A 61,052-nucleotide genomic window follows, 5' to 3' on the forward strand; every position below is an offset into this window, starting at 1 on the left:
TTTGAGCTGGCGTTAGTGGTAATTAACTGCACCACTATCAATATATTTTCTCATATGTGATCTAAAGAAACCAGATGTTGATGAAAGTGTCATGAGCCTACTGGTGGTGATTTTTAATAGTTCAAAGTTTTAACAACTAAGTTGAAGGGAAGTTTTAAAAAAAAGCTTTTCTATTTACACATAGATTCAATAGAAATAAATATTAAATTCTTAGTAAATTTTCAAATATATTTATTTTCCTCTCATTAAAAGGGGCATTTGGAGATGAACTATTGAGACATAAGAAATTAGGAAGCATAAATATTTGAGTAGTTTTTAACTTTCAAAATAAGTTGAACAAAAATAAGCACACACCAACACGTCACAGGCTAATGTTGTTCACTACTGACTACTTTTTTACTGCCTCTTGAAATCTAGTGGGTATTAGGTCATTGATACTTAACAAACATTATTATTGTATGCAATCTCGAAGATAATGTATGTGAGGAATGATACAACCAGAATAGTCAAACTTTACTTAATTTGGTTGATTTGATGCCATTCATAGCCCAACTCGAGCACTCCAATAATTCAATAATTTGGTGCAATAATTTATAAATTAGTAGATCATAACATTTTTACTTTCAAAACAAAGTAAAATTGAGAGATGTCACAATCTTCTAGGTTTTATTGGGATAATACTTAATTTAAAATTAATTTCTTATGACCCTTTCAATGTCTATTCAAATACGATAATTTAATTTCATATTAGTATTTTCTGTGATTGTAATAAAATTAATGAAAGTTGATTCACTTTAAAAAAACATAATTAATTAGCTTATTTATAATAGTTTCAACATGTTATATTATTTATAATTAAATATCCTTATTTATATTAGACACTTATTTATTCTCCATGATATATGTTTAATCCTTATATGTCCACGAATCACACCCAAGGAATAAAGTATAAGATAGGGAGAGAGAAAGAGAGAGAGAGAGAGAGAGAGAGAGAGAGAGAGAGAGAGAGGGAGGGAGGGAGAGGGAAGTGCATAATAATGAAATGTATTTGATTTGTTGATTGGACTTTTCTTGGGAAATGATTCCCCTCTTTATAGAGGAAGGAGTACAATATATGAAGTTACCTTTATAATCCTACTTTAATGGAGGTTGTACAATTTATTCTAAATATTTCACATATGTGAGCTCGAAGCCTGGCTGCTCTCTGGCTGGATTGGCTGGACTAGCAAAATCTTGGTAGATGTTACAGGTTGGTAACCTTAGTAGGTGTTGTCGATTGGCTATACTAACCATACCTTCATTAATCTTCATTTGAGGTGTTGCTAGGTTTTTCTGGCTGATTAGGTTCAGTAAAGCCAGTTGGTTGCCTAATCTTTTGCTAGCTAGAGGTCGGCATGATTGATTAGATTAACTAAGTTTTGTTGATCAGTTGGTTGGGTCCGACCAACAAACCTCTTGCCAATTCATTCACTCTAGTGTTGGCAGAGTAAAACTAGGCTATCAGGTAGAGGTTGAATGGCCATTATCCTATAGATAGCCGCCCTCAGACAAAAAGATCCCGAGGAATGGCTAAGGTTTGTCTCGTAAACTATTGATGGAAATTTGGGAGACTGCTAGATGTCTCCAATATAATTGCAGGACATGAGGAGTTAGCACCTCCCTAGTGTCGGTTTCATTATGGTGATTGAATCAGATTATACTTTGTCTTTTTTTTTTTGCTGAACCATTTAGGTTCGGATTATTTGGTAGTTTGTTACATCCAGTCAGACAGCTGGGCCTCTTAGCCTTCTCTTGGTGAGTCCTTTGATATAACGTTTCCCTTCTGAACTGTCAAATTTTTTCAAGGTCCGTGTTGGCACTTTTTCTTTGTATATATTTAATTATCCAATTCAAATCTTCAAATTCATGCTACGATAAGAACAAGTTATTTTAAATGCAAAAAGTAATTCTTATTTATGACTATTTAGTGATTTAATAATTGAACTCTCTGGATTTTCGTGCCCTTGATTCCTATAAATAGGACATGAAGGATTTCTTTTCCTCATCTTCCTTTCAACTTCTTCTTGTCTGTATCAATTGAACTCCAAGCACCATCAAAGTGAATAAGTCAGATTCAGGGACCGATCCCAATGACAATGTATCATATCATAAAACTTTTGAAGAAATGAAAGTGTGGTCCCATCCCGCAATTGAGAAGATGAAAAGTAAGGTTGTTGTAAAGAAAGAAGGAGCCTAATCAACTGGATCACGGGGATAATCCGACTAGCACATTATTGGTCAAAGAGCTTGATCAGGTGATCCATTTGAAAATCTGTCAGTCCCCCCTAATATAGATACCCAAAACTTAACGAATGATTGGATCACAAATGAAGTTGTTGGTGCACTGGTGCCACTCAGGGCATAAGGAATTATTTATGCTTCATCACACCCAGAGCATAGGAGTAGCCTGGTGTGAACGAGGTGTTGTTTACAACATATGAGTGGGATTGAATTCTTAGTATGGGGAGTTTTGGTATTGATTAGCTGATTTTTATTTATTTATAAAGTTATTTTTCTTTATATTATCTCTTGGTGTAGCTCAATTACCTATAAAGATTATGATCATCGATTTTCTTTCGATAGACATTGATTCAGACTTGACCACGATGCTAGTGGTTGGAGCTTAGGGACTAAGTAGAGGAGGCCAACTCCTAAGTGAGGTGATGGGCTTTACCATCCAAGCAGTCTCAGTGAGGCACATAGAGAAGCAATTGATGGATGTTAGGTGTCTCATGGATCATTGGGGCATCGTATGCATGAGATGGAAGACTCCTTCTCTCGGAATGCTGGGATCCCCCGAGTTGAGGAGATGCTCGGGTTGCTGACACATGTTGAGAAGGTAGACGATATGGAAGTAGAGATGACCATTCTCTCTGCATAAATGGTTATGCTTCGCGAGGAAGCGATCCCACTTTAGAAGGAGTTGTTAGCCATTCCGGGGACATATTTCATGTATCAAATTCAAACATACATAGAACAGGTAGATTGATTAAAGCTATGAGGAGAGGTCGTGTATAAGAGGCTTCTTCAACGAGGGTTTGTCTCAACTAAAGTAGTAGATAATTTTCTTGCGATGTATTTTGTCTTGGAATAGTTTCCAAGCATCATTTGTAATTTTTTAATTTCTAAAATAAAATTTAATTTTCTAACTTGAATAACATGTTGATGTGATTTTTCTGTTAGAATGATTTTGAAACTGAGTAATTACACTCTCCCCCTATGATGATTCAACTTCTTCTCCCCCCTAGAAATAGGAGTGAGTGATTTTTTTCTGCACGATGCTTCCTTCTTCTTTCCCTTAACTTCTTTTTGTTCTCCCAAGCATCTTTTCTTTATTATTCATTTGCATGGCTCCAAGGTTTTCTTAGTAGCTCTTAAAATTGTTACCTTCCACCGAGAAATCCACTTTAACTTCAAACAGGCTGACCTTCTTGAAAGCACTTATTTCTACGACCCCATCGAGCAACTCTTAGCAGTAGAGATTTATGAAAGAGCGATGAACAAGTTTAGGGATGATATCTTCTTATATTAGGATAAACTGAAGCATGGTCTTAGTCTACTCCTTTACCAAGACTTGTGGGAAATTTTCAATTGCTATAGGCGATTCCTGCTCAAGTCATATCAAGTTTTGCCACCGGAAGGAGATTCCATGGTTGACAAACCTCTTCACCCATATGTTTATGTTCCAAATCAGTTGGGATGTTTATGTCCAGTTCTTAATAGCTACATGTTCCAACTGTTTGGGTTAGAAAATAAAATAAAAAATTGGAAGATGTGTTTCTTAGCCAGTTTATTTTGGTGGTTGGGGAATCCACATCCTCCTGATGTGAGGTGAGGTTAAGAAGACAAAATCTATGCCAAGTCATATCAGTGTCTACAGAGCAAGAATCAATTGGCGGAATTTGCTATCTTTGTATCCAAAAATACTCTTGTTGTTGTTCAGAAAATATTCACCGGTGAATTAACCATTACTGAGAGGAAATCTAAACATTCTCTATCAAATGTGGGTTCTTTATGAGTGCATTGTGAAGAAGGCATTGGGATGTTGACTTATGAATCAACTAACTAATCCATCATTTATCAATATACAATTAATGTGCAAAGCCAGCTGATCGTCTCCAATTGCTTTGACAAAGACTGGATCCAAGCCACACCACAAATTTGGGCCAATATTTCAAGAAGAGCAGGTAACCCCCCAAGAGGGGAAGGCCGCCGCTGCCGGTTTGAGTGTCCCACCACCTCTGCCTTCCTTAAAGAAGTAGAAGTATTTCCAACTTCTATGGGTTTTTTTGTAAGAATCCATGCTTAAAATAAATAATCCGTTGTAGTGGCCGAGTATTTTTCGTTTGACTCTTTTTTTTGGTAGAGTTAGGTAGTGTTATGGTCAACTGAATATAAACACCTGAACTACCCAAAAGAAGATGAAACATGAAGCGAAGGATGAATCTCAACTAAACAATCAATGGTAGTTCATATGATGTCGATTGATGAGTCTGACATAAGTTAGGGTTGACACCCATACCGTCGATTTGATTCAATAGGTTCGTTCGAACCATATGTTGATATATACATATCTACCTTTTCACCCAGATTATCGGAGGCTCCTGCATGATTGTTTGCTCTGCGGTATAAGCCCTAACATTTTAACAAAATCAAATTTTATTTGAAAATGAGAAGTTCAACTTTTTGAGGACAAAATTACAGCTTTTATCTAGAGTTTTTTTAAAGTAGCCTCAGCTGATTAGGATGTAATTAAATATAGGAGTTTGCCCCTATAGGAAAGAGAAGACCCTAGAATTAATCTGAGTTAGATAGGGGCATTGATCTATTGAGTTTAAATTGTAAAGCCGTTCAGATATCCAAAATACCCTTTCTAGTTTCAGAGTTAGATAGGGGCATTGATCTATCGAGTTTAAATTGTAAAGCCGTTCAGATATCCAAAATTTTCTTTTATCAAAGAATCAAGCCCATCGTAAAGTTCTTTTTCTCCCTTATGAGGTTGTTTACTACTTTTGATGACATATTTGATTATTGGAACAACCAAAACCTGTGAACCTGCATGAAATTCAAAATCCCCATATCAGAGCGAGAAAACCAAAACCCGGGGAGAATCTCAACGACAACGCCACATCAAAGATGAAAATTAGCAACCAAAGGATTATCGTTTTATAGAGTGATTCAGTCTTTGCGTATTATTTGGTCTTATGAACAAATCTTCAAAACATTCACCATCAAGACTTGCATACCTATCACATGGCTTGTTCTATTCACTCAACACTTAGAGTTACAAAATAATAAAATATTTGAGTGTAGTAACCTATAAAATTTTTAAATTCTAAATTATAAAAATTTATTCACATTAGTTTTAAGACATTAAACATACCATTTATATTTAGGAGGATTAATTTTATAATTGAGTTGTAAGAACTGTTTCTCCTAATAAAAAACACTCAATCCTATTTTACATTCATTGAGACCAATTATGTATGATTTTACTGGGGTTAGGTGATTTAGAGTGCAACCCTTTCTAGGTAGGGTTATATGTCCATTGCATTTTATTTGTTGTGTTTTCTCTTCTTTTAGACTATCTATTGAGGCTCCACTTTTTTCAATGAACTTATCATTCAATCTTAGTATTTCAAGGCCTTTCTTCTAGCTACGATATAAATCCTCACCTTCTAGGCTTTCTCACCTCCATATATCATATGATCTAAGCCCTAAAATTCAAATAAAATATCAAATAAATCTCTTTCAAAATCATTAAAGCTAAATCATATGATAGTTGAGATTTTATTAAGTTTCTTAATATCACCAACATTCCTACTCTTTTTTCTTTACATTTCATTAAAAAAATGTTCCATTTTTTAGCCTTTTCATATTTATATCCCTAATAATCAATCATGCAAACTAAACTTTGAATTTCTTGAAGATAAAATTGCAACTAGAACCAAAATTTTTCTTAAGTAATATTAGTTGCTTAAGATGTAATTAACTACATGTGTTTGCCCTTATAGGATGCTTGAACCCCATATTAATTTAAATCTTATCAAGTATTCAGATTTTATAAGAGAAATATTTGTTGGTTTTAATTATAGAATTTGCAAATATCTAATTTTTTTTCTTTTAAGTAACTCAACCAATCATAAAGTGGTATTTCTATCTCTTGAGATTGTATATTACTTTTGACGTCGTATTTTATTATTTAAATATATAATTTCTCTAATCTCCTGATTTGAAAATCAAATAAACCAAAAATAAAACCAACTCCTTTACACCTTTGGTGTTCTGAAGGGAAGACATGTCTAATAATCTTTATACTTTTTCCAGATTGGCACTTATTCCTTTCAGGGCTAAGAGGCAGCCAAGAAATTTTCGTATTGATGCCCTAAAGGTTCATCTGAATGGATTTAGCTATGTTATATTTTCTAAGTGTATTGATGGTTTGTTTTATGTCATTAATGTGCTATTCATTTGTTTTACATTTAAATAACACAATATCCACATACACATCATTATGTTTACCTTCTGTTTAAAAAATATTACATCCATAAGTCACTGATTAGTAGCCCCAACATCCTTAAGCTCAAAAGACATTGCATTATAGTAGAACACACCCTCATTTACTTTAAAAGATGTTTTCTCCATATCAGCTGGGTGCATCTTTATCTAATTATATCCAGAGAAAGCATTGAGGAAGCTCATCACTGAATGGCTTACCGCCGAGTCCATCAACACATCAATCCCTGGTAATAGGTAGTAATTCATCAGGCAGACAAACTTCAGGTTGGTTAAGTCAACACACAACCTCCACTTGTCAATAATATTTTGAACCATCACCACAATTGATATCAAAGTCAGATAATGCTCCTCTCAGATATATCTGGCCTCGAACGGCTTCTACACCTCCTCACAAATCAGTTCAGCCAAGGTAAGAGATGAAAACCTCATCTTCTTTTTCTTTGGTTGGGCCGCTAGGTTGACGTCCAGTCAATAGCAAGCAATGTCGATCAATATTGATGGCATCTTGGCCGTAGATCATGTGAAAACATCTCGATGGATCTTAAGAGTTTGGAAAAGAAAATCCTTTGACCTTTCATGAAAAGCTTTTGTTATCAGAAAATTTTACAAGGCTCACCATTGGCCATAAAGATTTGGAAGGTAATCTCGTTGGTCTCGAGACACCCTTTGTGTAGGTTGGTAACCTCGAGCGGCTCCTGTTCAACGCTACTGACCTCCTAGAGATAGCATGTCCTAAATTGCTCTAAGTTGCCCCATGTGGTAATCAACTCTTCAACACCTTAAATTTTGACCTCTACATGGTATGTTGAGATCACAACTTTGAAATAGTTGAGCAGAGGTCAACCAAAGATTGTGTTGTAGTTTGACGGTGAATAAACAACCAAGAAGTTCTCTATGTTAATGTATTGCTTCTTGTTTCTTCCCAAGAGACTTGCAGGGCTATTATTCTCAGGGCTTCCTTTCTTTCACTAGAGAAGCCATAAAGCGGCCTAGCAGCTGCTATTAGTCAGCCACTCTTTAGGCTTATTTTATCAAACACCGACTTGAAAAGAATTTTTGTTGAAATGCTAGTGTCAACAAGCATACTGTCTATTTGGCAGTTATTTATCAATGTGGAAATGATTATGTCATGAACATAATTTTTTCCCTTAGGGGAAAATCCTTGTCAGCAAAGATAATGAGAGGATGTGAGGTTTGATTTGGGATGAAGACGGTTGGACAAATCTCTCTTAACTAGAGCCTCCTGAGGTTGGCTCGGCATGAAGATTCTTCACCTCCTTCAAAGATGGATGGGACAATGCTAACAATTTGAATGAAATCACTTAGACTAGCTAATCCAAGATTTATTCTACTAGAGTTTAGTGTTAGATTCTAGTGCCACAAACTCCTTTAACTTGTCGGCTCGTATCAACTCCTCAATCACACTTTAGAGATGCCGACACTCTTGTGTTGTGGTCGTGGTCCTGATGGTATGTACAATATATTTTTATGTTGTGGAGAAAGGCTTTGTTCCTCATTGAGGAAGCTCTTCTGAAATAATCCTTATTCTAGATAGTCTCCTTAATTTTGGCCATGAATCCTCTTAGTGGAGTTGTTTTAGGCATTTCATGATGGGGTAGCAGTCACTCATTATATTGAATTAGGTATTGATCAGGGTATCGGGCATGACTATCGTAGTTGTAGGGTCTGTTGACTCGCCTGTGGTCGCTTGGTTACCAATTTTCTTTGTAACACGGGCAAAAAAAAGGAAGTGAATCATCATTTGCTCTCCATTTGTTGTCTTTGGGGGCCCTTTTTTACAAATGATGTGTGAAAGACTCTACTCTAATGGAAGCAGGGGTGGTATTGTACTCTTTGGTTGGTATGTTGTTATTGGCTAACTCTAAGAACTGGGTAAGGGTATTCAATCATATAAGCCCAGAACACATTAGGGTGGACCTTTCCTTTGCCCTTGGGTAAGGGTGACATGTGCTACTGCAGGTTCTTGTTTTCGCTCCTCCAACACCTCCTTCTAGAATCATGTAACGAATGAGCGAAGGCTCTCATTCTTCCCCTATGTTCTCTGCAGGAGGGCTTGTGAACTCTTTAGTGGTTGCTTTACACTAGCAAACTGCACAAAAAACATCCCCTTGAAATCAACGAACATAGTGATCACCCTTGGTGACAATCTATTTAACCACCCGAGGGTCAATTATCTCAATGTGTTGAAAAACATGTGACACTTCAATGGGTATGTGATCTTCGTCAAGCAGACAATCAACTCAAAGGAGGCTATGTGGTCTACCAGATTAGTTTGACCCTTTTTTGACTAGAGTGGGAATTATAAATCATTCTGGGTGCTCGATTTCATAAATCTTCCAAGAGAATGCATTCTCTGACTATTAGGGCGCTTCGGTGTGTCTAAATCACTGTCTATATTTAGGTGTCGAGCCAACACTGTCGAGGTATTGGGAATTTCCTTTCCTTTCCACAAGCGGAGGTTCTCTTTAGCTGTTGGGTTCCAACCCTTCCTCTTAAGTTTTTGGTCCTTTCTCCGAGCAAAGCCTCTTGAGGGCATCCATCATCTAGTCCTTTAGTTTCTGGATTTTTTGTTGGACAAACTCTCAGGTGCACTCCATGTTAGCATTGTCTTTGTTGAGATTTATTTTTCTGTGTGTTAATCCTCTTTTTGTTTGTGGCATGATTCATGTGCATCATACCCAAGTAATAGAGTGTAAGATATGAGAGAGAGTAAGTGAGTGAGAGAGAGAAAGAGGAAAGTGCAAGGTAATGAACAATAATTTGAATTGTTGATTATCATTTTCTTAGGAAATAATCCCCCTATTTATTGAAGAGGAAGGGGTACAATATGTGAATTTATTTTTATGCCTCTGCTTGAATGGAGGTTGTACAAGTTATTCTAGGTAGTTCACATATGTGGGCCCAGAGCCTGGCTGCACTCTTGCTCAGCTAGCTGGGCTCTCAAGACCTTACAAGATGCTGCTGGTCAAAAAACCTTGGTAGGCACTATCGGACGGCTAGACTAACAAGACCTTGAAAAATGCTCATTTGGACGGGCAAATGAGGAGTTGATAGGCATCACCAGTCGACTAGGTTCAGTAGACGTTGTCAGTTGGTTGATCTTTTACTGGCTAGAGTTCGACGGGATTGATCCGAGTGGTTAAGTTTTGCGGATCAGTTGGTAGGTTCTTGTCATCAACCCTCGATCCCTGATGATGAACTCTTTTTAGCAGAATAAAACAACACAAGCAGGTAGAGGTTGAATCACTATAATCTGATAAATATAGTCCTTAGATGAAATAATCCAAAAGGATGACAAAGATTGTCTTATTAACATTTGATGGTGTTTTGGGAGACTACTAGATGTTTCCAATATAACTGCTGGAGCCAAGGGGCTAGCTTGTCCCTTGGGTCAGTTTCATCTTGTTGATTGGCTCTTATTATTCTTTCTCATTTCAAGTTTGAGTCGTTTAGTGGCCTTTATAATTTAGTTGGTTTTAGCGTTGTTACATCCAACCAAACAACTGGGGCTCCGGGTCCTCTACTAAAAGACCTTCATTTGATATATTTTTTCCCCTTTGGACTACCAGTTCTCCTCGAGAGTCATGTTAACACTTTTTCTATGATTGTTACATCCAGCCAAACAACTGGGGCTCCGGGTCCTCTACTAAAAGGCCTTCATTGGATATATTTTTTCCCTTTTGGACTATCTGTTCTCCTCGAGAGTCATGTTAACACTTTTTCTATGTACAATATATTAAGTATATTACAATAGGATATTTCTATGGACATATAAATGAAATATAAGAATAGGGAAAGTTCTCTAAAAACATAAAAAATATCATATTTCTTATTAAATGAATAAAAATAATATACTGAAGTGAATAAACAAACTAAAAGCAAAAATTTTCCCTTCAACGATAAAGAAACTCCTTATTTAAATATATGAAATACTAAATTAATAAATAATATATAATATATAATAAATAGTAAACAACAACATCATTGCATGGTTGAGCTATTTCATGCCATATGGCGTTCACTGGCGCCTTCTTCTGCTAAGTGGTGTCATTTAATAATCTCAATGAACAAAACCTTATGTCTTATTAACCACTGTTTCCTCTGGACAGTTTCTTTGTAGCTATTTTGGCTGTTTCATTTAAAACTATTTCACAGGAGAAGAGAAAATATATCATTTCTGACGTGCTCGGTTGGATGGTAAATATATAAATGGTTTTCTTAATAAATTATGAATGTTCAACTTATGGAATCTGTTAATAGGCATAAGTTTTATTTAGAAACATGTTGAGTATTGAAATTATTATGTTTGATGAATATTTATTCCTGCAAATGCAAAATAAAAATTGAGGCACGAACGAACAAATCAAATGAGGAGTTGCTCGGGTTTGACAATTTTTTATATGATAATTATTTAAATAATAGGGAGTTTAATAAAGCGGGTTTCAACACTTCGACTTCATACGCTGACGGAATTGATCAAATATCTCTGCTATTTAATTTTCTTTTAGAAAAATATGACTGATTGTTGAGACTAAGATTGAGGTAAATGATGGATTTTAGTTATAAGCTCAAAAGTGATTGTAACAAAACTTCTCTTTTTTTTAAGGTCGTTGCCATATTCAAAGCAACATCTTTCTTCGAATAATCGTTTATCGCAATGATTGCTGGTAGCTCCTGTGAATGAATATAAGCAAGGGTTCATCGTTGTTGTTGTTTTTTTTTTTTTTTGCCAGGGGAGGGGAGGGTGGTGGGGCCGGTTTATATAAGTTTGAATGCAAACATCTATTCAAAATCATACTAGAAAGTAATATTAAGAGAAACCCCAAGTTTGTTAATAAATAACTTTGTGAACTTGTTGGATTAGAATATGTCCTTAGGTGACACCTGAGCCTTATGAATAAAACTAGTAATATTAGGTTAATGAAAAGAAATATAAGGTCTCTCACCACACCACAACTTCATTGGATCTCAACCAGAATGTCCTTGTGGTCCCAAAGGGGTGAAGCTGAGTGAGGAGGCAAGACTAGGGCAGCCCTTGTAACAAAGCTCGACTTTATACCACGCCTCAGCCATGTGTAAATTGACTACAATAGCATGTGTTGTTCCTACATAAGCAACCGAATGAAGTAAGATAGAGGTATAAAAATGGATATAGAAAATTCAATTACATAGATTACTTAGCTTTCTTCATGTTGCTCTATTGTTCTAATTTCTTTATTTCTTATAAATCATCATTCTCTTCATGGTATCAGAGCCTTGGCTCAACAGACAACGATCATGGACTTCTCCTTTTCAGCCTTGTAAAGGAACAACTAGCCATCAATTATGTTCTTTAGACTGAAGGGAGCAACCGTACCTGAACCATTCAAATTTTTGATGGCTCACATAAAAACAGTAAAGCCTTGTAAAGGAACAACTAGCAATCAATTATGTTTGTTGACCTCATTTTTGGTTGAGGTCTAGTTAGACTGAAGGGAGCAACCATACCTGATCCATTCAAATTTTTGATGGCTCACATAAAAACAGTAGCCACATCTCTTGTCACTCATGAGAATTACATGGTATGAAAAGCTCAAATTCTTAAACTCTTTATTGTAAATGGGTTCAATTCTTTTATGGACAATACCATTTCCAATTAAGATGAGATAGGAACACAAATTGAAAACCCATATTATACTTTATGGTAGCTTATTAATTATAATTTGATTGTTGCTTTCTTCTCTATCATATCTCTCTCCATACTACCATGTTTTACATCTACACAACACAGTAGACATCTGGATTACTCTAGAGAAAAAATTTCAATTAGCCAATATATCAAAAGTTATATAACTCAAAAATGAGTTGCACAATGATTCCATGGGAACCAACAACATGTCTAAATATTCGACTAGAATCTAGAGTCTAGTAAACAACATAGCAAGAGCAGATTCTAAAAATGATAATGAAGACATCATCCTATATACACTGAATGGACTTCCAACCAACTCTCATGACTTCAAGATAGCCATACACACCTAGCTCAACCTCATAAATGTAGAAAATTTCTACTCTATAAATTATAGATAGGAATGCAAATTAGCTATTGAAGAAACCAAATAACAACCACCATCCGCATTATTCACAACAAAAGTTAAAAGAGCTAAAACATCAAATAAAACAAATAACAAAAACTATACAAAAAATAAGAAGTACCAACCATCTTAAGAAAAAATAGAGAACAAAACAATAGTAACATGTCATAACTATCTCAAGATTGGTCACTCGAAAAATCAATGCTGACATCACACAAAACTCCAATACAATCCCAACTCTTAGAACTAACACACTGCCTTGATGATAAGCACAAATATCAACCAAATTAAGAGTGGGTTTTAGACACAAAATCTTCAACACATCTCATTCCACATATGTAAAAAATACAAAAACCAATGGCATACATAGGATCTAAACAAGTTGCATTTTGAAATCAATAAACTATGGAGATATCACACACATGAGAAGGTATACTTCTAACCCTAACTAGTAAGATTACACTATCACCCATTTTTCAAGCCCCACCTCTCATATAATCTAATTTATGCATACCAACTCACTCAAGATAACAATTGCCTCATCACCTTTGATGCTAATAGATTTCACAAACAAGATTACTAAACTAAAAAAACTTTCCTCAGTAGTCTGGCTGAAAGAGAGTTGTACAATATCACAACTCTCAACACCATCACAACTTCAATCATATGACATCAGCGACTCAGACGTCCTCGCTACAAAGTACACAGCTTCATCGCTCAACCAGACCCCCATCTCAAGATACCAACATTTCATTCAACATGCCAAGACTACCACCAGAACAAAATTCATAAACTACATTTCAATTCTAGCTATACTACATATACCTTATTAGAGTTATCGCATTCGCCTGTATGGAGACCTTTTACCCACCTTTTTTTACCTGGGCTTATATATTATGTAACCTTCATAGATAATTATTCCAAATATTGTTGGTGTTTTTCAATGCATACAAAATCTATAACAAATACTCATTTTATGACCTTATATAAAATGTTGCTCACACAACATAACAAAAAAATTCAACATCTCGATACAGATGGAAGAGGGGAAAACTTATTACATCACCACAAACTTATCTTCAAAGAAATGACATCACCCATTAAAATACGTTGTCCTAATACACTTGAACAAATTGGTCTTGCAGAACGTAAACAAAGGCATCTCATTGGAACAAACATAATCTTACTTAACACTACACAACTACCACCCAAATTCTAGATGGAGGCAGTTTTAGCAGTCACATATCTCATTAATGGGCTCATTTACCCAACACACATCACTAATTATGATAACATGTACTATATAACACAAAATCCACATATGATCAACTTCAAACATTGGAATGTACTTGTTTTCCATGGAAACAACCTAACAACCGCCAAAAAATGTTGCCACAAGCACAATGACACTTTCTTTGCTATAGCCAAAAACACAAGGGCTACAAATGCTTTGGCATGATCAATAGAAGACTTATAATCTATAGGTGTGTCTCTTTCATGAAAACATCTTGTCCCTGCAAATAATTAAACTCCACAATCAATTCAATCTTAAACAACAAGGACCAATTTCTCAATTCCTGGGAATACAAGTGCAACACACCCAACCAAATATTTCCTACATAAATGAACTATCTCAAAGACCTTCTAAATAAAGCAGGAATGTTGCAAGAAAAAAAAAACTAATATTAACCCTACTACTCATGCACAACGCCTCAAACAACCACTTAGGTACCTCAAAGGCACCATCAACTACAAACTTCTCATCACCAAAGGGAATCTTCCACTAAAGGCTATGCAGATATGGACTTGGAAAGTGACATTCAGGACAGAAAATCCACCATACATTTTTATATATATCTTGTATAAAAGCTAATCTCATGGTTCACTAAGAAGACACTTACTATGGTCAGGTCATCCACTGAAGCAAAATACAAGGCACTCACATCTACTATTATAAACATAATATTGCTTTGAAGAATTTTATAAGAGCTCACCCAAGAACAACTTCCACTAACAATCATACACAGTGACAACACATCCACAATCATTCAAGCTCATAATTCAGTTTTTCATGCCCACACAGAAAACATTGAGGTAGACTATCACTTCATCAAAGACCATTTCAAATTGGGACAAAAACATCTAAAACACATCATGATGGGAGAGAAGATTGTGAACATCTTCACCATATCTCTCTGATCGAAAGACATCAACTACTTACCAACAAGTTGACAAGCAGACCTATGATCCTCAATTTGAGAGGGGTAAAGGTGCTTACATCACCACAGCTTCTTCAAATCTTAGCCAAAACATCCTTCTGGCCCTAAAAAGGAAAAATAGAGCAAAAAGGCATAACTAGGATAACTCTCTTAACAAACCTCAACTTTATACCATGTCTCTGTCATGTGTAAAGTGACTACGATAACCCTATATTATTTTTCCATAAGGAACCAAAATAATAAGATAGAGTTAGTAAAATAGATAGAGAAAACTCACTTAAGTAAATTATTTAGCTTTCTTCAAGTTTTTCTCCTATTCTCCTATCTCCATTTCTTCTCAATCCTCATGCTTTTCATAATGGACCTAGAGATTAGAGTGAGAAGATGTAAATATTTGATTCACTCCATTAAAAAAATTACAATAAAAATATCCTTAATGCCCATTTTAGCCCTTTATTTATATAATTTTAAATCGTATGGGAAAATCCATTCAAGAGAAATAAATAAAAAAATAATTTTGTAGGCTAACAAGTGGACACAATAAGTGAGATCCAAGAAAGATACACATTGATGTCAATTATGGGTGAGTTCTTCAAATACTCTTTTGGCTTGATTAGTGGAGTCGTCAATTGACTAGACATGATTACTCAAATAATTGGATTTGATTGGACTTATCTTGTGCTCTAGGCAACTATTCTTAAAGAGAGGATGAATTCTAGTCTCATCTCTCTGGAAAGTAGTTTCTAATATTTTTTGATGTATTGCATTTAACTTAATATGCTAAAATTTTTATTTATTATGACCTATTAACTAACTGTTGTTCTAATGTAATTAAGCGCTCAATACAATTATTAATTGCTTCTATCTAGTATTTTAAGTGCAGTTAATTCACGTGATATGCTTCATATTTGTTGTTGGTTTTACTTATACTACAGTTCTTTTCTTTTTCTAGTTTATTATTAATGTTAAGCTCCAAAGATTTATCTACGAGCTTGACTTCTGGGATGGAACTTACATGTCTAAGTCAAATAATTATCATTGAGTTAAAAGGTCCTTTTGAGTTTGTTAAATCTTCTTCCTTTTTTTTGAAAGGAAAAGCACCTTATCATTTACCAAAAAATAAAATACAAGTTCATGGTTCAACCTTTGACATAAGGAATGTCGAGGTTATCCCCTTGAAGCAAAAGTTTTAGCTCACTTAGAAAAACAAATTTACATTACAAGATAAAGAGTGGACTTTGAATTTAGCAAGCCAATCAAGAACAAGGTTTCTTTTTTGATGGATGTGTGTCCAAACTACTTGAATGTTATAAGGGCTAAGATCCTCTTCTTAATGTGCATAAATTGTCAATGAGTATTGTTTTTACTGTTAAATATACTCATTAACCAAAGTGAACCAAACTCCATATGTAGGTAGTTCCATTTAATATGATCAAAATTCCACAAAGCCATAAGTACAACCATAGCTTTAGTAATAGTAATCTCATTAGTGACACATGGTGAGGACAAGATAAGCAGACAATTTTCTTTCAATTCATTAAAAACTCCACCAGTAACCGCATCATGAGAATTATAACTTCCATATGTATTTACGCTTATCCATGGTTCTCAGGAGCTTACCAAAGTACCAGCTGATCTTTTTGACCTTCTTCTCTTAAATACTTATATATTCATTAACCTAATGAAGGCTCCCATTCAGAAAAGAAGATATTGGGTGTGTTACCATGGATAACCACCTTATATATGAATGCTTGGATATTAGCCACAATTTGAGCAGTGCCTATAGTTTCCTTTTTATGCTTCTTGTAGCTCTTGACCATCCATAAAATCCAGCAAATTATATAAAGAAGGATTCCATTTATGTTATTATGCTTCTTGGATTTCTCCTCCCAGAACTTCAAACATTGCTCAAGATCCTGAAACCCACCCACCAACATATAAGGAGATGCCAATTTGTTCTCCAAATAAGCTCCAAACATGTAAGGAAAACTTATGGAAGAAAAATAAGTGATTAATGGATTCTTCTTATTCCTTGCATAACAGGTAGATTGAGGGAACCCTCTTTCCTTTCATCTTAAGGATATCATCAAGTGATATTAGCTCATAATGTAGCCTCCAAGAGAAGAAAGAAATAGAAGTAGATAAACAAATGTTCTGAATTCATTTCCTTCACTAGTAGACACGGATTCACACTACACCACTTCTTGTAAGCTTTTTGGTTATTGAATTATGTTGAGAGAATTTCGCAATCACCCTATCTCTATAGATAATTTTATTGGGATATTACGAACTATTTTGGTAGCTATATCATCCATAATTAACTATTTAAGTTTATCCATCTTCCAGTTGTTATCTTCCCAACAATCAATAACCTTGATATTTTCATCGAAGCGTTATTAACCTCTCAAACTTTGGGCCCTCTTTTGTCCAGCTTTCAAACTAAGGGGTTGCCTCCCCTGATCTAAGCTCCAATATATATGAAATCCTCATCTTTAGCCCTTAAGTTTAACGTATTTCCATGTAGCAAAATAAGTACTTTTTTTGTAATCTATGTTGGATGTGTATTATCATAATACTTTGCTTTCATAAATTTTGCTCATAAGGAATCTCAAGCCCTAAATTTCACCCAAGGCTTAATCATTTTAATATCAACCATAATCTTCATAAGTTTGAAGCCCTAGCCTCCAACCTCCACATGTTTATAGATTGTCATCCAACTCCTCCAGTGGATAACCTTGTTTTTCTTGAGCATAGAAATTTATTGAAGATCATTTTCAATCTCTCTTGAGTCTTCTTATTCATTTTCATCACCTGTAGAGTATATAATGGAATATAAATAAGAACACTTTGAAGATGATGATCCTACCTTAATTAGACAGAAAAGCATTGGATCACATTGAACTCTTCTAATTATCATGTCAACCACATCCTAAAACTTGGATTGTTCTCTGTTACCAATTCTAAATTTCATACCCAAATACTTGATTGGAAGATCAACATACTAAATATCAGTATATCTATTAATCTAAGGTTTGGTCATCAAAGAAGCACCTTTACCCATGTTGAATTGAAACTTAATTTATTTAATTCCATCCCATAAACTATCTCAAAATGATTTAATAGTTTGGGGGTTAACTTAATAAAAACTTAGTACCATTGGTAAACAAAATCACATCATTTGCATAAGCTAGGTGAGACATCATAACATTGGATTTATGATTGAATTGGATGTTTCTATGTTGTGCTTGAAGCTCATTTAATTTCCTAGATAAGTATTCAAACAACAAAATAAAAAAGATAGGTGATAATGGGTCCCCCTATTTAATCCCCCTCTCAACTTTAAAATGTCCATGATTTTACTCGTTTATGAGAAGGAAGTAGTATTTGTTCCTCAAGCACCTCTACGTAAGATTGCAAAAATATGTTGTGCAATAATGAAAGAGTAGTCCACACTATCATATGTATTCTTTAAATCTAGTTTGATTATAAGGTTTCCTCCTCAACATTTTTTGTTTAAATCATTGATTAATTTTTTTTCCATTAGGATATTATCTATTAGATTTCTCCTTTTAAAAATGGTTGATTGTTTTTCAGATAAAAGGTGTGGAAGATGAATTTGTAGTCTGTTAACTAGGATGTTACTTATAATATTGGAAACTAAATCAATCAAGCTTATTCAATGAAAATTTTTCTAGCAGCCTTTTTTATTCTCTTTCGGAATGAGTACATTTGTAGCCGTGTTAAAGTATTTTCCTAGTCCCTCACCCTGAAAGTATGCTTGAATTGCTTTGATCACATTCTCACTAATGACCTTCCAACACTTTTTATAAAAATATGCACTAAAACCATCTGGAACTGTAGCCTTATTACTATTAATGGATATAAGGGCCTGCCAAATTTCTTCATCTGATGGGACTGTCGGTCGCTAAAAGTTCAATTCTGAAGTGTGAGATGTGGTTTTGATTTAATTTAATGTATATATAAAATTGAATTTTTTATAAAAATAGTATTTTAATTTTGAAAAGTAATTTTTTAATTTTAAACATACGTGACTGAGCTGATCTCATATAAACAATAGTTTAAATAAATGAGCGCACCACCACAAATGATGCATCTACCTTGACGAGTAGACACATTGCTTGCTAATGGTGCTCGATTAAATAAATTAAAGAATTTATGACATTTATTTGGTCTGTGAACCATTTTTATATAAGTTGATAAGTTCCCTTATCTAATATGGAAGATTACATAAGGTTTATATTATTTGAGTTCTTAAAGCTCCCTATAGAGGCAAATCCCTATAGTTAATTACATCTTAAATGACCGAGGTCTCCTAAGAAAAATCTCAATTGAGGTCAGGAAATATTATCTTCAAGAATTTTAAAGGATAGAACTTTTCAAAAATCAGACCAAGAAGTGTCAAATGGGAAAGGCTCAAATTTAGAACATTGTTATGAAATCTAAAGGGAGAAGACTAGGGGTAGTCACAGATCCTTAAGAGAACCTCAATGACTTCCCAAGCTATCATATGATTTGACTTCAATTTTGAGAAGGAGATTATTAAATGTTTCATCCTGCCAATTATTATTATTACTTCAATCTTGAGAAGGAGATTATTAAATGTTTCATCGTGCCAATTATTATTATTTAGGGCTTACATTTTCATGACAAAATCACACAAATAACCTAGAAGATAGAAGGATTTCATTTTCATGAAAAAATCACACAAATAACCTAGAAGATAGAAGGATTTATGTCATAACGAACGATAACTTTGGAATCCTAAAATGAGTTAGAGCTTAAATTGCACAACATGATTATGCAAAGGCCTAAAGATAAAATGAGGATTTATGTTGCATAAGCAAACAACCTTGAAGTCGTATGGCTTGTTATTTAATTCTTAAGAAAAGATGTGCTATTGTAGATCCTCTTGTTGTTGTAGAAGGTTTCCCTCATAGTTAGCTCCAAGCTCCTCAACTAATTAGTAGTCCTACATTCTAAAGGTTCAAAGGTTTAAGTGACAAATTCAGCTCAATCATTATGGGGGGTTAAAATTGATTAAAGAGACACTGGTTAGAATCCCACAGTTTCCTCGTTCTGGTACCACTATTTTTTTTTTGAATTTACTTAACTTAAATGAGCTGTCAAGCTCATTTAAACTAGGGAGATCTCATTAGCAATCAATTTACTTAACTTAAATAAGCTGTCAAGCTTATTTAAACTAGGGAGATCTCATTAGCAATCGTGGGTTACCTCAGCTGAGGGACTCCCGTAAATACAAGACATGTTATGAAGTTGTATTTTAAAGGATTTATGATTACCTTTGAAAGGGTTTAATTTAATTTTGAAAGGCTTTCATTTTATCAACCAAGCATGTATGGTATGTAGAAGCAATAGTAAATTGTAGTAAATGAAATGAGAAAAAGTAAATAAAACTATAAAGGCATACTTGTCATCTTTTTGCTGCTCCCACTGAAATGTTAGAACTTGCAACATATATAATTTTGCAAAGTATTTAAATAAATTCCAAAAATAAAAAATAAGAAGACCAGTTGAAGGTGTACCTACCAAACCCCAGGTCATAACTTGATAGATCCTTAAAAGTTTGAATGTATGATTTTCTTGAGTAAAGAATAATAAGTCCCATTATCCTTCAAAATATTCAAAAGGTCATAACATTATTTGGGGGAATCCCCTAACAACTTTTAAATCCCTTTGAAATATTTCAAGTTCACTTGACCTTATTATATTATTCAATTGATCATCCAAACTTAGACTTAGTTCAAATGGATTAAATGAATTAATACACCCTATGCTCAGTGAACCTGATGTTTTAATTATTTCAAGAATGAGGTAATCAGACAGTCGCTTAATGTTTTATTTAAAAGTTATATGAATGGTTGCCCATAGGGCAAACTTAAGTAATTACGGATCTTATACCGCCATTGAAGTTGGGCTTGTAGTGTTTTCAAAATGCTCATAATTAATTATGTTATCTTTTCTAAACCTCATTAAACAAACTTGGATTGATGCTAACTCACTACTAAGCCCTTAACAATTTCATAGGCAAATTTGCAATCATCAAAATATTAATTTAAATGAAATATAATTTTATCAGAAAATGATGCTATCATCTAATCACCAATTAAGAGCATCAAATAAGTGAATTATTATCTTCCTAACTTAAGCCCATTACTTTAAGATCATCCAACTAAATTGACTACCAAGTTATAACAATTTAAGAAATTATAGTTTTACCGTTATCATAAAAAGGTAGCAAATTGGTTTCTACCTCTTAACCTATTATATTTCAAACATTCAAAAAAGTCGTTATGATCAAAATTACCCATTTACTCTGTGGTTAATTCTAAATCTTAATTAAGGCATCAAAATCCAAAATTACCATTTTGCCCCTTGGCTCTCCACTTCATAACTCATCAAATATAACTAAAATGAATTTGAAAGTTTTTTGGTAGAAAGTTTTATGGTACCCCAATAATGGGTCAATTAAAATATCATAATAGAAAATGTATTTTTTTCAATTTTTATTTAATTTATATACATATTTTAACTTAAAAAGAAGGATTTTCAATATTAATTTATTTATCTAATCAAATTAAAATTTTTTGTTCATGGGAAAATTATTGGAGGTTTACATATGTCATAGGACCACTTGGACAAAATTCCATCATTTTTCAAAGTATATTTTAATTATTATACTTATTTATTGATTAATTAAATAGAAAATTTGTTTTTATTTCAAAAATCACTTTTTATATTTTTCCTAAATCTCTCTAAGTCTAGAGAACTCACAGAAATAAACTTTTTATTTTTACAAACTTTATTTTATTTATTATAATTATTTTAATGAAGAATTAAAGAAAATACATTTTTGACATTTAAAAATACGTAACTAAATCAGAGAAATTATGAAAAGTATTTTAGAGGGTCCTAAGTAATCAAGGAATAATTAGGAACAAATTTAGCTATTTTTTATATTTTTGGAATTTTTAATCATTTTTAATTATTTTTAATTCAAAATATAGCTAAAAAATGAACTATTTATTTTAAAATAATTTTAAATTTTTCCTAAGTGCCCCTAATCATAAAGAACTTAGAAACTATTTTTCATAATTTTTTTTATTTATAATTAATTTATTATAATTAATTTAATGCAAAAAATACCATTTTACTTAGAAAATATACTTTAGTGCTCATACTAAATCAAATAAATTTCAATTTTTTACAATAATTTAAAATGATTATTATTTACAGTGTGGAATCATTTTTATTACTTTTTAAAATATATTAAATTTATTTTAATTTTTATGAATTTTTAAGGCTTAATTAACTATAGTAATGTACATAAATAATCAAACTTAATTTATATTTTTTCTATGATTCTCTGACTACAAAGAACCTACCATAGTAAATCTCATGTTTTTCTGATTTATATTTAAATTTATATAATTATTTTAAGCAAAAATAGTCACTTATGCTTGAAAATTATGGTTTCAAAGCTAGAGATGCTCTCTGCCGTTCAAACAAAATTAGAGAACATCTCTATTAACATGAGAAATCAACCACTAAAATTTCAAGTCATTGTGGCAATTATTTACTTAATTAGAATTAAAATAAACTAGAGAGTATTTAATTAATTAAAAATCAGAGGCGCATCAAATAATTTTATTTTTATTTCAGATTATTTTACTCTGTTCACTAAGCAAGTGAGTATTTTTATTTTATTTTTATGATTTTTTTATACCAAGTTATGCATTTTTTAAGTTCTGTGAATTAATTTAAATCATGTTAATTCAATTTTCCTACTTATCTGAGTCAGTTGTCGCGTCATTCTACGACGCTCCGAACTCACACGCATCGCTCCGCCGTTTGACGCCGCCACCTGAGTCAGTTGCCACGTGTCTGAGCTTTATCATTTCATTTCTTCATTTGACGCGCTCTTGACCCTCCAGTTGATTCACGCGTGATCAGATGGTCCTCCGTCATTATCCTCAATGGCCATAACCCGTGAACCGTCCACTTTAAAATCATAAGATCTCGCTCGATACTTAACCAAATCAAGTGGTGTTTGTTCCTACACCTTCATCTTGTCTAGACGAACCTATCAATACGGTTACATGCCCATGAAATTAATCTCTTCTTCACAAAAGCCCAAACCGAGCTCGATTTGGGGGAAAATGGTCTATACCTTTGTCTGAGATGAGAGGCCTCAATCAGATGCTTGGAGAAGCTTCAGTGGAGTCTAGAAAACCTCCTAGAAGTGTTGGTTTCCTCTGGTGAATGCTCTGAGAAAGACTTCCTCCAACAAGTGGGGAGGTCTTTGTCTAAGACTAGGTTAGGGTGCTGAATAGAGGGGGGTTTTAGTGGGGATCTTCTTAGTTTGGTTTGGGGATGCTTTTGAAATAATAAGTTTGGAGTTTTGAGAAATGGACAAAAAATGCCCTGGTTTTAAGCTCTGAAATTGAGCTCAAATAGTGAGGAAGATGGCTGGAGGATGGTTGGACTGGGCTTAGAAGGTCTTGGAGGAGCTGGCAAAGTCTCCTCAAGGAAATTGGGGATCTCTCTAGTTGGCCGTGAGAGGTGTAGTTGGCTGTGAGAGGTGGAGTTTAAATTGGCAGGGGAGTGGTGGCCACCAGGATTGGCTAATGGGTGCCAGGAGTTGCTTAGGTGGAGAGGAGAAACATGCAAGCAACCAATTTGGATGAGCTAACTCAGGGAGTTTAAATTTGGGTTTAAAGCTTGGGGTGGCTCTCAGTTTTGGTATTTTCCGGCGACTAGGCCAGCCGACCAGGGCTGGTGGATAGGTGGTTCAAGGGATCTAAGGGAAGCCTTAATTGTGATTAGCTTGGGGGTTTGATGGCTGATGACATATCTCTCTTGGTTTAGTCAAATATAAGAAGAGATCCTCTGAATCAAGGGACCTTTGGTCCATGGCTCATGTAGGGTGGGCTAGGTGGGTCTAACCCGGTCTCTAGGGCCCAATGGCTAGCTGTGATGACCATGGCTTGGTCAATTTGAATGGGTTTGGTTCAATTTAAAGCTTTGGTTCAAAATCATGTCATGGTCTTGGATTTGAATTTGGATTTGACTAGACTTTAAGTTTGGATCAATTGATTGATCAAATTGGCTTGGATGATTGTCCTGAGAAGTTTGGAAAAGAAATTGGGTGATTTTGAATTGATTTAGGGGTTCAATTGGGTGGAATTTGGCTCATAGTCAATTTTGGGCATTTGGGCTAGACTTGAGTTTGGATTGGGATAGGGTTTTGACTTTTGCTAATTGATGGCTTAAGTTGGTCTAAAAGACTGCCATGAAGAGTTTTGGATATCAATTGGGTAGAAATTTTGGAGTTATGATGTTCAATTTGATGGAATTTAGACTTAGGTGCAAATTTGGGGATTTTGGCTTAGGTTGGATTTAGGTGAGATTTAAGGCTATTCTACGACCAATTTGAAGTTCAATTTGGTCTAAAGAAATGTTATAAGAAATTTAGAATTAAAAATTGGGGAAATTGGATATGTTAGGAGGTTTAATTTGGGGAAATTAGGTATATGGTTAAATTGAGTATTTTGGTTAGGCTTGGAATTTAGGTTTGAAATTGGTTTAATTGAGCTTCAATTAGGATTGGATATGATGAATTTGAATTTAGAATTGAAATTGGGTGAGATTGAAGTCAATTTGGTAGAAATTGAGGGCGAATTGGGGAATTTGGGCCTTTAAGGGCAATTTGGGGATTTTGGTCAAAAGGGGTCAATTTGGTCAAATTGGATTCAATGGGGTGGTTCAAATTGATTTTTTGGACATTAGGAGTGATTTTGGAAATTTTTAGAATTTTTGGGGTATGAATGACATTTTGGTAATTTTGATAATTTTTAGGGTATTTTGGGGATTTTGAAAATTTTAATGCATTTTGGTCAATTTGAGTGAATTGGAATGGCTTGAAATGATTTTTGAAGGGAATTTGAGAATTTGGGTAATTTTGGGAATTTTTGGAAAATCTAGGGTTTAGGGGCAATTTGGTAATTTGGGAAAGTTGGGGCCAATAAGGGTCAAAATTGGGAATTTGGCAAAATTGAGATTGATGAGGATGTTAATTATGAGTTCACCCTATTTGAGCCATGATTTTGAACTCCCATTATGGATCCTTCATGTGCTGGTCTTAGCCAAACCCTAGCCTAGAGCTAATGATTTAAGGGACCACCCAAATGAGTTTCCAATAGAGGAAGGGATCAAGCTAGGTACGTTTGGGTTAGGGTTGTGAGTGAATGTGAAAGGTTCATGTGTGTGTATGTGTAGACCTGACCAAGACCACACCACCCAGGGTTAATCCTAAGGTCAAACAGTCTTATGGGAACTCCTCTTGAGCTCCACCATACTGGTTCCATCTACTAAATGCTAGAGGTTAGAACCAACAAGTGGAACTTCAAGATGAGTAAAAAAGAATATTAGAATTTCTATTGATGAGGGTTTCATCAATAGTCCCCTATGAATAATCAATAGAAGAGTCCCATGACTAGATCTTAGGCTTCTAAGGAAGAAACTTATTCTCCAACAAAAGTGAGGTCAACAAGGACCTCAGCTGACTGAAGCAGACTAACATAAGTTTTATTCTCACTGAACATAAAATTATGAACCAACTCAGTTCTAATAGCCCTTTTGATGAATATCTATTTGATATCTTTAAATCCAAATTACTAAAAGTAGGATTATTTGTGCATGATTTAAATTTGTCGTTTGTTGTGACACAGTAGGTTAGCTTTTCAGACTTTAAGGTTTTCAACTTTTCAGGCTAGGACTTAAAACCAGTAGGATATAACTTCTCCTATTTTGAATTACCAAGTTCTCTGTGGGATCGACATTCCAGACTCTAAAATATGATATTACTAATATGACATGTGCACTTGCGTGAGCCCCCTGAGTGTTGTAGCATCAGGAAGCGGTATCAGCGATCTGATCCCAAGGACGTCCAACATCCTGACTTTATTAATTGGCTTTAGCATAGAGTCAAATCCTTTCTCCATGAAAAAAACAATAAATGGCGAGCGAGAGCCGATAAAAGAAACAAACTCAAGATGACAGAGTTGCCCCTCTTACACCATATATACATTAGGGGTGGCTGGAGGCTCGTATAATAGCCTATGACCATTCATTTTTGTATGTATATATATATATATATATATATATAATGGTAATGTGCATGGAAATCCAGTGGTCTATTTATTATATTAAACTATGACTATTATAAATTTTCTTTTATTACATTTAAAAATTTTCTTTTCTCTATTGAAGCAAGAAAGATGGGAAACTTAATATATACAACCAAAAATGGCATGTACGAATCTCAAGGCAGCCTACAGACCAAATCAAATGCTAGTGCTCGACTGGAGAACTCAAGGCCCCACCAGCCGAAACCCATCCTTGCGGCGGACTGACCACCTTAGCTGGCCACCAGCAAGGCATAGGTAGCCACCTATGGTCGGCCAGCACCCTTCAGGTAACCGCAACCGACAATCCTTGGGTGTCCAACAAGGACCATCTAAGCGGCACCCTTGGTCAGACACCTAGATCCAACCGACCACTGGATTCAATCTCGAACGACTTTCAAAAGCAAGGGTTACCTGACATCCAGATGAATTAACTGACCGATGTCATCTCATCCAACCAAAGAAATGATATGTTGGTTTGAAGAATCTGTGAACATCAAAAGAATCCAAATTCAGTTATGAATATGAAAAGACAATAATATCCTATACTCCTTTTATAAAAGCATGGGCATATATGTAATTTTTGCTTTATGACCATATATCTTCTATAAAAAGAGAGTGTATGTAAAAAAGGCCTTTGGCTCTAGAATCTAGACCCCATGTTGTAAAGGAAGAGCTTCCTTCCTTTCTTCTTGTAATCTCTATTTAGATATATAAAATGGGTTATTGAGCTCAAGAATACCTTAGTTTGCCCCCGCGGGATAGGTCCTAGTGTGCTTTTTAATTTCTTTTGTCTTGCTCGGTTTCTCGTCTCGTCTCGTCTCCTCTCCTCCCTGGTCCCTACTATTCCGACAATCGAGCGTGCTTCATAAGACATAATTGAATTCAACAATATGTATGCATATGTAATAAATATTTAATACTTAATTATATATACATTTTATAATATTATGTTTTTTTAAATACAAGTAAAAATTATTATTATTACTATTTATCTAAAGCATTTTTATTTACATCATTTCATACATGTATAAATGATGCAATTAAATTATTATAGTGTTATTCAAATAATATAAAAATTTAAACGTGGGAAGCATAGGGTTTTAACTCGTGGGAAGCCTAAGTCGTTATATATATCCTATTTTATTTCGTTGGAAGCCTTACTCTTTATGTTTACAATTTGCATTACCAAAAAAATGGGTCATCTGCTAGCCGCACAGGCACCCGAGCACGTACGCTCACCCACGCAGGCACCCCAGAACGTTTGCCGGCGAGCTCATAGGGAACCCTAGATAATTCTTGATCATCTATGAAGCCGAAACAGGGCATACGACGACAGAGGAAAGCGGAGAAGAAAGAGTGAGTAGAGAGAGACAAGCAGAACGAGCTTGGGTTTGACCAATTCCCCTTCTAAGTGTCTGACCGGCTTATATTTCTTCTCATGGGATGCCTCAGGGCTCAGTTGCTGCTGGAGAATCCAAATTCTTCCTCCCTCCTCGATCTCCGCTCACTTTCTTCCTGTTCGGTAACAGAGAAGAAAGAGCGGATATTCTTCCACCGTTCGACCCATTTCAATTACTTCCGTTTCTTTCTAGCTGGGCACAATTTTATAGTAGTTGCATATTGCTTCTCTTCTCTATTGTATTAGATCTGATTCTTTCGTGCTTCAGTAAGCTAAATCTACTTTCCCCGTTCACGGATCTCGGTATTGAGAAAGCTTTTCATGTGGTAACTGATTTGGCTTTCTAATTCTTTTTTTTTTTAATTTGGTAATCTAGTTTGATCAATTACGAGAATTATGCAGTGTTTGACTGCGGATGTAATTGATTAGGTTACTTGAATTCGACTCCTCATCGTCTTCTTCAGCAAATACGAATTTGTTCTCTCTGTTTCTATCCACTCTTTTGAGTTTTGAGTTTATAATACATGGAAAGGGGAACAAGACACTGGTAGATCTTTTCAAGAGTCAACCGTAATGGGCGCAATTTGTTCGAAGGGTTCCGCTGTGAACTTTTCGGCATCCCATATTAAGATTAATGTCGGTGGCTGCAAGGATGATGCGAGGGTATCTTCACCTTCTAAGTTGAAGTCTAATGGTAACTCGAAGACTTTACCAGTAGATGGTGTTCTGGAGAAGCGGAGCCTTGAGCAATCCCTCTCATTTTCAGAGGGGATGTCTCCTAATTTTGGTCGCATTAGGCATGGAACTTCATCACCCGGACAGCATGGTTTATCAAGAGTTCTTTCAGAAAAATCTTGGTCAACAAAATGGAAGGGGTCCAATGGAGTTAAATCGGGGACACAAAAGGCATGTCCTTTCAGACACATTCCCTCTTCATATTTTTCTTAAAATGGAGCATTTTTACTAACAACGTTATAACTAATGCAATTTAGCCCGGCATACTTTGTTCTTCTATTGTAATTTATGAGATGTGGCGGTAGTTTTGCAATAAGCAGCTGTAGCACCATTTGAGAGAGATTATTGAGCTGTTTAATCTGTTCATAGGAATTATATTTACCTGCAAATTAAGTATACCAACCCGCCTGCACCTGTTGATCGCTGTTGTTCCTATTAAATCATGGAAGCGTAGTTGAATTTCGCACTAGTTAGAAAAACCTTTCCTTTTTTACTAACAACGCCGGTGTAACTAATCTTCATTTTTTATTATATAAATAATATGACAAATAAATTTACAAAAAAAATCTTTTTTTTTTTTTTCATCAAAACTGAAAATCAATCTGTTTAAAGAACGTAAGCTTCTGCTATGACAATTTTGTATTAGTGTGGCAAAAATGATTTCTATTTATTTATTTTTTTTCTTTTCGCTTAGATACTCTTTTGAATTTCACGGACCGGGTTTTTTCTTTGTTTTCTTATTCATTCGTCACCAAGAAACATCCTCTATTTACTCTCCTTTTTTTCTCATTAAATAGCACGAATTAGTACTAAAATTTTTACTGCTTTTCCTTATATTCTCAGTTATCGTAACTGTATACGTAAATAGAGCGGTTTTTTGTTTTTGGGGTGCTAAAAAGGAAAAGAAAAAAGGCTAAAGGTTTTTTTTTTTGGCACCCATTCATCAAGTCTGACGTTGAAGAGTGTGTACTGTTGGTCTAAGCTCATGATTGTTGCTTCAGCAATTCTTAGGTTCTCTGTTAGGGTGTTGTTGTTATTAATGAATAATCTTGGAGGATTTACTTACATACCACTCAATTCCTATGTATTTACATATCTAAAGCCTAAACTTCAATTTTTACATACATGCCGCCTTATCTATGAATGAAAAGGTGTATTTCACTTTTTAATAGTTAAAATGGTGGCATTTTTTATGTGATATGAAAGATTTCGGTGGTAGAAAAGCAAAAAGTAAAGTTTTAGATGTTATATATTTAAATATGTTATGGATCTTAATTAAGGCTAATGACATACTTGTAATTTTCATGCCTCTTGGAAGGCCTCATCTACTTATAAATAGATGAGGGGTCTTGTGGGGAGTTTAGACCACTATAAGGAGATAGAAAAATCTGATCAAGAAGATCAAAAGGAGGAAGAAAATTCAGCAAGGAGAGGAAGAAGTGGAGAGACTTTAGAATTGAGGGAGAGGTCTTGTAGAGAGAGAGAGATCTAGAGAGATATGGTGATTCCTTAATGTAATGAGCCTGTAATTCTTCTTTTGTCATAGTGAATTTGGTAGTGATTCCCTCCGTAGATGTAGGTCTATGGACCGAACCACGTAATTCTTGTGTTTATTCCTTGTGGCATTTCGTTTCTTGCAGTTTTCCCTCTGTTTTTCCCGTTTCTTGCTGCGATTCATTTTTTTATTTCCTTCTTCTATTCAGTTGCCCAGCAAGGGCTTCAAATATCCAGGTTCACTGTTAGGTGGAATTCGAAATAAGACTTGGGCTACAACCATTCGTCTGTTCAGGTATTTCAACACCCAAGAACCGCAGAAGAGAGGAGGGAGGTATTCGACTGCTACAGGATTCGACACTGTAGCATGATGTTTAGATAGCAGTTCTTGGCCAGGAGCAGGGAGTTTGGTACACAGGTTATGCTGTTCAGACGGACGGATCTTCAGTTGCCAGAAGAAAAGAAGTCTAGCATTCTTTCGGTTGTAACAAGGAGGGAGTTCGACAATCCCTCTCCTAACCATAGCCTGTAGGTTCTTCCATCCAGGAAGAACAGTCCCTTGACATATCTTATTTGGCAATTTCAATATTAAAGATCTTTCCCATCTAACTCAATCCATAGGAGTTCTTTGAAACATTTCAGGTGTTCGGCGGGACGAGTTTACGACAATTGGCGCCGTTTGTGGGAATTCACCCACGACAATGGGCTCCGCAAAATTCGACATCGAGAAGTTCACAGGAAAGAACGACTTCGGCCTGTGGAGAGTGAAAATGAAAGCCCTGTTGGTGCAGCAAGGCGTTGCAGAAGCCTTGCAAGGCTCGGCGGCATTTCCGGCTGACATGACCGAAAAAGAAAAGAACGGGATTCTTGACAGGGCCCATAGCTTAATAATTCTGAGCCTTGACGATAAGGTTCTGAGGGAAGTTTCGAGGGAGACAACGGCTCAAGCACTTTGGGCCAAACTGCGGTCCTCTATATGAAGAAATCTCTGGCGAATAGACTCTTCTTGAAATAGCGTCTATATTCTTTCAAAAATGCACGAGGACAAATCAGTCTCGGAATAGATCGACGATTTTAATAAGATTATCGACGATCTCGAGAACATCGAGGTTAAGATGGATGACGATGATAAGACACTGCTAATACTAAATTCCATTCCTAAGAGCTACGTGCATTTCAAAGATGCGATGCTCTATGGAAGGACGCAGACAATCTCTCTGGAAGAGGTTCAATCTTTGGTCAGAGCCAAAGAACTCCAAAAGAAGCTCGAGACGAACGAAGAAATTAGCGGGGACAGTCTTATCATTAGAGAAACATCAGACAAAAAGGGCTAAAGAAACAGTCAAAGCAGATCAAGATCAAAGAAAGGAAAGAAGGACAGAAGTCAGTCGACGAAAGGATCTTACAAGTGTTTTCAGTGCCATAAGGAAGGTCACTTCTGACCTTCCGGAGAAACTGTCCGGAGAGGAAGAAGAAATTTCAAGAAAATCCTAAAGATCTTGGAGAAGCAAGCATAGCCTCGGATGGCTATGATTCAGCTGAAGCACTGGTGATCACCGAATAAGAATCCAACAATGAGTGGATCTTCGACTCGGGGTGCTTTTTCCACATGTGTCCTCACAAGGACTGGTTCGAGACATTGCAACTGGCAAATGGTGGGTCTGTACTACTTGGAGATAACAAGGCTTGTAGGGTGGTCAGTAGTGGAACAATCAGAATTAAGATGTTCGATGGAGCCGAACGAATACTACAACATGTCAAGTACGTTCCCGAACTAAAAAGAAATCTGATCTTTTTAGGTATGCTGGAGTCAAGCGGATACTCATTCAAGGCAGAAAGTGGTTGCATCAAAGTAATCAAAGGCTCCCTCATCGTCATGAAATGAGTTAGGAAGAATGGGTTTTACTCCCTAATTGGAAGAACTGTAATTGACGACTTCTCTAACGCAATACGATCAAAACCCGACAGGACTAGACTATGGCACATGAGACTGGGGCATGTAAGTGAAAAAGACTTACAAGAACTGTCCAGACAGAACCTGTTATATGGAGATCAAGTCAGTAAACTGGAGTTTTGTGAACAATTTGTGTTGGGGAAGGCCACCAGAGTGAAGTTCTCTACCGGAACTCACACATCAATGAAACCACTTGATTATGCACACAGTGATCTATGGGGCCCAGCCGGAACTCAAACTCATGGAGGAGGGAGGTACTTTATGTCCATCATAGATGACTACACCAGAAAGGTATGTGTCTTTATCCTTAAAACAAAAAATGAAGCTTTTCAACGATTCAAGGACTGGTTAACTCTCACTGAAAATAAGATGGAAGCAAAACTGAAGTACTTGAAAACTGACAATGGCCTGGAGTACTGTTCAGAACAGTTCGATGAGTTTTGCAGAAAGAATGACATTACGAGGCACAAGACAGTTCAGAACACTCCTCAACAGAATGACTTGGCTGAAAGGATGAATAGGACTCTCTTAGAGAGAGTGAGGTGCATGCTCTTAAATGTCGGCCTACCCAAATCTTTCTGGGGTAAAGCTGTGTCAACCTCTTGCTATCTTATCAATAGATGTCCATCGACAGTTATTGGAATGAAGACTCCTTTGGAGATGTGGTACGGGAAACCAGATAGCTATGAAAATCTCAAAATGTTTGGATGTATTGCATATGCTCATGTTAGACAGGATAAGCTGGAAGCAAGGGCTTTAAAGTGCATTTTCATTGGCTATCCACCTGGAACCAAAGACTACAAACTGTGGTGTCTAGATCAACAAAAATGCATCATCAGTAGAGATGTGGTATTCGATGAGTCCAAAATGGCAAACATGCAAAGCTACGTTACCAAGAACAGTGCTATTAAGGAGGATACTCCAATTGAGGTGGAGCTGCAACATCAACAAATCTTGATGGATCAAGGGACTGTTGCAAACAATTAAGATGAAGCGGTGGAAGACCAACAAGAAATTGAATTTGAAAGCAGATTAAATGACTACAGTTTGGTGAGAGATAGGCAGAGAAGAACCATCAGACCGTCAGAGAGATATGATCATGCAAATTTGATCTCTTATGCATTGAGCGTCGCAGAAGAGATAGAAGAAGCAGAATCAAATAGCTACAAGGAAGCTCTAAAGAGTAAAGAGAGACACAAGTGGGAAGATGTTATGGATGAAGAGATAGCTTCTTTGATGAAGAACAAAAAATGAAAACTTGTAGACTGATCAAAGAATCAATGTGTCGTTGGTTGTAAGTGGACCTTCAAGAAGAAGAAAGACATCCTAGGCAGCAAGGAGGTCAGGTATAAAGCAAGACTTGTAGCAAAGGGGTTCACATAGGTAGAAGGAATTGACTTCAATGAAATTTTCTCGTCCGTGGTAAAGTACTGCTCGATCAGGATAGTTTTAGCACTAGCGGTTCAATTCAATTTGAAATTAGAGCAGCTAGATGTTAAAACTGCGTTCTTACACAGAGAGTTGGAAGAAATCATCTTCATGGAACAGTCAGAGGGGTATAGCACACCTAAAACCAATGATAAAGTTTTCTTGCTGAAGAAATCTTTGTACGGACTGAAACAAAGCCCAAGACAATGGTACAAAAGATTTGATGAGTTTATGATAAAGATTGGTTTTGCCAGAAGCAGCTACGATAGTTGTGTCTACATGAAGAAACAAGATGGTGATATAAGTACATACTTGCTCCTATACGTAGATGATATGTTAGTAGCCAGCAAAAGCAAGAAGGAAATCCAGAAGATCAAAGGTATGCTTAGCTCAGAATTTGACATGAAGGATCTTGGACCTGCTACTAAGATCCTAGGGATGGAGATTACAAGAGACAGAAAGAAGGGCAGCTTATTCTTGTCTCAGAAGTCATACACTCAGAAAGTTCTAGCAAGATTTAACATGCATGAGGCTAAGCAGGTTACAACACCAATTGGTCAGCACTTTAGATTGTCGAATTCTCAAGCCCCTGAGAATGAAAATGAGAAAAGATACATGGATGGTGTCCCTTACGCCAGTGGGGTTGGTAACATCATGTATGAGATGGTTTGCAGTAGACCAGATTTGGCCTACGCCGTTAGTATTGTAAGCAGGTTCATGACAAATCCAAGGCAGACTCACTGGGAAGCTCGAAAATGGATCTTGCGATACTTAAAAAGGTACCACCAATTTGGGGTTGCTTTTTAAAAGGCAGGAGGACAAAGATGAAAAGATCGTCGGGCTACGTGGACTCTGATTATGCAGGAAGCATTGACACCAGGAAGTCACTAACCAGATTCATCTTCACTGTCTTCGTCACTGCAGTCAGCTGGAAGTCCAACCTTCAATTCATGGTGGCTCTCTCAACAACAGAGGCTGAATATATTGCTGTGACAGAAGCAATTAAATAAGCTATGTGGCTAAAGGGTATGGCTGAAGAACTTGGTGTATATCAAAAGTTTGTAACTGTGTTCCGCGATAACCAAAACACAATTCACCTAACTCGGAACCAAGTCTTTCATGAAAGGTCAAAGCATATAGACGTAAAGCTTCACTTTGTGAGAGATGTTGTAGCCAAAGGTTCTATAGTTGTGGAAAAGATTCATACTGAAGATAACCCCGCCGACATGTTAATGAAAGTTTTACCGACTGCTAAGTTCAGATATTGTCTGGAGTTAGTAAATTTCACTGGGGGCTAAGGGCCCCATCCGGGCTAATTTGAGGGAATATCTAGAGCGTTTTAATTAAGAGTCAAGGTGGAGAATTGTTGTTTATTCATGGCTCTTAATTATGACATTAATGACATACTTGTAATATTTTCATGCCTCTTGGAAAACCTCATCTATATTGTGGGGAGTTTAGACCTTAATAAGGATATAGAAAAATCTGATCAAGAAGATCAAGAGGAGGAAGAAAATTCAGCATGGAGAGGAAGAAGGGGAGAGGCTTTAGAATTGAGGGAGATGTCTTGTAGAGAGAAAGAGAGATCTAGAGAGATATGGTGATTCTTCAATGTAATGAGCCTGTAATTCTTCTTTTGTCATAGTGAATTTGGTAGTGATTCCCTCCGTGGATGTAGGTCTACGGACCAAACCACGTAAATCTTCTTGCTTGTGTTTTTGTGTTTGTTTCTTGTGGCATTTCCTTTCTTGCAGTTTTCCCTCTGTTTTTCCCGTTTCTTGCTGAAATTCGTTTTTTTTCCCCTTCTTCTATTCAGTTGCCCAGCAAGGGCTTCAAATATCCAGGTTCACTGTTAGGTCGAATTCAAAACAAGACTTGGGCTACAACCATTCGGCTGTTCAGGTATTTCGGCACCCAAGAATCGCAGAAGAGAGGAGGGAGGTATTCGGCTGCTACAGGATTCAATACTGTAGCAAGATGTTCGGATAGCAGTTCTTGGCCAGGAGCAGGGAGTTTGGTACACAAGTTATGCTGTTCGGACAGAAGGATCTTCAGCTGCCAGAAGGAAAGAAGTCTAGCATTCTTTCGGTTGTAACAAGGAGGGAGTTCGGCAATCCCTCTCCTAACCGTAGCCTGTAGGCTCTTCCATCCAGGAAGAACAATCCCTTGACATTTCTTATTTGGCAATTCCAATATTAAAGATCTTTCTTATCCAACTCAATCCATAGGAGTTCTTTGAAACATTTCAGGTGTTCGGCGGGGCGAGTCTACAACAAAATACATAGGAATTTGGTAGTATGGGTAGTATGTATGTAAATATGTAAATGCCCCTAAAACCTTTTGTACAAGGCTATTTGTTGTTAGCGTAAGATCTTGAACTGACCATATTGTGGTATTAAGTTGATGATTTGCTAAGATTTCTCGTGTAATTGACATACCAACAATTAAACCCAATTTTGGTGAATAGTAGCTAAGGTTTTGTTAGTACGTCAGTTGTGAGTACTCCCAACAACTTACACAATGTGGTGATAAAGTTCAAATGTTGACTAGTTCTAAAGATAATATTATATTTGCTCCATTGAGTTTGAAACTTTAATTAGGAATTCTAGAATTGGGTGACAAGATAAGAAGAAGAAAAAAAATTGATTGTTTGCAGGAACTACATTGGGAATGGAAGAAAAATCGAAAGGGCACTGTGGAGTAAGTTAATTTATGCTTGAAAGGTTAATGATACAAATGAGTTTGAGATAACTATAGATATATAATTTCAAGGATAATATATTAAGGTGACTAGGTTTGATGATAGGGCGATTGATATCCATGGTGATTGTCCAAATTGGTTAGTACTTATGCTCTATACATTTAACTAGAATGTCTAATTTGAAAAATTAATTTTAAGATGTGGTAAATAAAATATTATAATGCATACTTAAAGAGCAATGATTTTGATTCGGGATTTCTTAAAATATATATATATATATAATATATATATAATTTCTATTAGGAGGGGGGTATGTCAGAATTTTTTATGGGCCTGTACTAAGAGTGAAACTAAAGGGAGAGGCTGTATTTGATTTGCAATAGCAAAATGGGTGCTGCCAAATCACGGATATATTATAAAAATTCTGATATTATTTTAAGAGAAAGTTGATCACACAACAATAAAAAATAGTTATGGATGTATATATATATATATATATATATTTCTTTATTTGTTTTTATAATTTTGTTTCCCTTTCATGTAGCAAATATGTTGATATGGATACCTTCCCTAGGTAATTTTGTTATTGTGTACATATCCATGCAGTTCTTACTGTAGATTGGTGATTTTTAAGTGTTCCAGTTGTGATTGAGGTATTCAAGCCCAATTTCTGCGATGTTGTGTCAGATGTTGGTGTTTAAACTCTAAGGCTTGCTGCTTCCTCATTTTTTGATATTGTTAGGGTCAAGGGTTCCCCAAAGTCGATCATATTTTCTAACTTATATTTATTCTTTCATCTCGACATAAATTAGAATTAGCACAAGCCCACCACTATCCTTGACGATAAACTTGCTCTCATTTCTTCTGAGGTAGATATCTCAGAGGCAAAAATCTCTATTCAGGCAGCTCTAATTTCTGAAACTCTATTTGAAAAAAAAATTATTTGGTTGCCTAAGCTTGGAGATTATTTGATTCTTCCCATCCGATCACCATTCTACTCTATTAGTCTTCTTGATAGGTGCTGCATGCCTATTGGAATACCTTGCATGTAGATTATTGTAGACTTTTTTTGAGGCATTTATATTATATGAATGGCTTATAGATTTTTTTTGTTGAAATGGCATTTTTTTTTTTCAATTTTGTGGATTCTCCTATTACTCTAAGTTGGTTTGGTTTGAAGTTGGATCTTATAATTTTTCTAGAGCCGTATCTAGCACAATATTTTATCAAACTATTGAGGATCTTGTTGCTATTCAGCTTATTTCTTCTCCATTCCTGCTATAGCTGTTTCCACCAATGCTACAGCTGATTTGAAGTGAAGATCCATGTTAATTCTAGCTCAGTTCAGTCTCAAGAATCTATCAGAAGTTTTGTTGACTTAGTGGATACAAGATTTTAGATGGATGGTGTTTTCTTGTCCGATAATTTCAGATTCTAGACTTTGTATTTGTTAGGTATGACTCATATACCATAAATGAGACAGATGCTGAAGCGGAGTGTAGCCCACGTAGCCCACGAGTGGAGTGGAGTGGAAGGATCTGTCCAATCGGGGGAGTTTCATTATGTGGGTTGGGAGTGCGGAGGCAACATCCTGTTGTTTCGTACATGGGTAATTTAAGTAATTACATATTGTACTATATGGTTATATATATATATCATGTCTGTAACCATATGCGAGCTGAATCTTGTATTATGTACTCTTTTTTGAATATTGAAAAAGAAGTCGCCACTTTTCTCTTGAGAATGTAGGCATCTTTGCCAAACCTCGTAAATTTCTATGTGTTCTTCTGGATTTGTGTCGATTCATAGTTTTTCTTCGCCCTAATTTCTCAACAAGTGGTATCAGAGCGAGATTTTAGGGCAGAGAAGAAAAATTTCGGCGGCGCAAGAATAAAGAAGATTTTGGCAGATGAGTTTTGGCGGCTAGGAGTTCGGTGAATTTCGGGGCTTCAGCGATTCGGCGAAGAACTTTGGCGGTTCGTGGTAGATTGTTGGAGCAGGCAGTTCTAGGGAATGAAAGAAAAATTTCAGTGGCGTAGGAATAAAGAAGATTTGGCAGAGGAGTTTTGCGGCTAGGAGTTCGGTGAATTTTGGGGCTTCAACAATTCGACGAAGAACTTTGGCGGTTAGCGGCAGATTGTTGGAGCAGGTAGCGAGGAGTTCGCGAAGGGCGCGAATCGCACAGAAGGTCAGTTTGCGAAGGCAAAGCTGAAGGCGTTCGCGGGAAGTTGGCAGACGGAGGCGCGAAGGATTGTTCGCTGGAGATTGCTGCCAACGCAGGAGTCTTCGAAGGCGAAGCCGAAGGCGGTTCGCTGCAGGCTGTTCGTCGGAGGAGAATCTAGGAATTTTCCATCTCCACCAGAGGGAATATTCCCTCTAAAACAAGGGAGGAGCTCGCTGCACGCGAGAATTCGTGGAAGGAGTTTTGCGCGGGAGTTCCGCGCCGATGCAGACATTTGCGCGGGAGGCGTTTGCGGGATTCGGTTTGGAGGGAGCGGCGGAGGAGCAGAATTGGAAGGGCAAACGCGGGAAAAGAAAATTCATGCGGAAAAGGAAAGTCCACGGAGAAGGAAATTTAGCACGGAGATATTTTAGGACTCGTGAAAGGTAAGGAAAGGGAATCTGCTGCTGTACTCGGGAAATGAAATATTTCTTTTTGGAAGGAAAGCGAAGGCGGAGCTTTTCTTGGAAGTTTAAGGAAAAGGACTTCTAGGAAAGTTTAATTAAGGGAAAGTCTTTTTTTCTGGGAAACTTAACTAAGGGAAATACTTAATTAAGAAAACTTAATTAAGGGAATTTTTTTTCTGGGAAACTTAACTAAAGGAAATACTTAATTAAGAAAACTTAATTAAGGGAATATTTCAATCATTTTTTGGAAAGATTCTGTTGTTTGTCTGGAAAATCTTGTTGCACGCGGAGATTTTTCATGACGCAGGAATGACAAGGAAAGAAAATCTGTTGCTGCACTCGGGAAAGGAAAGATTTCTTTTTGGAAGGAAAGCGGAGGCGGAGTTTTTCTGAAAGGAAAGCGGAGGCGGAGTTTTTCTGAAAGGAAAGCGGAGGCGGAACTTTTCTAGAAGGAAAAATGAGCTTTTCTGGAAAGCAGATGCGGAGCTTTTCTTGGAAGTGTAAGGAAAAAGATTTCTGGAAAAATTTAATTAAGGAAAAGTCATTTTTCTTGGAAACTTAATTAAAGAATCTTAATTAAGGGATTATTTAAAATTGTGGCCCAACCCATATTGGTGCACTAGAAACTTAATGATATATTTCTCCTAAGGGGTTGGATATTCGCCAAGGCGGAGATTTCTTAGGTATGACTCAGGTGGAGATTTCTTAGGATACCAGAATTTGGAGTCTATTTGGAGTCTCTTAAAATGAAGAGATGTCTCATGGAATTGAATAAGAGTGTCTCTTGAAATTTAGTGAATTGATGGGAGTGAGGGCGCAGCGGAAGCGTGGTGGCCCAACCCACACTAGTGCATAAGAAACTTCATGATATATTTCTCCTGAGGGGCTGAATATTTGTCAAGGTGGAGATTTGTTAGGCATATGTATTTCTACTCCATGATATATTTCTCCTAAGGGACTAGATATTCACTAAGGTGGAGATTTGTTAGGCATATATATTTCTTCTTACTAAGGTGGAGATTTGTTATGCATATATATTTCTTCTAAGGGGTTGGATATTCACCAAGGTGGAGATTTGTTAGGTATGACTCATATATCATAAATGAGACAGATGCTGGAGCAGAGTGGAGCAGAAGGATCTGTCAAATTGAGGGAGTTTCATTATGTGGGTTGGGGGTGCGGGGGCAATAACCCACGGTTTGGTACAGGAGTAATTTAAGTATTTACATATTGTACTATATGGTTATATATATGTTCTGTCTGTAACCCTAGGCGAGCTGAATCTTGTATTCTGTACTCTTTTCTGAATATTGAAAAGAAAGTCGCCGCTCTGTTCTCGAGGATGTAGGCATCTTTCCCGAACCTCGTAATTCTCTATGTGTTCTTTTGGATTTGTGTCGATTTTTAGTTTTTCTTCGCCCTAATTTCTCAACAGTATCTGAATGTCGGCATGCTCCACTCCCTCTCAGATAGTTGTCCACTCACTCCATGCTATTTTTTTCTTCTTTTTTTTTTAATCTGTCTCAACCATTGAAAATGTGAAATGGTTTTCTCTAACTGTTTCTTTGGAATACTGTCATGATCATGAATTGAAGTTTAGCTCTTCTTATTGAATTTATAGTTAAAATGTCATCTTTCTAACCTTTGCTTTTCAGCAGGTTGCAGAAGTAGGCTTGCTTCTGGGCAGGGCTGGCAGTGTAGGTTTTGGTAAGGCTGTAGAGGTTTTGGACACGATCAGCAGTAGTGTGACAAGTTTGAACACCAACAGTGGTTTTTCGTCAGGGGTGGCAATGAAAGGAAATAAAATTTCTATTCTGGCTTTTGAGGTGGCTAACACAATAGTTAAAGGAGCCAATCTGTTGCATGCACTTTCAGAAGAAAATACGAGGAATTTGAAGGGCGTGGTGCTTCCGTCAGAGGCAGTTCAAAATTTAGTTTCCGAAGACATGGATGAGTTGTTAGGAATTGCTGCTGCTGACAAAAGGTTCATTGGCGAGTCATCATTTATGTTATTCTAATGGGCTGGTTTCAAAGTTTATTAAAGTTTGACTTTCTGTAGAGGCTGAAATGAAACAGAGGGGGCATTTACATACATAGCACGCAATTCTTATTTATTTACATATCTCACACCTAAACTTCCATATTTTACATCTATACCACTCAAATCTTTAACATCACATCAAAAATACCACCATCCTTCCTTTTTTAAAAGTGGAATACACATTTTTATGCATAGGTTTATGACAACAAGGTATTGTAAATGTAAATATCAAACTTTAGTTGTTAGATATGTAAATACATAAGAATTATGCGGCATACATGTAACTTTCGAAAACAACAAACCTTTATCCTACTAAGTGGGGTCGGCTACGCGAATCAATTTTCTTCATTGTGTCTTATTGAGATATTTTTATTTTATTCTAATAAATTGAGATCATTTTGTATGCAACATTCAAAGTCTTTCTAGGTCTACCTCTAACTTTTGTATCATAAGTTTAATCTAAAACGTTTACTCTCCTAACTGGGTCATCAGATTGCCGACGTTTAATCTAAACAAACCTTTTAAAACGACTCTCTAATCTTATTTGCTACTGCCTCCTTCAACCCTTTCATGGATATGTTTGTTTGACATTTTATCTCTAGTATAAACTCACTCATCCACCCGAGCATTCTCATTTGAGCAACACTTAATTTTATGCTTCTCTTTTAAAGGCCAACATTTTGCACCATAAAACATTGTAGGTCTCACCACTATCTTATAATCTTATAAAATTTTTCTTTCTAAGCAGCACTTTTCTATCGTACAATGGGCCTGATGTATTCCTCCACATCAACCATCCTACTTCAATTCTACTAATAAATTCTCCATCTAGATCACTATCACTTTGAACAATAGACTTGAGATATCTAAAGCGTTTACTCTTTTTAATGCCTTGATCAACCATTTTTACAGCCCCGCTAATAGATCTATTATTATTAAAGTTATATTCCAGTTATTTAGTTTTATATCTGCTCAAACGAAAGCCTTTAGACTCTAGTTGACCTCCATAATTCAAGTTTTTTTTGAACTCTTTCTAGTTTTATCCACAAGAAGGATATCATCCACCAAAGCATATACGAAGGCACAACCTCCTATAAATGCCTAGTAAGAGTATCCCTAACTAAAATGAAAAGATATGAGCTTGATGACGATCCCTGATGTAATCCAACTGAAATAGGAAGACACTTTTGTCAATCCTCTGTATTCCAACACAAGTAACAACTATAGTATACATATTTTTAATGACTTGAATGTAAACAATCTCAACACATTTCGTTTCTAGAATTCTCCAAAGTACTCATGGAACTTAATCATAAGCTTTATCCTCTAAATATACGTAAATTTCCCCAAAAAAAATCTCACCGGTTGAAAAATTAAGGTTTGCTATTTTTTTTTTCCTGGATTATACTTTCTGATACTGATTATGAACTTGTTTGTTTTCATTTTTTTTTATCAGGGATGAGTTGAAAGTGTTTTGTGGAGAAGTGGTTCGTTTTGGGAATCGATGTAAAGATCCTCAGTGGCACAACTTGGATCGTTATTTTACAAAGTAAGCACCGTACATATTCAACCACATTGATTTCACTGGTGTTCGCCAATTATTTAACTAGTTTTCAGTCATTCTAGATTAGGGTCTGAACTCACATCACAACAGCAATGTAAACAGCAAGCTGCAGCAGTTATGCAGCAGCTAATGATTTTGGTTCAATATACAGCTGTAAGTATTTCATTCTAATTTATATAGGTACTTTTGAGTGTTTACAAATCTATGCATTTTGATTTATTTTTTTTGTTTCATTTATTACCTATATTACTGAGGTTTTTATGACTTCATTGATTTTTGTTCTAAAGCAACTAGAATTCTTTTTTCTCTTTTTACATGTTGAGTTTTCTTTATTTTTATGGAAAATTCTTTTTCGCACGTTTATTTTGTTAATACTGAATGGTGTAATGACTATCTTACATCGTGTGGGAGGGAAGCTGTAGCTATGCTCGGTAACTTTAGGTTTCTCTTAGAGCTCCTTTTTGGCTATGCTTGTGTGGATGGCAGGTTAAGGAAATGAAAAGAAATTCCCGTATTTATGGTTAAAGATCCATAATAATAGTGGTCATTTGCTATTCCTAACAATTTGAAGCTGTGTCGCTGGTGGGAATTTGTACGTTTTTATATTGATTGATATTTAATTCATCTTATGTCTTTTAGATATTGAAGAGAGGAGTATTGAGTTGAATTTTGTGTGTAATTTATTGGGGGTCTTGCTTTTCTATTTTTACAACAGGATTTTTTATTATAATTTGTAATTTTAATCTATGAAAACTATTAATTACTTTGAAAATAAAGTAAAATATTACAGTTTGCACACATTTATTACTGAAATTTTCAGAGGGACCTTAACCTTTTGAGGCTCACAGATTTCTAATGATGGATGACACCATATTGACTTGCTTTGCAATTGCATAGGTTGTCAAGTTGAAGACTAGAATTTCCGGTACTTCTTATCTAGGATTATGCATAAATTGGCTTAGAAAACTTACAACATAAGTTATGTTTAGATAAGCTTCATAATTAGCTTTTATTACCTCCCTTTGTCAACTTCTGGGCTATTGCCTGCCTCTCCATGTTTGTGGCACCATTCAGTTGGAAGTCTTGAGAGCTTTCATCCTATCTTACTTGCCTCATTTAGTAGATTGAGATTATATTTTTGTGTGAGATAAATATCCCAACATTTGAGTGGGCCACTCCAATTCCAAGAAAATATTTGACACATTTTTCAAATCTTGGACTTTAAATTCCTTCGATGGTTTTCATTTTTTTTTTTTTTTTTTTTTTTTTTTTGAGATCACGTCATCTAAATACGGTATGAGAATAATAATTTTGCATTTGTTGGATTTTTTATGAAAAGAGTGCTTTTGGATGCTTTGTTTGAATTTATCCCTTTCATTGCTTTTTTGCAATATGATATTTATTATGCATTTAAGTATGAAGTTTTTTATTCTTCTTGGGATCGTTTTTCTGCAGCTTTTGTTGCATGAACATTTTCCGTTAAAGCTATATTTTCCTGCTTGTGATTTCCCTCCTCCAACCTTTTATTCAACGGGGGATTCTCTCTCTCTAGTCTCCTTAAAAAAAAAATGCTAGTATAAGGTTTCTATACGCCCATGTTTGCTCTTTGATGTTTCTAATTGATGGGTTTTCTTTTCCAAATGTGCTTCTATTAAAATTTGGGAGAATCGCGGGGGCGTGGTTTTCTTAAATCTTTTTATGCCGTCAAAATCACTAGCGGAATTAAAACTTTCTTGTAAGTTTTGGCTAAGAGGGCGGGCTTTATTAAATGAGTGGATCTGAATGATCTAGATTTCATGCTAATTGGATTTTTTATTATTTTATTTTGGGTAAAACCTTGCATATGAATTCATTCTACTCATGGATGGCTACTGAATTCTGAAAAAACGTCAGAGATGTTAATCTATTTATGTTGTATTATAATTTTCTATTAATCATTAACATATTTAATTGATTGTTCTATTCTATATTCTTTCACACATTTGGTTATTGAACGCTATTTTTTTTCTTGAGATTTAGTCCATTTCTTGTTGGAGAATCACAGTAATCTTTTGGTAATTCTTTCGTTCTTTAGGAACTTTATCATGAGCTACATGCTTTGGATAGATTTGGCCAAGAATATCGTCGGAAACTCCATGATGAAGAGAATTCAGGCCTAATTCATGGAGGTGTGTTTGACTCTTTTATGTTGTTTTATGAGCCAATATCAAGATTACAGTATTTCTTTTTGATTTACTGAACTGCTTTTGATCTACTGAATTGCTAAGATGGTCGGGATGCTTTATTTTGGTTAAATCTAAGAACCTACCGGAAATTTTCTAGTTCAAGAATTTAATAAGTAGGTTTTTTTTTTAAAATTTGAACATCACGTGGGCCCCATTTGGTTTTGATTCCATTGTCGAAGTCCAGTCACACTTTTCAATGAAACTGATGATGCAGATTTTCTGAAAAAATATGTAAATTTCTAATTTTCAACTATCTTATTACTTTTGGTTTTTAGCATTTGATGTTTAGAAATTCAGAATAAAGCTATATTTTAAATTTTTTTGGGATTGAATTCACGCAGATACTCTCAGTTGAGAAAATGTGTATTTGTTGGCATAAAAGATTGCCTTTTCTTAGATATTTAATTTTTATATATTTTTTAGCAAGTCTAATGGGCTAGTTTAGAGAGCGTTTTGCAAAGATGATTTCTGAACACAATATTCGAAGAAAAGTGGGTAAAAAGACCATGTACTAATAAAATTATAGCTAAATTGTTGTCCTGAGCACCTTCTTGCCCCCAGTCGGCCAATAATTTTGTCCCTGCAAAGAATTTAGGATCAAATTATCGAAATTGACCCTATGTTACAGTATATCTGTTATCAATTGAGCTTAGACCTTAGGAAAAATAAACGCCTATCCCGAACTTGAACTATTTATAAATATAGGATTATGCTATCCTTTCCTCTCAACAGTGATCTCTAATTTTAGGTTTTTTTTTGGAATCATTTATGATCCTATTTCTAAGTATTTATTATTATTATTTTATCATTGGAATATGGATGTTCAAGACTTTTATACTTTGTTTAGATTTGATTGTCCACAGTAAAGCCCGTGGTGATCGAAATATGTTTATTTGATAGCACTAGGAATGTTTCATTGATGGCATTAGAATTTAACCATCTTACCAGATACTATCCCAAAATGAAAATGAAGGCAATTTTTTTTTATGATAGATGGCTGAAACTTAAAGAAAGGCAAGGGCGCTAGTACCAACATCGGTGGCTTAATTATAATACTAAGAATTTCTTATGTTTCTGTGCAAAGAAATATCCACAGTTTTATGCATCAAAGACAACATTTATGTGTTTTACTTTCAACATTCACAAACTGTCTCTCAGAGAATTGTTTCAACATTTTTTAATTTTGGATTTAATGAAATTATAAGCGCATAAAGCAAAGGATAGAATCGGTTCTCAAGAACAAAAGGAGTACCTCAACTCATAGTGGGTTAGAAATGTGCTTCAGTCACTAAATCTCTTTGATCCTTCACCTGTTTTTTTAACTTATCTCCAATTCACTTCCACTGATTCACAATGTAAAAACTCACATAAGAAATGTGGTTATGTTTAGATTTGATTACTAGTTTTATTTATCATCACATTGAAATGTTCTCTTTTTTTGTAATTGTGTTGTTATGAATAATTCTTAGCCAAACATCTTTCATTTTTTTGCAGTTGACAATTGTCAGATTGTCAGGCAAGAACTGAAAAGCCAAGAGAAACATGTGAAAAGCTTAAAGAAGAAATCATTATGGTCTACGAACTTGGAAGAGGTCAGTTATCGCATTTTTCTTTATCCCGTCAAATTTTGCATTTCCATAGTTCATTTTAAAAGAAGTTGCTATTTGTCTTTAGCCTTGTTGCTCTCTCAGTCTTCCCCCCCCCCCCCCCCCCCTTTCCCTTCAATCCACAAGCACATCTATTTATATGCATATGATTTTATGAATACTTGTACGATTGAATAGCATGAATCTATAAGTTTTCCTTGACAAAAAACTATACTGTTTAGCATCTGCTCCTTTTCAGGTCATGGAGAAGCTTCTTGAAATTGCCCATTTCTTACATTTTGAGATTGACGAAGTCTTTGGAAATGCTGGTATTGCTTCTTGAACGAGGATTTTTAGTATTATAAGCATATTTATTTATTTATAATTTTATTAATTTGTTAAATCCATGGCCCTTTTTGATGGTGTTGATATTAGTTTTTTATTCGCTTGTATTAAAATAAAGGGAATTTTTCATTACATATCTCACACGTTAGCTTTCATATTCACATATATAGCACTTTGGTGCTTTAATCTTATGCATGAAAAAGTGTATTCCACTTTAAAAAGTGATAATAGTGTTATTTTTATGTGATATTAACGATTTGAGTGCTTTGTGGGTAAATATGAAATTTTAGGTGGGAGATATGTAAATAAATAAGAATTTTGTGCTATGTATGTAAATGCCCCCTAAATGAAATGCATGATTGAAAATTCACCAAATATACATGCAGTCCTCTATAGAAACATAGCCATGATTGTTTTATCTACAATCATCAAATTCTTGCTGCTATGTTACAAGGAGTTGCTCCTATTTAGAATTTTTAGTTATTTGTGCACAATTTTTTTTTCATACTTCAAAAACTCGAAGAATCATTTTACTTGCCCGTTAAAACATGGCCATGCTTTTCTCAGATGACGTCCTATCATAGTTCTACTGATAATTTTTTGTCATCTTTTTCTGTCATGAAATTGTGGATGGAAATAAAGCTGTGTCAGGATCCAATGGCCATCAGAGGCTGGGCCCAGCTGGCCTTGCGTTGCACTATGCAAATGTGATCAATCAGATAGACACCATTGTAAGTTGTTTTCTTTCATCTGATACCACCGAATTTTTTGACTTGTTTTTTAAGTCATATTTTTTGGGTGTATTTTTAACTATGCTATTACAACTTAGTCTATCTGTGTCAATTATGAAATGTTCTTGTCTAAATCATCTGGCATTAAAATCCTTTATAATTTTGTGTTGAGGTTAAGGAAAGATATATATCTCAAATGTTTTGAAGTCAACTAGGATATGAAGATGAAATTGTGAGCAATTGTATTAATATTTATGTGATGGAAATAGATTTTTTCTCATCCTACCATATTAGAAGTAGATTTTTTATAGAATTTATGAAGCATTTTGTTGAATTTTTTACTACGTAAGGTCTCGTAAAGTCCGTAGGCTCATGCAACTTGGGAGAGAACTTATTTTGGGAGAACTGTTGAGGAAAGAAGGAATATAATGGATGTCCGCCTCCCTCAAACCTTAATTCTTAACCTTATACAAGAGATTGAACAAGAGAGAAGAAAATGAGAGAGGGAAGTGGCATCCGGGAGAGAGAAGTAGATGGATGGATCGAGCCTCCTTAAGATAGGAGGTGGCTGAATTTATATATCCTTCTTCCCTCTGGTTTCTTTTTCCCCCTTTTTCTCAACAGAGGGAGAAACAAGATATAGGCTATATGATATAAGATCCGTCTACGATGTACTTGTGAGAAGATCACCACATGTCTATGAGATAGTTTTTAAATAGATGCTGACACCTTTTTGTCGTTGAATGATGTCTTTCACGTGGATGATTTACGAATCTCAAGGAGTGATTATGGAGGGCTTAGTAGGTCACTTCGACAAGTGAGCTTTGTGGATTACTTTGTTAAGCGAGCTTGACAAGTCACTTAAGAAATTGAGCTCGGCAGATTGCTCTGTCTAGCGAGCTCGATAGAGAACTTCAGCGAACAAGCTCGATAGGTTACTTCAGCAAGAGAGCTTGGTGGGTGGAGGTAATCTTGGTCTTTTGCTGTAAAAAAAATTGTGCCTTCTAGGCCCATGAAGTCTGCTAATGTATGTTTCGGCCAATGGGAGCTACTTATGAGTATACACATTTGTAGCTCTAGAGGTGTCTGTTAGGTAGAGCATTTGGCATATTGGATTTGAAATGTTCAAAAGAATGTTTGATATGTTTATTCTTTTTTTATTTATATTTTTTTAAAATTAGATTTTGCTTTGCAAATATATTTTCATTTTATTTTTGAGTCGGTGTACTTGTACCAAGCATAAGCATGAGCATGTGTGTGCATGCACATATGCATATGTGTGTACACATTCATTGTTCATGAAGTATATATTTTTTAGCCTCTCAAAAGTTTTCATGCTCTTAAAATAATATTGTATTATACGGACTATATGTTTCTTTCATGTATTTAGGAGAAAAGAATCTAGATTAATGCTGCTCTTTTTTTTAATGATATTATTGTTCGTTAAAAATGGTATTTGAAACTAATAAAATTTGGGTAGGTGGATCATTCTAAGTTCAATACATTGTCTTATACACAATTAATTAAAACATAAAGGAAATAGGCTAATTTGAGGATTGTATCTCTGCAGAAATTTCATGCTACTCTTTTTTTTTAATGATATTGTTGTTTGTTAGAAATGGTATTTGATACTAATAAAATTTGGGTAGGTGAATTATTCTAAGTTCAATACATTGTCTTATACACAATTAATCAAGTTGATTAAAAATAATTCTTTTAGGAATGAAAAAGGGAAGGAGGGTGGGAGACTTGAGGATACCATTATATATATATATATATATATATATATCTTTTTCGTTTTTTAATAAATTAGCCCTTGGGCCTTTTCATAAAATATATATATTAAAAAAGCCCAAGGGCTAATATATTAGAAAGGAGTGGTACAAAAATGGTTTGATGAGAGGGCCAAGGTAGGAACCCAAACTACCAGGTATACAACTCACACCAAAATCTTAAGAAAAAAAAGTACATATATACCCAAAACCATAATTATAAACTAGGCATATAATCTCTACCCTAAAATCTCCAAACAGAGCAAAATTCACAAGCCGTTTGGAAGTAGCAGTTGGATCGGTGAGAGCTATAAATGCCAAACAGATGAAGAAAATACTTGTTGAGATCTTCAAACTCTAATAGTGAGTCTTATTCCTATGTAAAATTCACAATCCGTTTCTGTTGGGTCACCCCCCAGATGCGTGTGTAGGCTGGCCAAAAGTCGACGTCGCAAACCAAAACAGATGTAAGATATACTTGTTGCATCAAGGACTTGAAGAAAGGGAGAATGAAGATATTTAGCCCTTGGGCTTTTTAATATATATATATATATTAGTGATTCTCCATTTTTTGGCACATGTAAAAGGCATACTTGGCTGCTCGATCCAACATTACGGCCAAATATTGAGCCTAGCTGCTTATGGGCTTTTGGTATCATTACTTGAACCCTTTGATTAGGTGTAGGGGTCACTTGAAGTAAATTCTACCTTTTAGCAGTCTTTCTTCTTTTCAAGTAGAAGATAGCAGATGTTAGTAGTGTAATAAAATGGATGTCTAAAAAAAACAAATACTTTTCATTATATAAAAAATCTTTTGTTGGAAACTAGAGAAGAAACTTCAATCTGATTTCTTAATTATAATTGAGTTGACATTTATGTTTCTTCGGTGATTAGTTTTCTAGTGGTTCATTCGACATTTTAAATGCTACAATGTAATAGCGCACAATATGAAAGAGCTCCTATGTCAACCCCTTTAAGAATGGTGGTGGGTCTGGCTTGATGACCCTTCTTTCATTCTTAACTCTTATTATTATTATATTCCATCTTTACAAATCTATCCATGTGATATATATAGCCTACGATAAATATTTTCACAATTCAAACATATGATATATATAGTTTATATTGAAATTTTATATTTTAGATTAGGTGATAGGTTGTATATTTTAGATTAGGTGATAGGTTGTGTTAAGGTTATTAGTACTTCCAATAGATATTTCTTGGGCACTTCCTTTAATCAGATTTAGTAGTCAAATCACTCAATTAGTTTGCTTTTTTGGTGATTCTACCATTAGGATAGACCTTAGTGGTGGTTCCAAACTTTCTTTTATCTTGAGAATTTTTTTCTATCTTAGTTTATAACCTTGACAGGAGGCTTGCTTCAATAGTTTTTAGATTGAATTAGATAGCATGCATAGTTGGAAGGATAAAACAAGTGATAGGGACAGGTATAGAGGTCGAGGATGAAGGAAGAAAGAGAGAGATATTCAGATAGAGCAGTTGGGAGGGAGGGAGGGAGGGAGGGAGCTTTTAGCATTCATTTAGATAAAAGTTGTTTTGATCATATCTAATACAATGCCTTTTAATTGAGGGTATTTTTGCATTTCAATTAATTAGATGATGGAGAACTGAACTTTGTTGCCGTTAAGATCCACATAAGAGTATCATGCTCCTAGGCTGACGGAGGGATCAATGGAGGCTTTAGGTCTATAGATTTGTATTAATCAAGATCTTAATTGAATTATCAAGTATATACCAATATGATATTGGATACCTTGGGTTAAGAGCTTCCAAATTATGTATAGCATGTGATGTAGAAAACTTTCAACAAACTCGTAACATTTGCAAGGCTTAATATATAATCCAAAAAAAAAATTACTAATCATTACCCTCGATGAAAATTGAATAAGCTATGGAATCCAGTTAAAAGAATAGATCCATGACAAGATTTAATTATCACAAAATCACACATGTGAATGAATTTTTATATAATCAAAAGAATTTTAGGCAATGGCTAATTTGACTGTGTGCTCAACTAATAACAAGAAAATGAGGAGAAAATAAGGAATAAAATGGTGAAAGTCACCATAAAAATAACATTTCTATGAATGTTATATCTTGCACTTGCCTGAGAATTTAAACTCTATAAGTACGATTTACACATTTAAAGAAAAAATTTACTTAACATAGAAATATTTTATTTATATTTCTTAGTTGTCTATTTAGAATTTTTAACAGAAACAAGTAAAATCTAAGGAAGAAACTACCAAAGAGGAGGAACCAAACAAAATGTTTCTGGAGGAATAAAAACAAGTGTAGAATATATTGATAGAGCTGAAACTACTAAACTCTCTACTATAGTCACTATTCTTGTGATACTTTTCAAATCATAAGAAAAAATTAAAGTAGAGTTAATTTATAAAATTTCTAATAGCCATCAAGTAACAATGTACTTGAAAGCGCCAGAAGGAGTGGGTAAGCATTGGATTTTTTGCATCATATGGCCTAAGATCAATGTTGATGGTAATATAACTTGGATTGTTAAATTTATGTTATGATGTTACTAATGAGACACGCTTCACCAAGTTTGATGTGCGTGGGACTATGCAGGAATCTTGATGTGATTGAGTGATGGAGGACTAGGAAAGCTTTTGTCCTATTTAAATGGCTTGTACAAAGCTCATTTGAGCCTGAATTATGAAATTCATGATAATAATATTGTGGTTAATTAGGAGCTATTTTTAATACTACAACCTTGCGACCATGGACCTCATGTTTCATGCTTTGATTATCTCTGTGTAACTTCTAAACAACATTGTTTCTTTTAGCCCCTACATAACTTAGTTTTATTAAAACTCTTGTTGGCTTATCAATGAGCAATGCTGAAGCACATCTAAGAGTTTTGGGATAAATTTGGCTGTTCTATTCAAATCACCATTAGAACTAATTCCAATGCCATGATAGATTTGTTGGTTAAGTCTTCATATGCACTAATCCATGAGGAAGTGCATGCTTAGTGCATAATTAGTGTGCTAATATTGGACCCCTAGAGAAATATTTGGGCGGTTCAACGCATGTATGATTTGTTTCGAGTTTGGGTTAACTAAAGTGACAACAAAATCAGGTTTTATTCATAGTAGCTTAAAAAAAATAGCCTGACATATTTTACTAGATTTAAAAAAATAGTTAAAAACTCATTAAATTATTATTCATGTTGTTTTTATTTGATTTCCATGTCCAAATTGGATTATTGTGTTCATTTTGGGCCAAATAGACACTAATCCAACAACACAGTTTAAGCATTTATCACGTTGTCTTGGCATAGGGGTTTGGGTTGAGATTTTTAACTTGGTTAATTACTAGATTGAGTCATTTTTTTAGTTGGTTCTGAATTTCACTTGTTAGAAGCACAAGCTCGCCTCATAGGTTTTACTAATCCAAATTAGTTCAATTTTTTTATGCAATATGTTATTGATGTGCTATACGCAAACGTATGAAAAAAAAAAGTGAACACAATACAAAGATGTTCAAATATTTATGCGATCAAATTTCAACGAAGCCTTTGTCTACAGGAGAGGAGAAGATTAATGCCTTGTCAATTAAGGCATAAAAGCTATAAGTAATGAAAAACTACTCCCCAGTCTTTTTAAAGTCTAAGTACTCCCTCCCTCAAAGAAGAAATCCCAAATAATCTTTCAAATTAGATTATGAAACCATAGCTATTGAGATGATATGTTGATGAGAAATCTAAATCGCTTGCAAACCTTATTAGAATCCTCCATATATAAAACTGTCCAAGCCTTCATGCATCCCAAGCATTTTGAGTCTTGAACAAAGACATAATTGTTTAAAAGTCTTGGGATTGTTGTATGCATGCAAACCAAGAAAATAGTCCATGTGTGGTATACCAAACAAGAATGGGGCTTAATTCTAGGTATCTTAATTTTCTATCCTCAATGCACGATCTCAATTGAAATTGAAACCATACCATTAAATATGGAACCAAATTGAATCGAACCAATTATATTGATTCCATTTTGCTTTGGATTTTTGTTTTGATAAAATAAGTCTTTGCTCAACAACAAGTCTTTATTCCACTAAGTGGAGTTGGCTACATGAATCCTATATTTCCTTTGCGTCCTATTGAGTGTCACACTCATTTAATTATAATAGATTAAGATCTTTTTTTATACAATATGTCCAAGTCTTTTTAGGTCTACCTCTGCCTTTCGTAACATAAGTTGAATCTAAAACATCTATTCTCCTAACCGAATCATCAGATGGTCGACGTTTAATGTGACCAAATCATCTAAGATGACTCTTTCTAATCTCATTAACCACTAGAGCTAAACCAACTTATCATGAATATATTCATTTCACATTTTGCTCATGTGTATGATACCTAAATAATAAATGAGGGAAAATTACTTTCTATTCACTAAGCATTCCATCATGAGATGGAATACCAAAATATAAAAATAAATAGATGAATCGTGATTGATGACTAGGATCTATTGATGAAATAGATTGATGGTTGAGTTGTTTTGGTGGAGATTACAACCCAAAACTATATAGTTATTTGCTAAATCGATTTGGTTTGGCTTGATGAAAACTCAAACATTAACTAAATCATAGATAACTAGTTTAGTTAAAATCTCAAATCTAGACCAAACTTGAGGTTTTTAATGGGCTTGGCTTGATTTTTCAGTTTGTCATAGTATATAGAGCCACCACATACGAATAGTGTACAAAATGCATACATGATTTTTTTTATCTGTCCATGATTATCACTTTCATACTATACATCTTCCCTCGGCTCATTCATTGACTAGTTTATTTCCTAGATTTTTGTTATTGTTTATGATAAAAATTTTGAGGCAACCGATTATACTGTTTGTTTCAACAGAATGATTTGGCCTTGAGCTTTTATCTGTTGAAGTCACCGCTCTTGCATTTTTCATCTCTTATAATTCCTCGAAACAATATGTTCATGAGATTTGATTAAGAGCTCAGGGTTATTTTAGGTATCCCGATCCGGTTCTGTTCCACCAAGCACGAGAGATGCATTGTACCAAAACTTGCCACCAGCAATAAAATCTACACTACGCTGGAGACTGCAAGAATTTCAACTCAATGAAAAGGTACAAAATATTATGAAGCTAGAATTTGTGTTTTTCTTTTGGGATTTTTGAACCAGCATCATATCTTGAGGTGGGAAATAATCTACCAACTATGATGATCATTTTGGCTCAACTAAAATTATTTGTATGAAACACTGAGTGTCTTTTTAACTCAATTTTTTCCACGTTTTAATTTCAGCCGCCTGTTTCCCAAATCAAGGCTGAAATGGAGAAAACATTGCAGTGGCTGGCCCCAATGGCCAACAACACCACCAAGTGAGACACTTTTGGTTATCTTACAAAGCATACAAGCTTCTTTCGTTCATGTAAAATAACAATGAAACTTGGGATGGCCCACATTTTATTTAAATTATTTTATTCACGCATACCACATAATTTTTATGTATTTACATATTTAATATATAAACTTTACTTTTTACATTTATACCAGCCAAATATTTCATATCACATCAAATTAGCACTATTTTATCTTTTAAAATGTGAAATACACCTTTTTCATGCATTGTTAATTTGGCAATATGTAAAAATTGGTCTTTAGGTGCTAGGTATATAAATACATATGAATTAAATAGTATGTATGTAAATCTTCCTACATATTAATACTTTTGCCGCACTCATCTTCTACTTGCATAGAAACAGCACCAAGTAGCTCCTCTGTTTTTTCTTTAATTCTTTTAATTAACAAACATAGCAGCTCTGCAGTTTACATACATAGCATAGCACACAATTCTTATGTATTTGCATATTTATATTAGTGGCAATAGTACTATTTTTTATGTGATATTAAAGATTTGAGTGTTATGTGTCTAAATACGAAGTTCAGGTGCGAGATATGTAAATACATAATAATTGGGTGATACTTATGTAAGTTTCCCTTTATATTAATAATTTCACTAACTGTTATCATCTGCTGTGTAATGAATCAGAGCACACCACGGCTTCGGCTGGGTTGGAGAATGGGCGTGCATAGGGTAACTAATATTCAAATTTCTTAATTTTTTTTCGCCCTTATTCTCTTTCGTTAATGGAATTCATTCAAGCCCATCTTATTGTAGAACGGAGGCGGGTCATAAACCACTAGCTTACAGCAACTCAACAAGAATAGAGACTCTCTATCATGCCAAGAAGGAGAAGACCGAAGCCTACATATTAGACTTAATAGTTCTCCTCCATCACTTTATTAGCCTATTGAGACCCGGAAGATGCTTCTCCCTCGCTCGATCTCCCGTTAAATCTCTGATCCGCTTTCCCTCGCAGAAGATCTCGACATCCGCTCCGTTGCTTTCAGTCAAACTTCATCCCACCGCCACTTCCTCTTCATTGCTCACAATAGAAGACCAAGAGATCCTGAGAGGGCTGAAGTTCCACGAGATTTCACCGGGTATTAGCAAAAGCCAAGAGTTTGAGATCAGGCGGCCGAGGCTGAGCAAGTACCATAGACTGAGCAAGAGCAGCAACCATTCTCCGATAGCCGAGAGCAAGCACGAATTGAGGAAGATGCCATTGTTTCCCGTCATTGATTTTGACGTCGATCTTAACATGAGTTTGGATGTGATTGATAGAGTGGATGGACTATCATGAAATTATGAAAAGACAAGGGAAATTTACATGAGCTGCACACACTTTGTATGTACTTACATGTCTCACGCCTAAACTTTCATATTTACAGGCATGCCACTTCGGTGATTTTAGCTTGAAAATGTGTATTTAACTTTGAAAAAGTGATAATAGTGCCATTTTTTGAGTGATTTGTGTAAATATGATGTATAGGTGTGAGACATGCAGATGCATAAGAATTGTGTGCTATGTAAAATTTGATTTGGACAATTTTGTTGTTATTGGATCAATTTTGATATGAGTGTAATACACTTGTTAATTGATTAATCGTTTATTACGCTCTCAAAATAAATTTAATGATGATATAATTTATCTGATGAAAATTTGATAAGAATATTTTGACTCAGATGTTCTCCATTGTTAATGAGTGCCGTTCAACCCTGGGAATACCCTTCTTTTGTGCTGTGTATTGGGTGTGATTTCCAGGTTTTGGTTCCCAGCGGAGTTGGGATGTGATTTGTATGGATCAATTGTTCCCAGAATTTGGAGCAAAGGCTAATTTGCCCAAATATATGATTTGCAGGATATTTTTATAAGTATATGCAGGCATTTGAATGGCTGGAGCTTGACTCAAGTAAGCAGAAATGTTTGATGTTTCATTGAAATGCTAAGCTATTTTTGTTTCAATGTTCTTGTCTATTAAGGTGCACTTTGGAAAATCTATGTCTGGGAGTTTTATTTGTGTTTCGCTTGATAAATGTTGAAATTTTATATCATTTATTTATACTGTATTTTTTTTTTAAAAAAAATGTATATAAGAGATTTGGGTGGTATAAATATAAAAATTGAAGTTTAGCTGATAGATATGTAAATATATAGGAATTAAAAAAATCAAAGTTATGGACACTTGTTTAGTCCCACATAGGTGGGGAGTTTACATGCACTCTTAGGAGGGTTTTAAATGCAAGAAATTCTTCTTTTGCATGCTAGACATGTGGCTTGGCCCCCATGAGAGTGATGGTCGTTGGACTTTAACTTGAGTCGAACATGAAGTTAATTTGAGCAAATAAATTTAAATTGAGCTGAACACAAACATATTTCGTACAAATAATTTGGAACATGAGCTAAACATAATAAAAAAAGAAAAGAGATAAAATCATTGATCACACACGAAAAAGTTTTGGGCTTTGCTCAAACTTGCCTTATTTACACCCCTAATTATGGACAACCAACAAAAAACATGACTTAAGTGGAAAATTGGTTTATTATTTTAGACTTTACATTAGAAAATTTTTTAAGAAAAGGTATAAAAAAGAATAACAAAATTTGGTTATCCTAAAAATTCTTTTGAAAAACTCTTACATTTGCAAATAAATACATTTTTTTTTGTAGGGTTAGCACTTGAGGCAGTTATTTTGAATATTTTATTCTGTTTCTAATACATATGTTATGCATTCAAACACAATAGATAAATATAAATCATATCAGTTGAAGCCTAATTCAAGCACAATATATAAATGTGCTTCATATATATTGAAGTCTGAGTCTTCCATTTTTTGCTTCTGTTGCTGACATTTTTTTAGGAAAATGTTGTGATTCACCTGGACTTCTAAAGATTACCAATTGAGTGATGTAAAAATGAAAAAAAAAACTGATAACAAAGAAGTGATATTTCTTCTTAAGGTTTTGGCAATCACCAGCTTGTCGTATAGACCATAGTTAAAAGTGATAATAGTACTTGGTTGTGTCTTAGATGGTTACTTCACGAGCATAAGTTAGTAATAGAAGTTGTAAAAATAAACTATAGAAGTTATGAGTCACATAGGATGTAGTTGGTCACATAGGATTTAGGTTATGGTACCCTAAACCCTAAACCTTAAACTCTAGTTGGTCACATTGGTTGTAGTATTGAATTGTGATAGCGTTAATAGGTCACAAAGTTCGAAGTTGAGAGCTATATGAGTTGTGGGTCGCGTGGGCCATAGATGGTCATGGAAGCCATAATGGCGAACCGCGAAGATGTTTGTAGGTTGTAGAGGTAGGAGTCGGGAGCTACACGAGCTGTAAGCTACGTAGGCCATAATTAGTCACATGGGTCGTAGTGGTGAGTTGTGATGACATATGGAGGCTAAAAAGACCTGAGTCAAAAGCTACACGAGCAACAAATCACATAGGTTGTATTTGGTTACATTGGTCGTATTGATGAGCTGCGATGATGTTCGTTGGCCACTTGGTTGGATTCGGGAGTGGTATGAGTTGTGAGCCACCCATCCATAATTGGTCACATAGGCTGTAGTGATGAGCTATGATAATATTTGAAGGCTGCAGAAATAGATTTGAGAGCTGGATAAGCTGTGATATCTTATGTAAACCATAGAGGCTGGAGTTGGAAGTTACATAAATGTGATAACCTTCGTAGGTCACAGAAGATGGAGTTGAAAGTTACATTAGCTGTAATAAAGTTTGTAAGCCACAAAGGTCAGAGTTACGAGCTGCATGAGCTGAGATGACGATAGAGGATGGAGTTGAGAGGTGCTTGAGATGATATAACATTCGTAAGCCACTAGGGCCAAAGTTGGGAGCTACACGAGCTATGCTAATGTCTATAGGTTTCTAAGGATAGAGTTGGGAGTTGCTTGATTTGTGAACTATGTAGGATTTAATTGGTCACATAGATCGAAGTCGTAACCAACAATAACATTTGTAGGCTGTGGAGGTCAGAGATTGGGACTGCATGGGTTGTGGATCACATAGGCCATAGTTGAGCACGTAGGCCATAGTCTGGAACAACACCTGTAGGTCACAGAGGCTGGAGTTGGGGGCTGCATGAGCCATGAGCTATAAATTTTATAGTTGGTCAGATGAGTCATAATAGTGTAAGTTGGCTGCAAAGACAGTGGTATGGAGCCGCAGTTGTAATGAACCACGCAGGTCATAGACCATAATGGGGAACTATGAGGAGAGAAGTTTAGGAGTACTAAGGGGGTCATAGTATGTGGGGTGTGTTGTTACAACTTCTTTAGGATGTGTTATTACACTATCTTCATGATGCATTGTTACACCATATTTGGGATGTGTTGTTTTACCATCTTTAGAGTGCATACTGCTTCGTTGGGAGCTTTGTTGTTTTGCAAAATATGTTGAGATGCCGCAACACATGTTGTGATTCCATAAGGGGCTTCATTGAGAGGAGCAATTGGTGATTGATCGTGGTCGATGACAGTCGTTGAGCGGTAGTCTACAGTTGTTCGTGACTGCAGTAGTTTGCGGTGTTAACTGTATCTTTCGTGTAGAACACTTGGGTTCTACTCCTCCAAGTTCTGATCTTCCTCTAGTTCAATGTCTAGCTCCCAGAACCTGGTCCTCTCTCAAGAAGGGGGAATACTCTATTTACAGAGTATGAGAAAGTCCTCTCTACAAATAAGAAAGAAATTCATACCACTTTATCAGATAGACTGGGGAGAATCCCTTAATCATATGACGTTTGGCGAACATTCGAGTGCTTTAATAATTTCAAAATTGAGCGATCTTGAGCTCATTGGATTTGTCCCGCTAAGACGCTCAATTTGACTATAAATTTGTCAGATTTGAAATCAATTCAACCATTCAATTATGCACTGAAATCTTCCAAAAGTGATTTATCGGTTTAATTTGGGCTTGATTTAATTCATGTTGGATCAATATTGGTATGATTGGGTTCGTCTCATCGAGCATGTCAATTTGATTATAATTTTGCTAAAATAAGAGTTCTAAATAATTTTTAATTGAAAATTAAACATTTTTCGCTAAAAAATTACCTCGATATTAGTGTTAGACGGTGAAAATTTGTTGATCTCGTATCATGTATATATATTACTTATTATGAAATTTAAGATCAAAATAATTCCAAACTCTTAACATTAAAATAAATTTGCCTTGTACAAAAGTGAAGTAGGATGATCGCACAATATTATTCTTTGAACATTTGAGTCATATATTTTGATGAGAATACATCATGTCGCCTTGAGATTGACTTATATGGACTTATGCATCAATCCATCAGATTTTAATATAGGCTTTATTTTAAAACAGCAGTTGAACATGTGAAAATGAACCTTTAATAATAATTATAATAATAATAATAATTATTATAATAATAATAATAATAATATTATTATTATTATTATTTAATTATTCATAACTTATTATTGCAATTGCACCAGTTGGATTAAAACCACAGTGAATTAAGGGTGCTGTTAGCATGGTCAATTAAAATCACTTCATTATTTTCTTTTTTAAAAACAACAAAGAAAGAAGAGGTCAACGGAAGAAGAAGCGACATGAAAATTAAGAGCTTAAAGTCAACCAAAGAGAAATATAAATTGACTACAAATAAAGTCAACATCCGTTGAACCGGCAACCTGCCGGCATGCCTAATAGCAAGCATGGTTTACCTGAGCTTGGCTTACCAGAAAAAGTCAACAAAAAACGGTGGAAAATGCAGTCCTTGTTGATCATAATTAAAGTTAGCAGAAGCAAAGATGACAAAATGTCATCATCAAGGGGAATGCAACCTCTCTTATCAGAAAAATTATTTCATATAGATAGCATTTGCAGAGATGCATATGCTATTCGATATCGACTGTCGATCAGAGCAAATGTGTATTTCGGTGGGTCTCATTTTTCATTTTTTTTTAAACTTGATCGACGGTCGAGATCGGACAGCGTATGCATCTCTGCGGAGTATGCATCTCTGCATACGGTGTCCGTATGGAATAATTTTTCATGTAATATAAGGTAATAATTGTACTCACTTAACTGAGAACACAGGTTAATGAATTAAAATTGGCAAAGAATAATGCGAGTTTAATGTATTTTCTTGATTAGAAGATGGGCTTTGAGCAAAGTGGCTTCAAAGATATGCTTTCGATTCATAAAAATAACTTACTCATAGTTGCATAAAACTGCAGTAATAAACTTTTTGAACTTCCGTATTAGAGGAGCCTATAAATTCAACACACAGTTCTTGGTTTCTTAGCCGTAAAATTGAATGCAATTTGGTAAAAGCAAGTTCTGTAGAAATACAATTTAATAACATGCATAGAGGAATTAAGCCATATGGGAGCGCATTGAGGAGAAAAATACTGTCAACTATATCCTTACCAGAAATAAAAGATGCTAGAGTAGGATGTGTTGAGAAATTAGGGCGAAGAAACATAGGAATCGACACAAATTCAGAAGAACACACAGAGATTTAACGAGGTTCGACAAAGATGCCTACGTCCTCGGGAGCAGAGCGGCGAATTCCTTTCAATATTCAGAAAAGAGATTACAGAATTTAGGATTACACCTAGGGTTACATACAGACCTATTTATAACTCTAGAAAACCCTAGAGTACAATATATAATTACCAAATTATCTCTGTACCTCACCCCCAACCCACATAAGGAAACTCCCTTAATTTGGACGGAATCTTCTGCTCCGTTCCAGAATCTGTCCCTTTATGGTATATGAGTCATATCTAACAAATCTCCACCTTGGCGAATATTCAACCCCTCATGAGAAATACATGATGAAGTTTTTTACATACCAGAAGTGCGTTGGGCCAACATGCTTCTCTAGCAACTGTAAGCATTCAACAAGTCCAAGCAATGCAAGAACTTGTTGATAG

At 35.2% G+C, this 61,052-nt stretch overlaps 1 protein-coding gene across 3 annotated transcripts; it reads left to right on the forward strand.

Moving 5' to 3' along the window:
• The first annotated feature begins 27,675 nt into the window (after positions 1–27,675).
• Positions 27,676–55,749, forward strand: LOC110034001. Of its 3 annotated transcripts, none has more exons than XM_020738215.1 (13): positions 27,676–27,825; positions 27,902–28,405; positions 40,098–40,423; positions 41,937–42,029; positions 42,098–42,197; positions 44,119–44,212; positions 45,764–45,861; positions 46,115–46,184; positions 46,843–46,931; positions 53,728–53,844; positions 54,023–54,099; positions 54,771–54,815; positions 54,900–55,749. In XM_020738215.1, the coding sequence occupies exons 2-13, from the start codon at positions 28,073–28,075 to the stop codon at positions 55,423–55,425; spliced, it is 1,968 nt and encodes a 655-aa protein (XP_020593874.1). In that variant the 5' UTR covers positions 27,676–27,825; positions 27,902–28,072; the 3' UTR covers positions 55,426–55,749. The 3 variants fall into 3 exon arrangements, with proteins under 3 accessions (XP_020593874.1, XP_020593873.1, XP_020593875.1); XM_020738214.1 differs by having other exon boundaries at positions 27,929–28,405; XM_020738216.1 differs by lacking the exon at positions 27,676–27,825 and having other exon boundaries at positions 27,835–28,405; positions 42,107–42,197.
• The last annotated feature ends 5,303 nt before the right edge of the window (positions 55,750–61,052 follow it).

This window comes from Phalaenopsis equestris, unplaced genomic scaffold (genome assembly GCF_001263595.1).
Source record: "Phalaenopsis equestris unplaced genomic scaffold, ASM126359v1 Scaffold001321, whole genome shotgun sequence".
In the NCBI taxonomy this organism is placed as follows: Eukaryota; Viridiplantae; Streptophyta; class Magnoliopsida; order Asparagales; family Orchidaceae; genus Phalaenopsis; species Phalaenopsis equestris.

Bases quoted from the DNA above. Each gene is read 5' to 3' on its own strand.
- LOC110034001 (XM_020738215.1), top strand. From the start codon at position 28,073: ATGGGCGCAATTTGTTCGAAGGGTTCCGCTGTGAACTTTTCGGCATCC. The intron at 42,030-42,097 runs GTAAGCACCGTA...ACTAGTTTTCAG, and splicing joins TTGGATCGTTATTTTACAAA to TCATTCTAGATTAGGGTCTG. The intron at 54,100-54,770 runs GTGAGACACTTT...GTAATGAATCAG, and splicing joins ATGGCCAACAACACCACCAA to AGCACACCACGGCTTCGGCT.